The sequence below is a fragment of the Trichomycterus rosablanca genome, chromosome 2, assembly GCF_030014385.1.
Source record: "Trichomycterus rosablanca isolate fTriRos1 chromosome 2, fTriRos1.hap1, whole genome shotgun sequence".
Lineage (NCBI taxonomy): Eukaryota > Metazoa > Chordata > Actinopteri > Siluriformes > Trichomycteridae > Trichomycterus > Trichomycterus rosablanca.
Window position 1 is genome coordinate 56,002,111 of NC_085989.1, and position 62,211 is coordinate 56,064,321.

Here is a 62,211-nt window from a genome sequence, read left to right on the forward strand (position 1 = left end):
TATATATTTGTTATATGTTATTGATATATACTGTATACTGTTAGATACTTAAACACATAAACACTATTTGATATTATCTGTTACATTTACTGTCATTTACACTGTTGTGTCCTGTACTTGCTGTTAAACGTGCACTGTAGTATACACACCCTGTACTGTATATATACTGTATATCGTTTAATATATTTTATAAATAACAGATACTGTAAATGTAAAAACGTCACCATGTTATTCATTATTAGGTAGCTGTGACAGTGATTCACGATGCCACGTTTACTCGCTCTGTGTGTGACACTACTGCTCATCATGAACAGTGAGCTCTAAAATAAATACATATCAATACTTTACATGTAGATTTAACTATACACTTTTGAATCTTTCCTCATCATTAAAGTGAAATTTTATTTCTTTTATAGGTGGACGGGTGGAAGCACAAGTCACAGGTAATCTGAGGAGTCGAGTTTTTTTGTCGTGCTTCTGGAAACTTGAGATCAGTTTTTTGAAAAACGTACACAGTTCATTATTCCTATATTAACACTAATCTTTACTGATCAAAGACATTAAACACCCCAACCTCTTTCTGCAGGTCTATATTAGAGGTGTTGTCTATTATGCCAAAAATATTTGATGTAATTTTTTGCTATGCTCCAGTTTTACTGGCAATAAAACAGCCTCGGTATATAATGACAGTAGCTACAGCATTGTTGGGTTTGAATGTGTTACCTTTAATTCTAGTTGTCGTGACCAAACAAATGTATTTATTTACAGAATTTTAGTTTAGTTTGTTTGTCATCATAATATTTGCAGGACTCGTAATTTTGTCTAATCACCGACTTGCACACCACACTGAACATGAAAGTCAACCAGAAGTGCATTAGAATCATAATGCTGCTTGTCCAGATCTACTCCAGGGCTCCTTAAACCTTTAAAGGTTTTAATTGGAGTCAAGTGGCAGCTCAGCCTTGGTAGGAAGCAGTTTAATGTGATATGCTGACAACCTTGATAACTGAAGAACATGTAAATCGTGAACAAATTTGAGTTATAAAACTGAGGTTTTACTCACCAAGTTATATAGTGATGCTGCCTAAACCTGACAGACTACAAATCCTTTGAGAAAAAATTTAAAATAGTGAAGTAATGCTAAATGTAATAAATAATCTCTAAAAGGGAAAATAAATTCATCATTATTTCAAGGATTATTATTACTAGTAGTTATAACATTGTGTTTCATGTGATTGAATAATTAAAACACAGATTCCTTAGTTTAAAAGAAAGTTTAATAATTTAACATCTTTCCTGAAGTTTATTATAGATTTTAAATAGAACTTTTATATGTTTTTACCTCAATCAGCCACTTCTGGTTCAATTGTGGCTGGATCTTCGACCAGTCCACCTGACAGAACTGGTAAGTTTAACCACTTTTGTTAGTCCACATATTTTTGATATAGTTGATGTTAGGACCAAGTGAAGTCCATTTTAAATTCTCAAGTTTAGCCTAGTTTAGCCCGTCCTAAACCAGTTTGATTTTGGGTTTTGGGTCAGTGTCCTGCTTTAACACACTGTGTTTGTCCAAATGTTTGGGGTAATATATAAAACCATCAGGCTCATATATGCTTTACCAAAAACATGCTTTGGTCCAGTTTTACCAGCCACAAACAGCGGGTGCAGGGTTGTACCAGGTTGGACACCTATCATGATAATATTTGCAGGACTCACCGACTTACACACCACACTAAACATGCAAGTCCGCCAGATGTGCATTTACAATAATAATGCCAGCTGGTTATCCGGGGTTTCTTGCACCATTTGAGGGTATAGATCAAGAGTTCTCATACTTATCATAACTGGTATGTTTGGAAGCTCATTATTGGTGCGGGATTAATGTAGTTTAAGGTGCTGAGATGTTAACCATAAAAATAATCTGGACACACAGTCAGGATTTTCTTTGAGACGTTTTTTTTTTTTTTAAACTTGGCCACATTTAGTCGATCTCTAAATGATGATCTTGTCTCTTAAAATGTATTTTAAAAAACAGAGATGGCAGAGTGTCTTAAAATCAAACAAAAACATCAAATAAAAGCATATGCTTAGCAGTTACTTCTAGCCTGCTCATGTTATCCGGTTCCTTTTAGGGCACTTTTATCCATTTGGAGCTGGAAACACAGTCAATCCACGAATGGATGATGGAAGTTCACTTGCTATTGCTCTTCAACGACCGTTTACATACTTTGGAAAATCCCACAACATAATGTTTGTAAGTACATTTTACCTTTTATCCAGGTAGATATTTAAATCAGGTAGGCCAAGATGCGAAGACTTATCTAATGCTTCTAGAACCTCATGAACTATTCTTGACGGTGAGCTACTCTGATTAGAAGAAAGCTTCCAAAACATATAAACTGAAATTTGGCTTTAATCTGTAGGTAAACAACAATGGACACCTGACCTTTATTCAGCCGTGGTCCAGCTACAGTCCGTACCAGTTTCCTGGATATGGTGGAATCGACCTCATTGCTCCATTTTGGACAGACCTTGACAATCGTGAAAATGGCGTCGTCTCATATCAGCAGTACACTTCAGGCGACGTTCTCACTCGAGCTACCCAAGACATCAATCAGTACTTTCCAGAGCTGAACTTCAGCGCTACTTGGGTCTTTGTTGCAACATGGAGTAAAGTAGCTTACTACCCAACCAGTCGAACTGTAAGACTTTTTTTCTAACCTATAATGTGATTTTTAAACTGTTTATTAAAAATGTGGAAAAACAGGTCTTTAATTAGTGTCTGACACTTTGTCCCTTGATATATTTAGGAAACGTCTTTCCAAGCAGTTTTGATTTCTAACGGAGCTCGATCATTCATATTGATGAACTATGGTGAGATTGCTCCAACAAACCGATCTGTACAGGTAAACATAATGCTGTGATATTATTGTAATTTAATCTGGAGGGAGGAAAAAATCTACAATGTTAATTTGTTTTATTTTATTTTTGGTCATTTCTAGGCTGGTTATGACACAGAAGACTCCAGCTTCTACTTCTTAATCCCTGGGTCACTTCAATATAACTACACAGTTTTTACATACAGCAGCAATGTAAATGTCTCGGGCAGATGGGCCTTCCATGTGGATCAAGGATCAAGAGGATGCCAATTTAACAGTAATGTCACTTCAGAAGCCATCAAACATCAGCATGTATCACACTGAGATCTAACTGAACTACTTTATCTTATCAGACGACACTGTGCCTCGGAACGTCTCATTCTGGACTGATGCCACCTGCCAGGAAAGATGCACCTGCACCCGGTCGGGTCTCCAGTGCAGCTCAGCGCCGTGCAGCTTCTCTCAAGCCTGCCGTCCTGATGCTCTTCAGTATAGCTGCAAAAATATCCCACGCCAAACCTGCACCATAGCTGGTGACCCTCACTACTACACCTTCGATGGTCAAGTCTTTCACTTTCAAGGAACCTGCACCTACGTCCTCTCTGAGGTTCCCAAAGTGTTTTCATCATAAATACATTAATGATTGTTTAAAATTTTCCACTTATGAAAAAATATGATTTAAAATATCCGTCTGTTCAGGCTTGTGGTGTTGGACTGCCGTACTATCGCATTGAAGGAAAGAACGAACATCGGGGTAGCACACATGTGTCATGGACACGCCTGGTCAGGGTATTTGTGTACAACGAAGTACTGGAACTGGTACGAGACCATCGATATGAGGCCATGGTTAGTATCCCTTAACCTCCTTAGTCAGTTTTATCTGCTTTTGTATTCATTTGATTTATAAATCTCACTGTATCTCTTCAGGTGAACGGAACCTTCACAACAACACCATTCAGCCTCCACAGCGGCGCCATTCAAGTCTACCAGTCTGGTTTCTCTGTAGTTATCAGTACAGCTTTCGGCCTGGTTGTTACATATGATGCCTATTCCTATGTGACCATCAGTGTGCCTTATGAATACCAAAATGGCACATGTGGCCTGTGTGGCAACTTCAACTACCGCTCAGAAGATGACTTCCGCACACCTTCAGGAGAGATCTTGAGCTCAGATGTGGAGTTTGCAAACTCCTGGAAGGTAAATGGGGACACAGATGAAACCTGTCAGTCTCCACAGTGCTCGGGTCTGGATTGTGTCTGTACCGTAGATCAGAGAAACCTTTATAGTAACGCAGACAATTGTGGCATCCTGATGGATGCTAGTGGTCCATTTGCCAACTGCCACTCAGTGGTGTCACCCGGGATCTTCATGGAGAACTGTGTCTATGATCTGTGTGTGACTGGTGGATACCAGCCAACCTTGTGCCAGGCACTCAATGTGTATGCAGCCCAATGTCAGCAGCATGGCGTACAACTTGGATACTGGAGGAGAGAAGGATTCTGTGGTAAGCAGTATTTCACTTTTTTGTTACAACCATGCATTCGTTCTTCCAGCAATAAGGCTTTTAACTTTTTACCTACCATTACCCTCCAGAAATCCCATGCCCTGCAAACAGTCACTTTGAGTCCCAGGGAACAAGCTGCCCAGCAACCTGCAGTGACCCTTCTGCACCTGCCAACTGCCCCCTGCAAAATCGGGAGAGCTGCATCTGTGATCCAGGATATGTTCTCAGTGCTGGAGAGTGTGTTCCACAAAGCAGCTGTGGCTGCACATTCGAAGGTCTCTACTATGCTGATGGTCGGTCAGTGGTTTTAGACCAGGACTGTGGCAGACAATGCACTTGCAGCAACAGGGTAATGAGCTGCCAACCCTACCAGTGTGGTCCACAGAAAATGTGTGGTCTCCATAATGGTGTAAGAGGCTGCAGACCCATCGGTTATTCCACCTGTTTGGTTGAAGGACTAGGCACATATCACACCTTTGATGGACGAATGTTCAGTTATCCAGGAGCCTGTGAACTCGTCCTTTCAAGAGTAATGGGACCAGTGTCACAACCTCATTTTGTAGTGACAGTAAAGAAGGTGCCCACAGTCTCTCAGGACTTTTCTAGGGTGCTGAGGTTTGAGGCACAGGGATCTCAGGTCTCTGTAGAGATGAAAGAAAGAGGAAAGGCACAGGTAGGCTTGTCCATGTTTAAATTATATTAAACTACAGTGGGGCCAAAAAGTATTTAGTCAGCCACTGATTGTGCAAGTTCTCCTACTTAGAAAGATGAGAGAGGTCTGTAATTTTCATCATAGGTACACTTCAACTATGAGAGACAAAATGAGAAAAAAAAATCCATGAAATCACATTGTAGGATTTTTAAAGAATTTATTTGTAAATTATGGTGGAAAATAAGTATTTGGTCAATAACAAACAAGCAAGATTTCTGGCTCTCACAGACCTGTAACTACTTATTTTATGAAGCTCTTCTGTCCTCCACTCGTTACCTTTATTAATGGCACCTGTTTGACATTGTTATCTGTATAAAAGACACCTGTCCACAGCCTCAAACAGTCAACCATGGCCAAGACCAGAGAGCTGTCGAAGGACACCAGGAAGAAAACTGTAGACCTGCACCAGGCTGGGAAGAGTGAATCTACAATAGGCAAGCAGGTTGGTGTGAATAAATCAACTGTGGGAGCAATTGTAAGAAAATGGAAGACATACAAGACCATTGATAATCTCCCTTGATCTGGGGCAAGATTTCATCCCGAGGGGTCAAAATGATCATGAGAACGGTGAGCAAAAATCCCAGAACTACACGGAGGGACCTGATGAATGACCTGCAGAGAGCTGGGACCAAAGTAACAAAGGGACCATCAGTAACACACTACGCCGAGAGGGACTCAAATCCTGCAGTGCCAGGCGTGTCCCCCTGCTTAAGCCAGTACATGTCCAGGCCCGTCTGAAGTTTGCCAGAGAGCATATGGATGATCCAGAAGAGGATTGGGAGAATATCATGTGGTCAGATGAAACCAAAATGGAACTTTTTGGGTTAAAACTCAACTCGTCGTGTTTGGAGGAAGAAGAATGCTGAGTTGCACCATACCTACTGTGAAGCATGGGGGTGGAAACATCATGCTTTGGGGCTGTTTTTCTGCAAAGGGGACAGGACGACTGATCCGTGTTAAGGGAAGAATGAACGGGGCCATGTATCGTGAGATTTTAAGCCAAAACCTCCTTCCATCAGTGCGAGCATTGAAGATGGAACGTGGCTGGGTCTTCCAGCATGACAATGATCCCAAACACATCGCTCGGGCAATGAAGGAGTGGCTCCGTAAAAATAATTTCAAGGTCCTGGAGTGGCCTAGCCAGTCTCCAGACCTCAACCCCATAGAAAATTTGTGGAGGGAGTTGAAAGTCCGTGTTGCCCAGCGACAGCCCCAAAACATCACTGCTCTAGAGGAGATCTGCATGGAGGAATGGGCCAAAATACCAGCTACAGTGTGTGCAAACCTGGTGAAGACTTACAGGAAACGTTTCACCTCTGTCATTGCCAACAAAGGTTATGTTACAAAGTATTGAGTTGAACTTTTGTTATTGACCAAATACTTATTTTCCGCCATAATTTACAAATAAATTCTTTAAAAATCCTACAATGTGATTTCCTGGATTTTTTTTCTCATAGTTGAAGTGTAGCTATGATGAAAATTACAGACCTCTCTCATCTTTCTAAGTAGGAGAACCTGCACAATCAGTGGCTGACTAAATACTTTTTGGCCCCACTGTATATGTTTATTTAGGCATACTGAGAAGTAACCCATATCTTGATAATATTCATTGTGACCTTTAGGTTGATGGTCAGGAGGTTGCACTACCATTCAGTGTTGGCTCAGGCCAAATCCTCATCTACCACAGCAGTGTGAAGGGCGTCATTATCGAAACGTCATTTGGGGTGACCGTGAGAGCTGACTGGCCACACCTAATCCGAATCACTGCACCCACCACCTATACTGGGATTCTTGGTGGTCTTTGTGGGAATCTGAATGGAAACCCTGAAGATGAGTTCTACAGCCCAGTTGGAGAATTTCTGAATGATACACAACAGTTTGGGAATAGCTGGCGAGATGGGTCACTTTCTGCCCACTGTGTGCAGTCCGATAATAACTGGGAGCAGGGGTATTATCAGAATAGCAGTCAGTTCGACCAGCACTGCAGCATCTTGGCTTCACCCGATGGACCCTTTGCTCAGTGTCACAGCAGTCTGGAGACACAGGACTGGATTGAGGAGTGCACCCATTATTTGAGACAGACAGGGGGTGCTCGAGAGGCCCTGTGTGAAGCCCTGAGGGGTTATGCTGTACTTTGCCAGCAAAGCGGTATCAGTGTAGGAGAATGGAGAAACATCACTAACTGTGGTGAGTACTACAAGATTTAGCTCAGACACATTTGTTCATGACTTTATTTTGGCTTAGATAGTTCACTAATGACCTTTTATTCCTCTATTAAAGAATTCTCCTGCCCTGCAAATAGCCACTATGAGGCGTGCGGTACATCCTGCCCTGCAGCTTGCCCCAGTCTATCTTTCCCTTTTCTGTGCACCCAACATTGCCAGGAAGGATGCCAGTGTGATGATGGTCTACTGCTTAGTGGAGACCAGTGTGTTCCTCCAGTGGGCTGTGGCTGCCTTCACGAGGGTCGCTACAGGCAGGGTGGGGAGCGCTTCTGGTCGGGAGAACAGTGCCAGTCCTTCTGTGAGTGTAGTGGTACCACAGGTTACGTCACCTGTAGCCCATCGTCTTGCAATAAGTATGAAACATGCAGCATCGTTAAAGGAGAATATGGCTGCCATCCTCGACCCTATGCCACATGCTATGCTTCAGGGGACCCCCACTACACCTCTTTTGATGGACTAAGGTTCAACTTCCAAGGCACATGCAGATACACACTGGCGAGTGTATGTAATGATACTCAGGGGTTACCGTATTTTGAAGTCATCGGACGAAATCAACCATGGTTTGGCCTCCCAGTGTCAATCACTGTTGAGGTTTCAGTCAATGTTTCAGGCCATCTGGTTCTCCTCTCACAGAACGCGTACGGGACAGCTAACGTAAGTAAAACATGATATGACCCATAACGTACAATATAACATATACAAGTCTGCTAAATTTTTTTGTCCTTCACTAGATTGACGGTGTCACCAGGAACCTCCCTGTCCTGCTAGATTTTGGCAGGGTGTCTGTTTACTCCAGTGGACCGTACACATATGTTACAACTGACTTTGGATTCACTGTGAGTTATGATGGTTCCTACATGGCGACCATCACTGTACCAGGAAATTACAGTGGAGCAACATGTGGCCTGTGTGGTAACTTCAATAATGATCGAAAAGATGATTTCCTAACTCCTTCTGGAGAGCTGGCTTCCTCAGCTACAGAGTTTGGAGCCAGTTGGAATGTTGAGAACGACACAACATGCCACCACGGAGGAGAAGATCCTACACCTTGTTCAGACCAAGCTAGGGCAGAGGCTTTGTGTGGGATCCTTAGAGACTCTGGGGGTCCATTGAGCTTCTGTCATGCCTACGTGGATCCTCAGGCCCACTTTGATAATTGTGTCTTCGATGTCTGCATCTCTGACTTCAGTAATGACGTACTGTGTCGTTCCATTGAAACCTACGTTAGTACCTGCCAATCTGCCAACGTTGTGATTTTGCCCTGGAGAGTGAACACCACCTGTCGTAAGTAACCTGGAATGAAACTGAGTACAGTTACAACCATATAAAGAAACATGTACCCCCTGTGAAGCGTACATGACAAACTAATATATTCTACCTTACTTGTGTGTTCGAATCTTAGCTTTATACTGTCCCGACAACAGCCACTACGAACTGTGTGGTACAGACTGTGGGCATACCTGTGCCAGCAGTGTAGATGCCATATGTGATAGGACCTGTACAGAGGGTTGCTTCTGTAATGAAGGCTTTGTGAGAAGTGGAGGCCTCTGTGAGCCGGTGGAGCAGTGTGGTTGCTTGTATGATGGATTCTATTTTTATGTGAGTTTTCAATGCATTTAGGACATTTTTTCAAACCAAGTCCAATGGTGTACTTTCAGTAATCCATTATGATTTGGCCTTGCAGATCGGTGAGAAGTTCTGGACTCAGGAATGCTCCCAGCATTGTGAATGCTTTGCCTCCAATGACCTGCGCTGCATCTCCACCTCTTGCAGCCCCACCCAGGAATGTGCGATCCGGAATGGCAGACTTGGTTGCTACAGCCAAATGTCCTCCTGCATGGTCACGGGTGATCCCCATTACTACACCTTTGATGGAGCTGTAGCACACTCTCAGGTAAGAAACGAAGAGTTTAATGTACAACCCCAATTCCAATGAAGTTGGGATGTTGTGTAAAACATGAATAAAAACAGAATACGATGATTTGCAAATCCTTTTCAACCCACATTCAATTGAATACACTACAAAGACAAGATATTTAATGTTCAAACAGATAAACTTTATTGTGTTTTGCAAATATTCACTCATTTTGAATTTGATGCCTGCAACACGTTCCAAAACAGTTGGGACAGGGGCATGTTTACCACTGTGTTACATCACCTTTCCTTTTAACAACACTCAATAAGCGTTTGGGAACTGAGGACACTAATTGTTGAAGCTTTGTAGATGGAATTCCGGACAGTCCTTTTCCTCTTTGGCCCGGAGGACACGACGTCCATGATTTCCAAAAACAATTTGAAATGTGGACTCGTCAGACCACAGGACACTTTTCCACTTTGCGTTAGTCCATCTCAGATGAGCTCGGGCCCAGAGAAGCCGGTGGCGTTTCTGGGTGTTGTTGTTATATGGCTTTCGCTTTGCATGGTAGAGTTTTAACTTGCACTTGTAGATGGAGCGACGAACTGTGTTCACTGACGATGGTTTTCTGAAGGGTTCCTGAGCCCATGTGGTAATATCCGTTACAGAATGATGTTGGTTTTTAATGCAGTGCCGCCTGAGGGATCGAAGGTCACGGGCAAGCAATATTGGTTTTCGGCCTTGCCGCTTACTTGCACAGAATTCTCCAGATTCTCTGAATCTTTTGATGATATTATGGACTGTAGATGATGAAATCCCCAAATTCCTTGCAACTGCACGTTGAGAAACGTTGTTCTTAAACTGTTGGACTATTTGCTCACGCAGTTGTTCACAAAGTGGTGAACCTTGCTTGTGAACGACCAAGCCTTTCGGGGACGCTTCCTTTATACCCAATCATGACATTTACCTGTTTCCAATGAACCTGTTCACCTGTGGAATGTTCCAAACAGGTGTTTTTTGAGCATTCCTCAACTTTCCCAGTCTTTTGTTGCCCCCGTCCCAACTTCTTTGGAATGTGTTGCAGGCATCAAATTCAAAATGAATGAATATTTGCAAAAAAAAAAAAAAAAAAAAGATTATCCGTTTGAACATTAAATATCTTGTCTTTGTAGTGTATTCAATTGAATATGGGTTGAAAAGGATTTGGAAATCATCGTATTCTGTTTTTATTGATGTTTTACACAACGTCCCAACTTCATTGGAATTGGGGTTGTAAATGTGGTGTACACAATGATACTTCACCAGTCCCAAAAAAGACCAGGGTTTTTAAAGAGTCCAAGATGGCCGCTGATTGGGATCTGGTGAGACACCAGCCAGCTTCTACTCAGGCTAGGGTGCCCTCTGCTGGCGAGGAGAGAAACCAGCAACCTCAGATGTGACAGATGCATACTAGCTAAATTATTTACTAATTTACCTGCCTTGAAATGTTTCAAATGTTTCAAATCTGATTCTCCAGGGCACGTGTTCATATGAGATTTCTCAGACCTGTGGGTATGTGGCTGCCAATGGCCTACAATTCCGTGTGGTGGCGACCAACATGCACCGTGGAAGCACCGTCGTGTCCTTCGTATCTGCAGTGGATGTGTGGCTGAACTATCTAGGAGAGCAGAAACACATCACCCTTGGACTAAACCACAACGTGAAGGTACTGATACTCTAATCCAGCGTTTCTCAAAGTGTGGGGCATAACAGAGGATGCGCATCTGACTGGCGGAGAAATTAAGCGAGGAACCAATGTTTTAACGTCAGAAGCTTTTTTTACGGTGGACAATAAACAAACCGTACTTTCAGGTTAGCACAGCGTTTCTCAAAGTGTGTGGCGCCACCCCCAAACACACACACACACACACACACAGATGCATGACAGGGGGGCGTGTCAGGTAAATGAAGCGCAGAACCAATGTATTAACGTCGGAATATTTTTCACGGTGGACATTCCGACCGAGAGTCAGAATTTACAGAATTAGATTTACAAAATGGAGAGGTATTTCACAGGGACGAAAAGAAAAACAGATGATGCTTCTGAGACATACAGAACTAGTGACAGAAATCAACAAAAAACTAAGTCAAGAAAATATGATGAAGCTTATATTGCTCTTGGGTTCCCAGTGAATGTAGTGGGAGAGGAGGAGAGACCAGTTTGTATTTTATGTCTAAAAACTCTGGCAGCTGATAGTATGAGACCCAGCAAATTAAGAAGACACTTAGAGACATTACACCCCGGTCACATCAATAAGCCACTTGAGTTATTTCAGAAAAAACTTAGTGAATATCGTCAGCAGGAACTTCGCTTTGTAAAAGCTGCATCAGTAAACAACAAAGCACTAATGGCTTCATACAAAGTCGCATATAGAATTGCCCAGTGCAAAAAACCACACACAATAGCAGAGGAGCTCATACTCCCCGCAGCTGTAGATATGGTGTCAACTATGCTTGATAATGCAAGCGCTGCTAAATTAAAGACTGTCCCTCTGTCCAATGACACAATTGCTAGACGTATATGCGACATTTCAAATGATCTTGAAGAACAGCTCACTGAAAAACTAAAAGACAAACGTTTCGCCTTACAAGTGGATGAGGCTACTGACAGCAATAAAGACTGCTTGTTTATTGCTTATGTTCGATTTGTCACATCAGAGACACTGTGTGAGGATTTGATGTTTTGCAAGTGCGTCCCAACTAGAGCGACAGCTGATGAGCTCTTTAAGCTTCTTGACTGTTACCTGACAGAACATGGGCTGAAATGGGAGAACTGTATGGGCATTTGCACGGATGGTGCACAGACCATGGCAGGGAACAGGAAGGGATTACAGGCATTAATCAAGCAATGGACGCACTGTGTTATCCACAGAGAAGCGTTGGCATCCAGGCACATTAGCCCCGAATTAAACAACGTTTTGACAGATGTTATTAGCGTGGTGAATTTTATCAAAACAAGGCCCCTGAAAGCACGGCTGTTCTCCGCACTTTGTGAGGAGATGGGAGCTGAACATTCAGCTGTGTTGTTTCACAGTGAGGCTAGGTGGCTCTCTCGAGGTAAATTGTTGTCACGAGTCTTTGAGCTTAGAGCAGAAATTCAGGTGTTTTTGGAAGAAGAACGTATGCACGAAGTTGCAAGCAAGTTTAGTAATGAACAATTTCTGATGAAACTGGCCTATCTCAGTGATATATTTGGAAAGCTGAATGAATTAAATCTTCAGCTTCAAGGTAGAGACAAGCACCTTCCTCATTTGGCAGACAAGATCAGCACATTCACTCGAAAGCTCGAAATGTGGGGCAGAATCTGGATGAATTTGCTGAAACTTGTGATTCTGAAGCTACCACAGTGATTCCATGTCATAAGGAGCACATCTTTTCCCTGAGAAGATTCTTTCAAAAATACTTCCCAAACAACAGTACTCAGTATGACTGGGTGAGAGATCCATTTAATGCAGCAGCTCCTGCTGATTTCAGCTCTGCTGAAGAGGAACAGTTCATCGAGATTACATCTGACTCCACCCTAAGACTGAGGTTTACAGCTCAGACACTGAGTGAATTTTGGCTTGGTGTGGAGAGGGAACATCCACTAATAGGGCTTCTGCCCTTCTAAATGGGCATTCTGCTTCCCTTTGCCACATCCTATTTCTGTGAAATTGGCTTGTCTGCTGTTGCCACACTGAAAACAAAGTACAGATCTAAGCTCAACATTGAGCATGATTTGAGAGTGGCAGTATCAAGCCTGCAACCCCGTTTTGAAAAGATGTGCCATGCAAAACAGGCTTGTAATGTCTCTAGGCAAACCTTCTAATACCGTAGCGTAGCGCTGCCACCACCTTTGTTAACCCAGGAAGGTCTGGTAAATCACAATAATAACCAGGCGAATATATGGAATTATTCAACAGCATACTGGCTTAACCCAGAGATAAAAATGGAGTAAGAGGACAACCATACGACACTAGACTCTACACGCTAACACCACAGTGAGCATACAATTCATTTCAGGACACACGTATTAAAATACACACTCTCAGATCACTCATTAGCACATAATTTAACACGGCAAAGGAAACATGTCACACACTTTAAGTGCACACAAACTTCATTGTACAGTCTAGCATTTCATGATTGATAATCTATTTCCGATAAGGTTATCTAAGGGATCTATTAGGCACAGTGAATACAATTATAAAAGCTGTGGGTATAAAAGAGATTAGTATAGATTATTTTACGTATTGCACTTGTTCGAGGATATTCACTGTTAAACTCATCTACTCAGTTCATGATCATTAAGGAAATTCATAATCATTAAACACTAAAACTACACAAACCCCCGCTAATCATCCCACTAAAAAGGAGCAGACTGACCCGATATCTGGATTCTTAAAAGTTTGGAAGCCTTGGCACCATAACCGCGACCAGCCTCAACACAGCGTCTCACGTGGTCCGGAAACCTCACCGTGCCACCAACTCGCAAGAGTTCTTCACCAGCGTCTCACAGTCTTTTCTTTTAACAGTTCTCGCTGACCCGTCATCGACTCTGCGAATCCCCCTTCATCCAGCTCCGGCACGTTAATCGGTCTTTCAGTCGGCCGACATACTGCTCCAAACAAAGTCCCTCCATCCCCAAAGAGTCCGACCTTTTATAGTGTCCGTGTTGCTCACCTTCAATCAGCACAGGTTCCGCCCCACCGTTCTACTCAGTCTCTTAATTTAATCAGTTCATTACATTATCCCCCCCTTCATCATGAGACCCGTCCCCGGGTCTACCATTACCTCATCACATAGTCCCTTTGCCACAAAGGGGCTCTTGTGGTCCGTAAAAGTCCCCGAGCACGGGATAAGGGTGGTCCTTCCAAGGCAGCCGGCTCTGTTGCAACTGGTTGGGGCCCATTTGGACCCTCGCGTCCTGGCTCGCGTCCTGGCTCGCGTCCTGGCTCGCATCCACGTAGTCCAGCCCCATCCAACTCTTGACTACTAGCTCGTCCCGCCACTGATGAGGAAGGGAAGCCTTGCCCACTTGCTGGATGATCTGAACCGGGACCCTCAGGTACCGCACTCACCGGCATCCCTCTCTGAGTTCTTTGCCTTTGCGCCACCCAACATGTAACAGGGACATCAGAACCTCTCTGGTCAGAACAGTGCCTGGAGGCCGATCCAGTTCCACCGCTTCCCAAAGATTCTGCTGCTCCTTCTCTTCCTCTCCTTGTGCCTGGAAAAGACCACTGTGTACAAGGCTTGAGGCGGTTATAATGTACAACAAACCAAGGCTTCCCCTGTCCTGATCACTTAAGAAGTTCATCTGAAATAACTTCTTTAATAACATACGGACCACTATAATGTCGCTGGAATTTGGGACACCTCCCCTTCTTCCTAGCTTTATCTCGCACCCACACTCGGTCGCCCACTTCATACTTTGGACCCCGCACCTTCAAATCATAAAACTGCTTCTGACCCCGAGACGCAGACTCTTGATGTTTCTGAATAGCAGCATGGACTGATCGCAATCTCCCCTCTAATTCATCTACATAACCACCAACTGAATTGGTTTTGTAACCTCCATGTTAAACAAGAGGTCTGATGGCATCACAATCTCCTTTCCAAAAACTGCATAATAAGGAGAAAATTTAGTACTAGTCTGAACACTGCTCCTATAGGCCATCATCATATAGGGCAAAAGCTCATCCCAGTTCCTCTGATTAGCCTCTACAAACATGGACAACATAGTTGTGATCGTCCGATTTAAACGTTCCACTAATCAGTCGGATTGGGGATGGTATGGGGTCGTCCTAGTTTTATGAATATCTAATAACTCACAAATTCCTCGAAATAACGCAGAATCAAAATTTTTCCCTTGGTCTGTATGAATACTTCGAGGGGTGCCCCACCTAAGAATGAACTGCTCTACCACCACCCTTGCCACAGTCTCAGCATCTTGTGCCTTCATAGGGAATGCTTCACACCACTTACTAAAGTAATCAGCAATAACTAAGATGTATTTATTGCCATCTACAGTGACAGGCAGAGGTCTCACTATATCTATACCCAGCTTTTCAAAAGGATAACTAGCCCTCATAGGTCGTAAAGGTGCACACGGTTCTGCTCCAGTAGTCTTATAAACCGCACACGATTGACATTTTCCACACCAATCTGCCACGTCTTTACTCCAACCTGGCCAATAAAAACGTGTTCTAACTTTATCCCTTAACTTGGCTTTTCCCAAATGACCACCTGTCTTTGAGTTATGCAAGATGTGTAGTAGCTCCGGTACCATCTCTCTAGGGACAACCACTCGCTCACAGGTATCAACAGTACCAACACCCCCCTGTTGGCTCCATAATACCCCATCTCTCACAAACAGGGAACTCCACATGTTCCAATACCCTCTTAGCTGGGGATCCTGCTTCACCTCCTCTGGAGGCCTCTGACTACCCACCTCCACCCAATCCTTGACTTTTTGAAGATGGCCATCTTTAGCTTGTTCCAACCTCCAATCCCACCCTAAATAGTCACTTTCTTGGTCTTCAAATACTTGCCCCACCACAGGTCTTGGCTCGAGAGGTGCTCTTGACAGGGCATCTGCATTCCCATGGCTCTTCCCTGGACGATGCACTATATCGTACTTAAAGGAGGCCAGCTGCTCAAGCCACCGTGCAATCTGGCCTTCAGGCTGGTCAAAACTATGAAGCCATCTCAACGAATTGTGATCTGTCCTTAATGTAAACCGCCTCCCCAAAAGGTAATGCCGGAACTGCTTCATAAATCTAACTACTGCCAATAACTCCTTCTTAGTCGTAGCGTAGTTTTTCTCAGCCTTACTCAGAGCCCTACTTGCATAAATAACCACTCGCTCCTTCCCATCCACCATTTGAGACAAAACTCCTCCGATGCCCACATCACTAGCATCCGTATCCAGCAAAAATGGTTTATCGGGATCTGGAAAAGCCAACATGGGGGCTGTAGTTAGCCGTGCTTTTAATTCATCAAAAGCATTTTGGCACTGCTCACTCCACACCATATTAGCCCCCTTCTCTGTCAGCTTATGGAGTGGTCTTGCAATAGTGGCAAAATCCTGTACAAACCTCCTATAATAAGAAGCCAATCCTAGGAAGCTACGCACCTCCGACTGATTTTGGGGGACCTTCCACTCCCTAACAGCAGAGACTTTTTCAGGATCAGTCATAACACCATTAGGGGAAATAATATGCCCCAAGTACTGCACCTCTTTTGCAAAAAGTTGGCACTTACTTGGTTTTACCTTCAGATTAGCATCCTGTAACTTCCCCAACACAACCTGTAACCGACTCAGATGTTCTTCAAAAGTCCTCCCAAAAACAATTATATCATCCAGATAAATAAGACATGTAGTCCACTGTAAGTCTGCCAGGACTAATTCCATCAATCTCTGGAAGGTACTTGGCGCATTACAAAGTCCAAAGGGGAGAACATTAAACTCAAATAGACCTGTTCTGGTGGCAAAAGCTGTTTTCTCTCTATCCTCGGCATCAATCTCCACTTGCCAGTAACCACTGGCTAAATCCAAAGTGGAAAACCACTCAGCTGCCACAAGAGAGTCCAGAGCATCATCTATCCTAGGTAAAGGGAAAGCATTTTTTACAGTGACCTCATTCAACTTCCGGTAATCAACACAAAACCGAAGGGTCCCATCTTTCTTCCTCACAAGTACCACGGGGGCCGCCCACGGACTATGCGAAGGACGAATAACCCCATGGTTCAGCATACTCGGAACTTCTTGCTGCATCTCCTTTTGCAAGTGTATGGGAACCCTCCTGGGAGCTTGCTTCACAGGAGGGGCATTGCCAGTATTTATACGATGCAAACTCAATTGGGTACGTCCCAGATCATGAGGTCCTAGACTAAAAACTGACATGTTAGCATGTACCAGTTTCCTTACCGCCTCCAGCTGGTCCCCATCCAAACCCCTATCAAAAATATGCAAACTCTCCAATAACTGCTCCAGCAGGTGGCGGGAAGCCGCCATTTGTGGATTCTCCTCAACACGCTGACAGCAAAGCTCCACCTCAGGAGAGAACGAACCAAGGGACATTTTCGCTTTCAACTCTATGGGCTCCAAAGAGACATTCATCACCCGAACAAGGACTTCTCCCTTCTCTGCCCGGCTTATGGAACGAGCCATCATCACATCCTGTCGCTCCAATAGGACTTCACTTGGTTCGATAAGACCATATGTAATATCAAACCCAAGTCCCAACACCACACCGGTCAACATCATTTCCGAACGAGGAGGTATCAGGGCATCATCTTTTACTACTAATTTTCCTACTTCCCCTCTACCCAAACTTCCAATTAACGGTAACTTCTTACCCAACAAAACACAAGTATGGGCCTGCAAATCCACTACTGCCCCAAATCTAGAAAGAAAGTCGGTGCCCAAAAGAATAGACTGGCTGAGGTCTCTACAAACTAAAAATACGTCGGCATGGTTTACATTTCCACTGCTATGCTGATGATATTCAGCTTTACATCTCCTCCAAATCCATTAATACTGAACTTCACTCCACTCTGACAAATTGCATCACTGAAATGAAATTGTGGATGAAAGCTAATTTCCTCAAATTAAACTGTGAAAAATCAGATATGATCATCGTAGGTCCTACAACCCTGGCAAAAACCACAAAAAATTTTCAAATTACCATTGATAATGACACTTTGTCTCCGTCTTCTAACATCCGAAATCTTGGTGTAATTTTTGATAGCAACCTCTCTTTTGACCGCCATGTAAATCACATCACCAAAACTGCTTTCTTTCATCTAAAAAACATAGCACGTCTACGTCCATCACTCTCCTTTTCTGCCGCCGAAACCTTGATTCATGCTTTTATTACATCCAGAATTGATTATTGCAATAGCATCCTTTATGGTACATCTAACAAAATCCTAAAAAAACTTCAGTATATCCAGAATTCAGCTGCTCGCCTCCTTACTCATACTCGCTCCCGTGATCATATTACACCTGTTCTACAAAAACTTCATTGGCTTCCCGTTGCTCAACGCATTCAATTCAAAATTCTTCTATTCACTCACAAAGCTCTCCATAATCAGGCCCCATCCTACCTCACCGACCTGCTCCATCAGCACATTCCCTCCCGTAGCCTTCGCTCTTCTGAGGCTAACCTACTGTCCATACCCTCTAGGACCAAGCACCGGACCTGGGGTGACAGGGCCTTTTCCATAGCTGCTCCATCTTTATGGAATGCTCTCCCCAAACACCTACGAGATTGTCCTGACCTGTCCAAATTCAAGTCACTTCTCAAAACTCATCTATTCAGAGTGGCATTTAACTTGTAACAACACAAAATAAATGCTTTTATTTTTGCTATTCTTTTTAATAGTTTTTATACTTAGATCACGACAGAAATGTGAAGTCCTAGATCCTAAAACTTATAAAGTTTTCAGTTTCCTGATTGCATGTAAATCTGTCCTGTTTCTGTCTAATTTTAAGAAATTGTTCTATATTTGTTGTTCTCTCTCATAATTTAGCTAATTTTTAATGAACTGTCTTATGCTGCTCTCTTTGTTTTTATCTTAATTATTCTTGATGTTGATGTACTATTTTGATTTTGTACTATGATTTGTATGGTGTATGTACGTATTTGTTTTGATTATTTGTCTTATGTAAAGCGTCTTTGAGTATCTTGAAAAGCGCTATATAAATAAAATGTATTATTATTATTATTAAAAACCCATGATTCAGATGTAAATGATCAAAAGAACACGATCCCTCCCATGTCCCTAAGATATCTAACAGGGCACCATTGGCAGTACGTACTTTTCCTAAATATGGCAATAAATCCTTGCACTGGAGTCCTAATACTTCAAAAAGACAGCTGCTTATCAAGGAAACTTGTGCTCCAGTGTCAATAAGACACTTAACCTTATTGTCCCCAACATAACCATCTATATAAAATCCTAACCCAAAATCCGTATTATCACATGAAGGCTGACTAACGGGGTTCTGAAGGGTGAGTGAGCAGCCCGGTGCACCCACTCGCTCTAGTTTCCCGTCTGATGAGGGCAGTTTCTCCTTAAATGACCCGTTTCTCCACACTGCCAACACCTTCTATTCTGAAGATCCGGAGCCCTTAACCTAGAGGGCCGATTACCTGGGCCAAAATTAGATGGAGCACCCCTCTCCTCTATCAACTCTTGCACCTCTTTAGCTAACTCATCTATGGCACTTAGGACATTATTTAACACACCAGTTGGTACTTGTGATTCACCTGCCACCTGTACACCTCGTACCCTGGCTTCGGCCAACACATCCTCTTTCTCTAGACCCCTTAAAACCTCTAACTCTGTAGCCAGGGTAATAGCATCTTCAAGACTTTCAGGTTTAGCTGACCTAAGCTGTACCCGTATATCTCCCTTTCCAGCATGAGTAACAAAATGATCCTTAGCCAACATGTCAACAATTTTCCCATCAACCCCTGGAAATGCCCGCCGGGCCATCCTCCTGACTCTATTACCAAACTCACAAGCTGACTCAGTCTGAGAACGCTTACAACTATGAAAATTTAATCTATCCACTTCTGCGTTAGCAGCCGGGGTCAAGTACTTCTCTAAGCAAGTTTTTAGTTGAACATAATTCTCTTTAGCATCACTGGGCAATCCCAAAAACACTTCCCTAGCTTTCCCCTTCAGTAACAGAATCATAAACTTTAACTTTAGGTTGTCCTCCCAACCATTTAACTCTGCTGCCAGTTCAAACTGTCCAAGCCAGTCGGGCCAACTACCAGTAAGGCCATCGAAAGCTTCCGGCATAAATGCGGGGCGTGGTACAGCTTGTATAGCTGAATTTTGGGCCACAGACTCAGATCTTTCCGACTCACTCATTTTGGACCCAAAGGTTACCAAAAAAAGAATCCCACCGCTGCCACCAGTGTAATGTCTCTAGGCAAACCTTCTAATACCGTAGCGTAGCGCTGCCACCACCTTTGTTAACCCAGGAAGGTCTGGTAAATCACGATAATAACCAGGTGAATATATGGAATTATTCACACATTAGAAAACTTTATTAAGCCGATAAAAACAGCATACTGGCTTAACCCAGAGATAAAAATGGAGTAAGAGGACAACCATAGGGCCAGTGATAGCTCAGTGGTTAAGGTACTGGACTAGTAAGCAGAAAGTTGCCGGTTCAAGCCCCGCCACCACCAAGTTGCCACTGTTGGGTCCCTGAGCAAGGCCCTTAACCCTCAATTGCTCATCGTGTTCCGCTCATTGTGTAAGTCGCTTTGGATAAAAGCGTCTGCTAAATGCTGAAAATGTAAATGAAAATGTAAACCATACGACACTAGACTCTACACGCTAACACCACAGTGAGCATACAATTCATTTCAGGACACACGTATTAAAATACACACTCTCAGATCACTCATTAGCACATAATTTAACACGGCAAAAGAAACATGTCACACACTTTAAGTGCACACAAACTTCATTGTACAGTCTAGCATTTCATGATTGATAATCTATTTCCGATAAGGTTATCTAAGGGATCTATTAGGCACAGTTAATACAATTATAAAAGCTGTGGGTATAAAAGAGATTAGTATAGATTATTTTACGTATTGCACTTGTTCGAGGATATTCACTGTTAAACTCATCTACTCAGTTCATGATCATTAAGGAAATTCATAATCATTAAACACTAAAACTACACAAACCCCCGCTAATCATCCCACTAAGAAGGAGCAGACTGAAAAAGTTTGAGATCCACTGCTCTAATCTAAGATTCAGGAAGTTTATATTTGATTCCTATTCTTTTACTACAGTTTTTTGGCGGGGTTCTTTTGCAGGTTGATGGGAATCACACGGACTCACTTCCTGTTCAGCTTGGCCAAATTGCAGAGATCTACCAAGAGCAGAACTTTGTGGTCGTGAATGCATCAAGTGAGCTCATGGTCTACTTCGATGGCAGTATGACACTTGTGGTAAAACTGGGCCCCAGCTACCGTGGATCAGTCTGTGGAATGTGTGGCAACAATAATCGGGATCCTGCAGATGACAAGACCATGCCCAATGGAACATTTGCACCCAACGATAACGACTTTGGCAACAGCTGGAGATCAGACACCAGCAGCCCAGGGTGATTGTAATAAAGAAATCACAAATATCTGGGATATCTGTCTGTCTGTCTGTGTATCTATATATTTATGCTGTGTTCTGTCTAGATGTGGTGCCAATGACCAGACCAGGGATTCTGAAGACTGCCCCTTCAGACAAGAGTATTCTGATCTCTGTAGCATCATCACCAACACCAGTGGACCCTTCCAGCAGTGCCATCAGTACATCAACCCTAAAACCTACTACACTTCATGTGTGTATGACCTGTGTGCTTACTCAGGCAGAGACATGCTCTGTCCATCAGTGGAGGCTTATGAGATCGCTTGCACCATGATGGAACTCCAGATACCAGACTGGCGCACTGAGCTATCATGCCGTGAGTACTCTCTATTTATTCTTATGGCTCCAAATTATGTCTAACAGTATATTTGTATATTTTAACATTTGGCTACTCAATTTAGCGACGGTGGACCCCTGTGAGGAGCTGCACTGCACTGAGAATGAATGGTGTGGGGAGAGAAATGGCGCCTTTGGCTGCTTCTGTAATGAGAACAGTCCTAAAACAAACCCAGAGACCTATGGTACATTTTGGGACACGTTGATCGATTAAGACAAAACATACTCCAATTATTTGCCATTTCCCCCCCTTAACCATTTACTCTTTTTTTTCTCTCCAGACTCTTCAGAGATTTGTGAGAGCAGTACCGGCACCGTGTCTCTGTCCCGCTGTCAGCTATTCGAAGCTGGTTTTATGGCAAACAGCCTTCACATGAGTGACCCCAGCTGCATGGGAACGATCCAAGATGGCAGACTGGTGTTCCATTTTGATAATGACGACCACATCTGTGGCACGAATCTCACGGTATGATTTTAACCTACACAAGTCATGGATTTAAAGAACCTGAATATGTTTTTACTCTATATGTGGGGTCAACCTTTTCACTGATCAATATCTCCAGGCCAATGGCACCCACTTCATCTATGAGAACGTTATCCAGGGGGAAATGAACTCAACAACAACCACCGTTATCAGAAACAAAGTACTGGAGCTGCGCTTCGCCTGCATCTACCAGCTCAGTCAGACAATCACCATGGACACAGAGTTAAATCCCATCCTGAGGTACAGATAAACTACAGTTCCATTTATTTAGAAATCTAATGAAAATCAACCAAACACCCTTTCTAATCATGGGTCTCAGGGGGTTCGGCCACACCCTTGCTTACAGGTGCTTTTATTATTGATGATCTGCCAGTATATAAATGTACATTTATAACACAAGTCCTATATGTAGAACCAGCCCTGGTGAACTGGTGCTCCAGTCAAGCAATGTTCTTGCCTTTTTTCTAGCTTAATAGTTTCCAGTGAGTAGCATCATACAGTATTTTTCAACATTATGGGGTCACATTTGAAGTATGAAACCACTGAAGGTCCAGAGATCTGGGGTAGAAGAAAGTCAAGTCAGTGATTGAAATAAATTAGAACAGAAGGACCACCAACACCACCTAGCACCTACATCACTACATTTTCCACACTGCACTTCATAAACATCCCTCAGTTGAAAACAAATTGCTAATAAAAAGTTAAAATATTGCTAATGGTACAACTATTACAGCATATTGACTAATCATTGACTAATGAGTATGTGGTTTACCATTTACAAAGCATTGTGCGGAAGACTCTTCCAGCCGGAGAGGGCATGTACCAGGTCAGGATGATACCTTACCAGGACGCCGCTTTCTCCCACCCCTACAACGGTAGTGTGGACATAGAGGTGGACCAGCGGATCTACATTGAGGTCTATGTTCAGGGGGTGGACAGCAGGCAGATAGCCACAGTGATGGATTCATGCTGGGCCACTCCTACGAATGATGTGAATGATACCGTCCGCTGGGATCTCATCACTAACAAGTAAATAACTGTTCCTAAACCATGTACATACAAACACACATTTAAAAATGTTGGGACAGTAGTTCTAAATGTTAATCACAACAGACTGGGATTATTTGTATATGAATATAATATATATATATATACAGTATACAGTATATATATATATATATATAAAGGATACAAAAACAACCAGAACAATGTTTAATAATGGTCAAGAATGGACACCAAGCGCTCATATTCTTGCTTGTTATCACACTTCACTATTTTTATTTGTATTTAAGCTACTGTCCAAACATTTTTTCTTTTAATTTGTACAAATCATTGAGAGCAAAAAATGATATTGCCCACCAGAAATGAGTAAACGATGGAGAAATATCAGAGCTGGACAGAGATGTTTACTAATAATCTTTGATTTTCCACTTTAACAAGTTTAGTTTACTCTGATACCTGCTCTTTATGTCCAGAGGAACCTTGCACATACAACCTAAATGTTACTGTAAACCTTAAATGTCTAACTTATTTTCAGGTGTCCCAATCCAGAGGATAACACAGTAGAAATGATTGAGAACGGCGTCTCCAAAACTGGACGTTTCTCCTTCAGGATGTTCGCCTTCTACAGCAACTACGCCAAGGTTTTCCTCCACTGCCGTGTTCATCTTTGTCTTAGGCGGGACAACTGTAAAGTGGTAGGTTCACACAACTTCACACAACATCTAATCAAACAGTTTTGTGTAGGGGTAACGGTAGGAGATTACCTTCTGATCCAAAGCTAATCTTCAAGTGTTTCCAACATAAGGCTTAGTAATATGCAAGAGTGTTCATAATTTTATGCTAAGTTTCGGGACTCACATAGGGATTCTACCAACTGCCCTAGTTGTGGTAGTCGGAGTGATAATGCTATTCCCCAACTCTGAGCTAGGCAGTGCTATTAGATTTAAGCCTTTTTGCTGGACGGTCATCACATTAGTACTAAGACAAGTCACAGTCCCCGTTTTGGATCCCAGCCAGCACAAGCAGCAATCCTGATTTAGTCTGGTTTAAAAAGAATTGTGATGACACAGTTTATATATTGTATATGATCACAGCAAGATTCTTCATCTGTTCATGGTGATTTAGAGATCCAGTATAGAGGGTTTCTGCTTAGTTTTAGGTATTGTGTCGATGTGTCAAATGAGGTCCTGGAACTAACAAATCTAATATCTGCAGCAATGCAACTCCAGACATCATCTCCCTCACCACAGAGCTGGTAGATCAGTGGACGCCCATGACATCGCCTCCATCTCCATGGGGCCTTTTATCCGTGCTGTCTGAAGTACAGGTTAGTACACGTTTTACATTTTATGCTTGTCTTCCTTTAGTTATAAAGGGTGGTTGAAAACAAACCAGGCTTATGCCACAAAAGTGAACAAAACAGGGTTTGACAAGAGCTCAGGTGGGCGCTGGTCTATACACCACTTTGGAAAGATATATCCTCTGCTGATGCAGGGTTAGGACAGTTGGATATTATGTACCCATCATACCTTTAGAGGGTTTTCCTCTCGTAAAGCTCAGCAGGGGGCTGAGAATAACAGTGCCATGTCCACCTGCAAGGAGTCCCTCTAAATCCATTTTTTTTTTTTACCAGTGAGTATACACCCTTACAGGGGAACGCCAAAGAGAACCCAGGTGAAGCCCTGGTCTGCAAGTTTTTAGAAAATCACATTAAACATATGCAGCCCAATAAGGAGAGAGGATAGGATATGGATAGGGCCAAAATAAGATCCAGGTTTCCATCTATATACCAGCTGCTTGACCCTCCAGCAAGTGACAAACCAAGTTCTCTAATAAGGGAGAAAGAAAGAAAACTCTGCATTGACAATACAAAGGAAAGAGAAAGGAACAGCCACTTCACCTAGTGATGGTTCTTGCATCCAAGATGGATTCCTGTGTCTGATCTGCCAGTAAGGGTGTTGGTTTGTAGGCCAGAGCCATTAAAATACAGCAAAACCTTCTGAGCTCTCCAGAAAGAAGATGAAGATTTCCGACTTAATTGCCCAAAGAAGAAACCACACCAGACAGAGCCAATCATCACAGTCTCAAAGAGAAGAGAGAGGCAGATGGACATGATGTGACACCTGAGTGATTTCCTGCTGTGTTCCAAACTGCACACATTGGCACTGCAGGGCACATCCACTTTGAAACACGGCCTGTTTATTACAGCTGCTTTAAGATAAGCCTTCATGAGGCAGAGATGGGATACTAACATTCATAACATTCATGCCATATTAAGAATGTTTCACTTACTTTTAAACCATAATCCTTATAATCTTATAATCATTTAGAAATAACACTGGACACCTCAAGACTAGTGTACTTTTACTCTGTAGATTATTGTTGCTGATATAAAGGACCACTAACGTTCCTGTTCTGTGTTACAGGTGAACAGGTTCTAAAGGTAATAAAGGAGAATTTGATCATCTAGATGCTCCTCTGAAGATTTGACACAAATCTCATCTCTTTTTCATTTCTATTATAGACTTAATCAATTAGTATAAACTATACAATGAAAAAACATTCATTTTAAATATTAAAAAACAATAATTTAAGCAATAATTTGTTTATTCATGAAAATGAATGAAATCTGCATTAAATTTTATGAACATTTAATAAACGTCTCTCTTTCCCAAGCTAAATAACGTTGCTTTTTTTTTTCTTGGTGTTATTTTTAAGATTAGTTTGGATGGTAGTTGGATGGTACGTGACCGCTGGTGTACATTATGAAATATTTAGTTTATAACAGTGGTTTGAATTCAATCTAGTGTTTGGAGTAGGAACAGCCAGGGTTCTGGACTGCTTTGCTTGGGGGGGCAGTAAAACCTAATGAGGGGGCATGTTGATAGTCATGTTTTTGAAGCCAGAAATATATTCAAGGCTTGATTTGTGCATTAATGATGACACCCAAGCTATTGATACTGGCTTAAAGTGATGTATGAGGTAAAGAAATAAAAATGCATGTTTTCGAACTTAAACTTAAAACCCAATGATTAAAAAATACATGTTGATTATGTAAATGGAGAAAAAAGATTATCTAATTGTATTTCATTTTAATACGCCCCCTTAATTAAATTGCCATTACTAATAGAACAACTCTATTTCTTGAAAGGCTTTAATACAAATTTAAGTCAAAGCTGACAAATGTACCTACACACAGACTGAGAATATTCAAACGTGGAAATAGGAATGAGTGAGAATATTTATATTATTGGGAAATTAAAATATAAAGAAAACAAAAGAATACTAATTCTGTAAAAAAAAAGTGTTTACCAGTATACCTGCCTCTCGCTCACACTAACAGAACATATACTGCCGAACTGAACTGTCTGCCGATTTTTATATGACTCAAAGAGCCAATCAGGAATAAGCAAGGAAATATCTTCACACTGTAAAACAAAATGCATTTTTGTGATTGGTTCAGAGATAATTTTAAAAATAGCCGTTGCTTGCATTGTGCTTGGGGGGGCAAAGACACAATTTGGGGGGGCAATGCCCCCCTCAGCCCCCCCCCCCCCCCCCCCCAATATATGATATTTCTCCTTTGTGGACACCATACCTAACTATTGAGTACATGCGTAAGCTTATTGATTACAAACAAATTAAGTGCTTTTAACTTTGTGCCAACAATTTAGGTAAGGAACTTTCTTCTTTCGGCATGACTGTTTCCACAGACACACTCCGAAATCTCATAAAAGGCTCTCCAACGGGGATGCCGGGTGTTGTAGTCATAAATGAGAATGTCTACATACTTTTGGCTAAATAGTGAGCGAATCATTCATTTATCAATCATTTAATCACTCATAATAGACCAATTGACCTTAGAGCAGACAATCTACCTTCTGCATGATGTTCAGATATGGGGAAAGCATAGCAAAGCTCTTTACAAACGGTCCTACAGATCTCAAGCCGCTGTTCTGAACCCTATGTAAACCGAAGATGAATACAAACCTGCAATTTAGATCAACTTGAAGTTGATTACAACAAATTTAGGCATTACACCCTTGATGTAATGATGTGCATGATGCATGATATCTTTAAAAATGTAGGCAGTCTATCTGCATAACAATAAACGTTGTTGGTTGCTGCCTATAGAAATACATGTTAAAATGATACTATACAACACAGAAGCCATACGTCAACAACATCAACAAAAATTGGTGGACAATTCTAGGCCCAAGCTCACTTGAAACCGATGCAATAATTGCAGAATTAAATGTGTATTGTCTACATTTACGGCATTCAGCGCATGCCTTTATCCTTACATTATAGTGACAGTATAGAGTTTGAGCAATTGAAGGTTAAGGGCCTTGCTCAAGGGCCCAACAGCAGCAACCTGGCAGTGAAGGGGCGAGAACCAGTGACCTTCTGATTGCTAGTCCAGTACCTAGTACCTAGTACTTAATGTAACGCACCGCTTATTATTAAACACTAAGATGGAATTAGGCAAGAATTTTGAAAATGTTCTAGTCAGTAGCTACTTTCATTTCATTCACTGTTCAACCTGTTGGTTCAGTGGCGGCCAGGACAATAGCGTGTTCACTTCACACTTCTGTTGGCACAATATCACTGTTGTTAAGGTATTTTACTGTGAGGATTTTGGTAATGCTTTCTGTGTTGTCAGTTCTGATATTTCCCAACACCTCTGCATTCTTTGCATTTTATAGCTGTTGCAGTGTTAGGATTGGTAAAGTGTGTGTGGTTTGATTGTAAAACCATTTTGCCACATGTACATACATAATTGTATAGCCTTGCTTAAGAGCCTAAAAAGGACTGCTTGATGGGGCCAGGATTCAAACCCCTTAATCTCTAAATTAACAGCCTAGAGCACTTAACACTGAGCTGTCAGTACCTTTGACAACCTGAGTGAGACTTTCATATTGTATATAGAAAATGTAAAAAACGTCATGTTCTCTCGGACAAAGAAGAGGAAGGACTATCCATATCACCAGATTGTTACCATTGTAGAGTTCTGTCAAGGGTCTGTCATGTTTTGAGGATGTATTAGTGCTCATGGCAATTGTGAAGGCATCATTAATGCTAAAAAATACACTGTATGTAAGCCGCTCAGGTGGCGCAGCGGTAAAGTAAGCTAGCGCACCAGAGTTGGGGTTTCGAATACATTGATGCACCACAAAACAGTTAAAAATCGATTCAAATCGGTTTACTTGTGTAATTAATCGATATTCACTTTAAACAGGAGAGGGCGCTGGCTCTATTCTCCTCGCCTGGTTGACATCACTACAGGGTTGCCAGGTTTGGAATGTTCCAGCTGTTTGTTATTCATTTATTTATTTAATGTGGAATTGTTTTAAAATTTAATTTCAGTTTTCTTTACACAAAAAGGGAAATGTGCAGCATTGTTTTGCATAGTTTGTACCTACCTCAGAAATAAAAGGGCATTCATTATTTAGATAAATAAAAGATTTTATTTTATTAAAGAGAAATAATAAAAGGAAACTTTGTCATAATTTGTTTAAAAAATCGGGGAAAAAAATCATATCGTGAACCCAGTGTCGTGAATTGCATCGCGTTGTGGGTAGAGTGTATCGTTACATCCCTAATTGTGTGTGTCTAAGGGGGCAGGGGTGGCCAAGGCCCTGTGATGGATTGGTGAAAAGAGTAGAATTAGTTAGTAGCTGGGAAGGATCTAAACATCTCTGATTGCTGTTTACAAATATATTTACACATAATAACACAACTTGGCCAAGAGTTTTACTCTACATTTTCGGATTATGCCGCAACAATTAACATTTAAATTAAAATAAATTAAACATTTGGTGCTATGAATGAATTTGCTGCTTAAAGGTACCATGATTAAGGTGTGTGACACTGAGAAAATAACTATTCTGTCACAGTATTCAACAACACAAGCTTTTTAAACTTAAAGTGACTGAATTACAGCGTCATTGAGCTTTACACGAAGTTGGTGCTGTCAAAATTAAAAACTGGATTAGTGCTTCCCTCTTGTGGAGAACACGATGACTGCTAAATAAATAAGGTAGTCAATAGGTTCTACAGAAGTCAGTGTGTTACATCTAAAAATGGAAATACCACATCTAATAAACATATAATGAGAGAATCAAGACCGAAGAAAGATAATCAAGGTTTCAGCATTGGTGGAAGAAACATCAATAATTTTCAATATGCACATTTCACAGATGTGCTTATCCAGAGTGGCTGCTTCAACAGTAAACATTTCCCTACTTCATTCCTTCTACAGTATCAGAACTCTCCACATGCTACCACAAAGGAGATGCCTGCCATGTTGTTTTTGCATCGCAGATTGCGTACACGATTGGATCTCCTTAAACCAAGCTTAGCAGCTACAGTTGGCGAAGCACAAAAGACTCAGTGTAGCTACAGAGAGAAAAAGTCCAAAGCTCGTGAGTTTGAGGTGGGTGATCCAGTGCTACAACCCCAATTCCAATGAAGTTGGGACGTTGTGTAAAACGTAAATAAAAACAGAATACGATGATTTGCAAAACATTTTCAACCCATATTCCATTGAATACACTACAAAGACAAGCTATTTAATGTTCAAACGGATAAACTTTTTAGTTTTTTTGCAAATATTCACTCATTTTGAATTTGATGCCTGCAACACGATCCAAAGAAGTTGGGACGGGGGCAACAAAAGACTGGGAAAGTTGAGGAATGCTCAAAAAACACCTGTTAGGAACATTCCACAGGTGAACAGGTTAATTGGAAACATGATTGGGTATAAAGGGAGCATGCCTGAAAGGCTCAGTCGTTCACAAGCAAGGTTCACCACTTTGTGAACAACTGCATGAGCAAATAGTCCAACAGTTTAAGAACAACGTTTTTCAAAGTGTAATTGCAAAGAATTTAGGGATTTCATCATCTACGGTCCATAATATCATCAAAATATTCCCGAAAACCAACACTGAATGCCCATGACTTTCGATCCCCAAATGTTGTAGTTCGTGATTATCGGTGTGGGGAGGAAAAGTGGACAACAGGGATTGTTTCTGGGAAAACTGGACTATTATCTTATGAAGTGGATGTAGGATGTGCTCAACATTGGAAAAGTCACACAGAACCATCAGGCAGTCTAGTCAGTGCAAAATCTCAACTCAGTGAAAATTCACCAGCAATTCCAGATGCTACTGAGAATTTGGATTTACCAACCTAGGGTCCAGTTTATAAACAAACAATTAATGAATAGTCAATTAATAAGGAGGGGGTAGTTGTAATGTTTTGGGTAATTGGAAGTACCACTGAGGGCATTAATTCCCATAAGAATGTGTACAGAGTTTGTTATGACATTCCAACAAATAAAGTATGACTGTTGAACAGGCATGGTGTACCTCTCTGAAAAGAACTTATACTGATAAGTTAACGTTTAGTTATTTGCTAAAACCTGTGTGCCATTAATCGGCATATGTAACACTTATTCCACTTAAATCCACTTCTAAACCAATAACATAAAATATAAATAAATAAATAAAAAGAAAGGAAGAACTTGATGGATAATGGGGTGTAATTCTATAAGGTGAAAGTAGATGGAGGTGTTATAGAGGAAGTGATGCAGGTTCAAACTTTTGTTCAGGTAAATTTACTTTCGATTTCTGGCACGAAAATGGCGTGGAGTCAAGGTAAGAACAAAATTACCTTCAGATTCATTCAATCAATTCATCCGAGTTTAATCTGATTTAAATCTTATAGAACTGAACTGTGTGGAAACGTGTTACATGATTCTACAACTCAGGAAAAAGAAAGAAAACAAACAAAATCTCATATCTGCACTGTGAGAACTCTAACTGCACACACATGCGCCATATCAACATAAAGAGTAAACAATCATCATATTTACTGTATGTTATAAAAAGATGCTTTATCACTGCTTTATCCTGGTCGGGGTTGTGGTGGGTCCAGCTCCACCTGGAAACACTATGCCAGTAGATCTCCTGGCTCTTTCCCCTTTCCCATTCTCACATAGCCAATCACATCAGTGTCTCATTGAATTCATTCAACAGTTTATTGTATAACAATAAAAACTTTTAATCGAATTATGTTTTAAATGTTTTCATTTAAACACACATACATTGTATTTCAAAATGTATGTGGACGCCCCTCTTGACCAATTTACGTACATTTGTACTTTCATTGCATTCACAATGTATGATTTGAGGAACAGTGGATTTTCAGTGGTCAGTGTGGAACAGTGGTCGCTCCACAGATTTTGGACAGGGTTTAAGTCTGGGCTATGGCTGGGCCTAAGGGATTCAATACAGATGATTAAGTTTGGATTGATGTTTAAAATTACAAAAAGTCAAGGGATTGGAATGCATTCTGAAACAAGGATAAATGAATTCATTAACATGATTAAACTATTACTGATATAAACTGATTAAGCTAAAACATTGGACTGTATGGCCAAAACTATGTTGGATATCTCAATCCAAAACTATCAATATGGACTTGTTCCCCTTTTTACAAGATGAAATCCTAATAGTTTGGACCCCACTTGAACAAAATGTGATGTAATGGTGTCCATTAAAAATGATTATTTTTTTCAATGAGCAATTAACCAGCATGTTAATAAGCTAAAACATTATTTTAAAGTTTTTTAAAATGTTACTGTTATCAGTGAAAGATAAGAAAGCCAACATCTGTCGTTGTATGGAGGTGCATAGGTTTGTGTATCGTTGATTGAAAGTGCTTGACTGGCCTGCCTGCAGACCAGATCGGTCTCCTATTAAGAATGTCCTCATGGAAAGGAGAAACGGACATGGCAACCACAGACTGTTAAGCAGCTGAAGTCAAGCAAGAATGGAGAACATGCAGTCAGGTTAACTGGAGCTGCTAAAACATAAACAGTGATTAAAAAGCACTATTTTAATTACTCATTTATTTTGTTATATATTTTGTTTAATGTACTTAAATAACATAACCATAAGCTGAGGAGCTGACTGGATGAATCCTTTCTAATCACTGTAGTTGTTGGGATTGGATTTATTGTTTCACAACTGTATTGTCTTAATAATAGCCAATGTGGCTAATGTTAGTATTTTCTAAAATGCAATCTTAGTAATTAAACAAAGAGGTGTGTGTTCATTTGACTGCAACTTTATAACATTTTAATACCAGTATCTAAATATTTTTTATTTCTGTAATACATTTAAAGGTATTGCATCAGTGATACCAAAATGGCCAAGAAGAAACAAAGAGGAAGGTATAAAAAGTAAGTATTCAGCATGTTAGGTTAATAAAACCGCTAAATATAAAATATTTGTATCTTTTATATTCCTGTTATATAACTGTTATTCTTACAATTTGTCTCTGTTTGCTTTGTAAAAGTTTATTTAGATTGTGTAAATGACTACTTGAGCACTATTATTCTGGATGAAAATGTAGCATGACTATATTGTCTGTAGAATGAACAAAATATCAGTTAATATGCCAATTATTGCCAATTTACCCATAGAAACCTGTTAACGAAAATGCCTGTTCTGTAGTTTATTGAGCAATTGTAACCTTTTACCACTTTTATTCTGTCACTTCAGCACCACAAGGAGTCTCTACATTACCAGTGTTGAACTTGGTGCTGTGTGGAAGTGATGAACTCAAATCAATATCAGAGCTCATTCTGAACTGATATCAGATCCCAGATCAGAGTGTTTTATGAGGAAGGGTGTGGTGAGTGGAAACCAGGTCACACTGGTGGAGACTCTGACTCTCTACAACACTCAGCTCTCAGAAGAGGAAGTGATGCGAGAGACTCTTCAGTGTGTATCTCTTTGTAATCCTGGAGTTCATGCTTTCATCATCATCATACCTGTTGGTCCACTTCAGGATGAAGATAAAGCAGAAATCAAAATGATCCAGAGGATCTTCAGCTCCAGAATGAATGACCACACCATCGTCCTCTTTAGCAACAGTAACACTGATGAAACTGCAGAAACAATTACTTTACAAATGAGATGTTTGAGGCGTCAAAAAATTCTATCCAGCAGAAACAACAAGAAATACTGCAAGAGAAGGAGGAACAGATGCAGGCTGAAAAAGAAGCTCTGAGAATCAAATATGAAGAAAAACTGAAGAAGATAAGGAAGAGTATGGAGAAAGAGAAAGAAAAGCTGGAACAGGAGAGACGTGAAAGAGAAAAAGTGTTCAAGGAAAGGGAGGAAACTCTGAGACAAGAGTTTATGAAAAAAGAAGAAGAAGAAAATGAGAAATGGAGGAACTTCTCACTGAGTGGCACCGCGGTACACAGAAGAATTATGATGAGCTCAAAAAGAGCAAGGAGGAGACCGAATTACGTGAGGAGATAGATGAGCTTAAAAAAAAGCACATGTAATATCCTCTAAAAACAACTTTTTCTGTTTAATATTTTTTTTGATATCCAGTAGACTATCAGGAGAGATAGTCTATAAATATTTACAGGGGGGACACACTTATTGATCGGTATGGGTCAGCAGCAATGGCCTATGAATACATAAGGAGCCCCTTACAGTTGCCGAAAACAACTAATGATTGTTCAAAAGGCCCTGCTTGAAAAAAACAGCATGTTTTTGTAATTAAATCCTATGGAAACCCACATGTTGGCCCAACCCTGTCCCCGCAGTGTAAGAGAACTTAACCCAATGACAGGAGGCTTAACCAATGCAAAACAGTAATGTGGCTGAAACGCAAAAAGAAAATAAACATAATAATAAAAAAAGAAATATACATTGATAAAACCAGACCACAGCTGCAGCACAAATCAGGAGAAAAGACAGACCACGTAACGGGATGTGCAAAATCACTGCACCCCATGTGTTTGCCACAAAACATGGTGGAAAGATGGTACAGACTGGAGAAGAAACAAAAAGTTGCCAAGCAGTTGTTCCAACCACCCAGATGATCCACCCCAGTATGATCCAACAGGGGAATCCAGCAAACCAGCAGCAGGAAAAACAGAAAAAAGCTGCAACACCACCAGTGGAAAAAAGACTTAAGCACAAGATAGGTTCACGTGACAGCTACATGCAGAAATGCCAGCACAACACAGAAAGGCCTCCATCACACACTGATATACCGAAAACCCAAACAAAAGAATGCCAGCCACAGGCTAATGAAAGACGGCAGGCAGTTCATCAAGTTTATTCTTCAGCCCATCATATCAGCCAAATGAACAAACAAAACTAACTGACAGAGTCAAGGGAAGTTGAAAATCAAATAAATGTAAAGAGCTCCTAGGTAAAGCAAGTAACTCTTGGGGACAGAGAATGCCTATGAGGTGCAGTTTAAAATGAACTGCACTTTCTGTCAATCTGTGACTCCACCCCCTGCCAGCAAGCATGGGGATGGCAAATGGGCATGGCACACTTACTAAACCTAATCATTATGAAAGGGTATTTTTTGAACTTATGGTGTGTTTCTACATGGAAACAGTATATTCTAACTAAGGCTTATCTTTGGCAGTAACTGTGTCAACGTACAATTTTGTTAAAATGGTGACAACCAGCTGGAAGTCTATATTTCTCTGAAACAGATACAGGTGCTTGAACATGTGTATGTAAACACAGGCCAGGAGGCACCTTGTTTTAGATGATTGTAGAGTGGAAACAAGAAATTACCACATGCTGAATTTTGCTTGTGTGTTGCCTTTAATTGATTCTTAAAATAGTGCTGTTACGACTGTGGTATGCAGCCTCCACCAGCCCAGAGAGGGTACAGCGCTGTGACCCAGAATATAGCAAAGTAGATCAAAAAGTACTAATGGAACAGTGGTTCTCTACATCCACATTTCGTGGTCACTTGGTTGGATAAGAACAGCCAGAGAATTAGTATTACATAGAAGTAGGCTAAAGGCTACACACACTGCGGTCAGCCATAGGATGATCTGGCAAAACAGAAAGAATTCAGTCTGAAAAGCAGTATTGGTCGTCCTCCATTGTTCTGATAGAACTAGTTATGTATTAAAATATTTTGCAGCATTGAACCAATTCAAAGATTTCAGTGTTATTCCTTCTGTATATGATGTTTATGGTGATAGTCACTGTAAATGATGATATTTTAAATATATATAAACATGAGTAAGTGTATTTTGTAAGATGTTTTATAAAGAATTGTCTATGCATTTATGTCTACTTTTACTTCAACATGAAAAATAAATGTATTCTATACATCACAGTGTTCAAGCAAAGTGAATTTATTTGTATAGTGCTTTTTACATTAGACCCCGTCTCATAACAACTTTATAGATTCCAGGACCTAAACTCATGATAAGCAAAGCCAAGGGCGACAGTGACAGATTCTCCCCCTTTCTGGGCATTGTGCCAAGTTCATAACAATGTCTCAAGGTTTATGCTTTTCAGCTTTCCAGTTAAGCAAGGAATGCTTCTGCAAGTAAGTCAGGGCCACAACCGAGGACAAAACATATCACTAGACCATATCAAGGTTGATCCATTCCAGTTCTCGATAAGGCTGCGTTCTTTGCGTACCACCCAGCATCCAGGGCCATAAGGGCCCCATGCATTTGGAGGTTACTTAAGTCATCAAAAAACAGTGGGGTCAAAAAGTATTTAGTCAGCCACTGATTGTGCAAGTTCTCCTACTTAGAAAGATGAGAAAGGTCTGTAATTTTCATCATAGGTACACTTCAACTATGAGAGACTAAATGAGAAAAAAAAATCCAGGAAATCACATTGTAGGATTTTTAAAGAATTTGTTTGTAAATTATGGTGGAAAATAAGTATTTGGTCAATAACAAACAAGCAAGATTTCTGGCTCTCACAGACCTGTAACTTCTTCTTTAAGAAGCTCTTTTGTCCTCCACTCGTTACCTGTGTTAATGGCACCTGTTTGACCTCGTTATCTGTATAAAAGACACCTGTCCACAGCCTCAAACAGTCAGACTCCAAACTCAACCATGGCCAAGACCAAAGAGCTGTCGAAGGACACCAGGAAGAAAATTGTAGACCTGCACCAGGCTGGGAAGAGTGAATCTACAATAGGCAAGCAGGTTGGTGTGAATAAATCAACTGTGGGAGCAATTGTAAGAAAATGGAAGACATACAAGACCATTGATAATCTCCCTTGGGGTCAAGATCTCATCCCGTGGGGTCAAAATGATCATGAGAACGGTGAGCAAAAATCCCAGAACTACACGGAGGGACCTGATGAATGACCTGCAGAGAGCTGGGACCAAAGTAACAAAGGCTACCATCAGTAACACACTACGCTGAGAGGGACTCAAATCCTGCAGTGCCAGGCGTGTCCCCCTGCTTAAGCCAGTACATGTCCAGGCCCGTCTGAAGTTTGCCAGAGAGCATATGGATGATCCAGAAGAGGATTGGGAGAATATCATGTGGTCAGATGAAACCAAAATGGAACTTTTTGGTAAAAACTCAACTCGTCGTGTTTGGAGGAAGAAGAAGAACCCAAGAACACCATACCTACTGTGAAGCATGGTGGTGGAAACATCATGCTTTAGGGCTGTTTTTCTGCAAAGGGGACAGGACGACTGATCCGTGTTAAGGGAAGAATGAACGGGGCCATGTATCGTGAGATTTTAAGCCAAAACCTCCTTCCATCAGTGAGAGCATTGAAGATGGAACGTGGCTGGGTCTTCCAGCATGACAATGATCCCAAACTCTCCAGCGAGTAGTGAGGACAGCTGAAAAGATCATCGGGGTCGCTCTTCCATCTCTCACGGACATTTTTAACACCCGCTGCATCCGCAAAGCTCTCAGCATTGTGGACGATCCAACCCATCCATCACATGGACTTTTTACTCTGCTCCCGTCTGGGAGACGATACCGCAGCATCCGGACTAACACAACCAGACTGTGTAACAGTTTTATCCCTCAGGCAATCAGACTCCTCAATTCAGTACTATAACAATTTCCTCCGGAAATTTTCTGCTGCCACACACTAAACTGTATTGACTATGTTACTTGCATTTTTTGCACACCTCCTGGAACTGCACAAGTAATTTCTGCACCTTACTTGTATTTTTGCACCTTATTTACTTTTTAGGCACCTTATCGGCATTGCCAATTTTACGCTGCTAATGTACAACATGTCACTACCTCATGAACCATTGTACCATCTATTCACCATCATGTACTAACACTTGTCTTTAGTCCTGTCTTTAGTCCTGTCTTCTAATTACTTGTTTAGATTAGGGATAATTAGGAATATCTTTTGTAGTTATTTATTATAGGATTTTTTTGTATTTATTGTTGTATTTACACTGTTTTGTATTGTCTTGCACTTTTTGTACCGTGTTACACTGTGATCCTAGAGGAACGCTGTTTCGTTTCAATATGTACTTGTATGTAGCTGAAATGACAATAAAACCTCTCTGACTCTGACTGACTCTGAAACACACCGCTCGGGCAACGAAGGAGTGGCTCCGTAAAAAGCATTTCAAGGTCCTGGAGTGGCCTAGCCAGTCTCCAGACCTCAACCCCATAGAAAATTTGTGGAGGGAGTTGAAAGTCCGTGTTGCCCAGCGACAGCCCCAAAACATCAGTGCTCTAGAGGAGATCTGCATGGAGGAATGGGCCAAAATACCAGCTACAGTGTGTGCAAACCTGGTGAAGACTTACAGGAAACGTTTGACCTCTGTCATTGCCAACAAAGGTTATGTTACAAAGTATTGAGTTGAACTTTTGTTATTGACCAAATACTTATTTTCCACCATAATTTACAAATAAATTCTTTAAAAATCCTACAATGTGATTTCCTGGATTTTTTTTTCTCATTTTGTCTCTCATAGTTGAAGTGTACCTATGATGAAAATTACAGACCTCTCATCTTTCTAAGTAGGAGAACCTGCACAATCAGTGGCTGACTAAATACTTTTTGACCCCACTGTACCTACTCCAGGTTTTAAACATATCTTCACAACTCTTGATGCAGTCACTGAGCTAATTCAATAAGGGTTTTTCAGCCACAGTGTTTTGAACAAATGATCTTCCTTGATTGTTACTTTCTCAACTCGTCCATTCTCTGAGATCCAAAATACTCTGAATGGTCCAAACAGGTAAACATGAAGTTAGAAGAAGGAAAGGCTATCAAAAAGCAAGTAATTTTCAACCTAACTCTATCACAAAATATACTCCAAGCTTATTCCACTCAAATCCACTTCTAAACCAACATAAAAAAGATAAATAAATAAATGAATAAATAAATAAATAAATAAATAAATAAATAAATAAATAAATAAATAAATAAATAAAGACAAGGCAAACAGAGTGGACTGAATGGATAATGGGGAGTGTAATTCTATATAAGGGCAGTAGATGGGGATGTTGTGTAGCAAGTGATGAAGGTTTCGACTTAAAGTTTTGTTCGGCTAATGCCTAGTTCACACTACACGACTTTTTCCCTGATTTTCGCTCGGCGACTGGTCGGTGCTAGAGTTGCCAGCTCGGGAGCAACTCGGCGTTTGCTCGGCGATCGAAACTCGGCTTTCAATCACTATGTGTGAACTACCCAACAACTCGATCTGAATCAACCGAAGAGAGATTTCTAGCATGTCAGATATCTGATCTGAGTTGCCCGAATGGCAATGAGTGCTATGTCGAACAGCCAATGAGAACGCAAGATACAGTGTAAGGGGAAACGCAGGGGAGGAGCTGTAAAAAGGTGGTACAGGGGCTTAATAGTTTATATCAGAATACACCGGCACACACACACGTTTTACAGTATTTCTGAAAAAACACCAAAGTTGCTTTGCAAAAAATATGTATTAACCTCCAACTCATTACACAACAATCCAAGCAAAATCCACTAAGATTCATTTATTTTTTTTCTATGTTTTTACATACACAATCTTTACTTTACTTATTAAAGCATTGCGTTGAAATTTGTTATGTACAATTCTCTCGGAGGGTGATGAGGGACACCACCAAAGCTTTAAATCAGTCCCGCACATTTCTGGTGGTTCATTGACGTTTTCGAAGCTTCTGATGTCCTAGTCACGTGACCGTAGGGACTTCAATACAAGCTCTGATACACTGAGTCAACTCAGTGAGTGTTACAAAAGTGATGCAAGCTTCGAAGCCTTGGTATCGAATGTCGCTTCCTTACCTTTAGCCTTTGTTGTTGCCTAACTGTCTGTTGTAATGACTCTGTTCTGTTGGTTTGATTTCCTTTGATTTAACTCTGTCGGTTTGTTTTGTTAGAACTATACTTTGATGTTGATTTTGTCCGCCGTCCGTCCATTTGTTCGCCTTTGCCTTAACCTTTGTTTGTAAGCGATGTTAGCCCTGTTTAGTTCTGTTTAGTACTATTTAGTACTGTTTAGTCCTGTTGAGTCTGTTTAGCCTTTGCTCTAATTGTTCCTGTGAGCTCTGCTCTCTGTTTTGTTTGTCTTAGTCTAATTCTTGTTTAGTTTAGGATTCATGTTTACCTATGCCTAAGCTTTAATTAGGTTCGTTTTTAGTTTAGCATTTAGCTTAGTCTGTTTGTATGTGTTAGTTTAGCCTAGGGTTGTGTTAATACCTGTTTAGATTAGCTTTAGCAATGTTAGCATTAGCCTTTATCTTAGTGTTTAGCTTAGTCCATGTGTGCTTAGCAATTAGTGTAGCATTTAGATAAGCATTAGCGTTGTTCATGTTTAGTTAGCATTAGCACTTAGCTTAGCATAGGTTATGTGTCTTTTGTATCTGATCTTGTCTTGTGTTTATACCGGTCTTGTGTAATCTTGTCTTATGTCTTTGTTGTTATTAAGATCTTTTTGTTAATACATCTCTGCATGTGTACATCCCCTCTTGTCTGGTCATAGCCCATAAGTGTTAGTTTTCATGTTTCTTTTCCTCCTTGTCATTAGTCTACTTTAAATACATTTAGTTTTTTCTTTGTTCTGGGACAAAGTCTTGTTCCTGACGTTTAACTTGCCACCTTATCATAAGCTTTCTCTAAATCTACAACCACACAATACAACTCCTTCTGGCCTTCCCTATAATTCTGCATCAACATTCTCAAAGCAAACATCACATCCTGTGGTTTACTTTGCTGACATGAAACCATACTGCTGCTCATAAATCCTCACCTATTTTCTCAGCCTAGCTAAAAAAATAATGTTCCTCATAGACAGATTGGAAGAATTTAGGATATTTCACTCTCTATAGTGCATAACATCATTAAACAACTTAAAAAATCTGGAGGAATTTTACTGTGTAAAAGGCCTTAGCTGAACACCCATGAGCTCTGATCCCTCAGACGGCGCTGCATCTAGAAGTCTTATGTTAACCGTGTCCAGGAGTTCTCTGTTCTCAAGTTCTCTGGGCTTAGAGGCATCTGGGATGGACAAACACGTTATGATATGGTCAGACAAATTGGCATTCCAGGTCTATCAGTCTAAAAGCCAGTAAATGTAAGAAACAGTGTTTTTATTATTTGCATTTTCCATACTGTCCCAACTTTTTCTGATTTGGCGTTGTAAAATAAATATGTGTTGTGTGCCTTGTTATGTTTACCAACCATGTAAATGAAGTTCAGTGTGTTTAAATTGTAATCAGATAAACACTACTTACTAATGCTTACTTTATTAAATGAGGCATGTATTCTGCAACACCGGTGTCATCGTCTTCCTCCTGCTTTTGTTTGGTGGCTTGTAACTCATTACTGCAAAATATAAAAAGAAAAGTGGACCATAGAAGAGGAGAGAAACACCAAATTCTTTATTTTTTATTCTTAATAAATATACTGATATTATGATCTACCTTTTCTATTGTTCCCTGTTATGGAACCCTTCCCTGTTATGCTAATACAAACAGATGTAGCCCACACCTCCCACAAACCCATGATCCCTCACTACAAAACCCATGTGTTTCTGTCACATCTATTGCTAACAAGTACAGTGAGAAAAAAAAGTATTTGATACACTGCCGATTTAGCAAGTTTTCCCACCTACAAAGAATGGACAGACCTGTAATTTTTATCGTAGGAACACTTCAACTGTGAGAGACAGAATCTTAAAAAAAAATCCAGATAATCACATTGTATGATTTTTAAATAATTAATTTGCATTTTATTGCATGAAATAAGTATTTGATCACCTACCAACCAGCATAAATTCTGGCTCTCACAGACCTGTAAGTTTTTCTTTAAGAGGCCCTCCTATTCTGCACTCATTACCTGTATTTATTGCACCTGTTTGAACTCGTTACCTGTATAAAAGACACCTGTCCACACACTCAATCAATCACACTCCAACATTTCACCATGGCCAAGACCAAAGAGCTGTCTAAGGACACCAGGGACAAAATTGTAGACCTGCACAAGGCTGGGATGGGCTACAGGACAATAGGCAAGCAGCCTGGTGAGAAGGCAAAGCTGTTGGCGCAATTATTAGAAAATGCAAGAAACACAAGACTGACTGTCACATGACTGTCAATCTTCCTCTGTTTGCTGCTCCATGCAAGCAAACTTGCAAAATCGGCAGTGGGGTAAGGATGATCCTGAGAAAGGTCAGGAATCAGCCCAGAACCACACAGGAGGACCTGGTCAATGACCTGAAGAATGCTGGGACCACAGTCTCAAAGATTACCATTAGTAACACACTACGTCGCCATGGATTAAAATCCTGCAGGGCATGTAAGGTCCCCCTGCTCACGCCAGCACATGTCCAGGCCCGTTTAAAGTTCACCAATGACCATCTGGATGATCCAGAGGAGGCATGGGAGAAGGTCGTGTGGTCAGATGAGACCAAAATAGAGCTTTTTGGTATCAACTTCACTCGCCGTGTTTGGAGGAAGAAGAAGGATGAGTACAACTGTCCCAACCGTGAAGCATGGGGTGGAAACATTATACTTTGGGGGTGCTTTTCTGCAAAGGGGACAGGACGACTGCACCGTATTGAAGGGAGGATGGATGGGGTCATGTATTGTGAGATTTTTGCCAACAACCTCCTACCCTCAGTAAGAGCATTGAAGATGGGTCGTGGCTGGGTCTTCCAGCATGACAATGACCCAAAACACACAGCCAGGGCAACTAAGGAGTGCCTCCGTAAGAAGCATTTCAAGGTCCTGGAGTGGCCTAGCCAGTCTCCAGACCTGAACCCAATAGAAAATTTTTGGAGGAAGCTGAAACTCAATGTTGAGATGGTTTGACTAGTTGAGCTAAGAATTAATGCATTAAGGCTGCATCACAGAAACACTAATGACATTTACCAAGGACTGACACACCCTCATACCATGACAGACCCTGGTACTGACACACCCCCATACCATGACAGACCCTGGTACTGACACACCCCCATTGTGGCTGATAACAGTCTGGATGGTTCTTTTCCAAAACAGACCTGGAATGCTGATTTTTCTGACCACAAAACATGTCCACTGTGTGATGGTCCATCCTAGATGCCTCAGAGCCCAGAGAAGTCGAAGTCACTTCTGGACATGGTTAACATAAGGCTTCTTTTTTGCACAGTAAAGGTTTAAGTATCATTTGTGCAGTAACTCTGTATTGTAGTGCTTGATAAAGGTTTGATAAACTAATCCCTCACCCATGTGGTTATATCAGCTAGTGTTGAGTGGAGGTTCTTGATGCCGTCTGACGGATGGAAGATTACGAGCGTTCAGATTAAGCTTGTGTTCTTGTCCTTTACACACTGATTCCTTGAATGGTTTAATGATATTCTGCACTAATCCCTTCCAATCTTTCTTTGAGGTTCATTGTATTTAAACATGTAAAAAATTATACCCACTCATGATTCTCTCACCTGCTCATCTGCCACCTTCCATTCTCACCACGTTCTACAGAGGAACAATCGAGAGCATCCTGAGCAGCTGCATCACTGTCTGGTTCGGAAATTGTACTGCGTCGGACCGCAAAACTCTCCAGCGAGTAGTGAGGACAGCTGAAAAGATCATCGGGGTCGCTCTTCCATCTCTCACGGACATTTTTAACACCCGCTGCATCCGCAAAGCTCTCAGCATTGTGGACGATCCAACCCATCCATCACATGGACTTTTTACTCTGCTCCCGTCTGGGAGACGATACCGCAGCATCCGGACTAACACAACCAGACTGTTTTATCCCACAAGCAATCAGACTCCTTAACTCAGTACTATAACAATTTCCTCCGGAAATTTTCTGCTGCCACACACTGAACTGTATTGACTATGTTACTTGCATTTTTTGCACACCTCCTGGAACTGCACAAGTAATTTCTGCACCTTACTTGTATTTGCACCTTATTTACTTTTTAGGCACCTTATCGGCATTGCCAATTTTACGCTGCTAATGTACAACATGTCACTACCTCATGAACCATTGTACCATCTATTCACCATCATGTACTAACACTTGTCTTTAGTCCTGTCTTCTAATTACTTGTTTAGATTAGGGATAATTAGGAATTTCATTTGTAGTTATTTATTATAGGATTTTTTGTATTTATTGTTGTATTTACACTGTTTTGTATTGTCTTGCACTTTTTGTACCGTGTTACACCGTGATCCTAGAGGAACGCTGTTTCGTTTCAATATGTACTTGTATGTAGCTGAAATGACAATAAAACCTCTCTGACTCTGACTCTGCTCACTGTGGAATGTTTCATAATAGCGTAACTTGAATATACTGTACTTTACACTTCTCACTATTATTTTGCCCCAGTTACTTATTGTTTTAAATGCATTGTAGTCATTAAATTCTTCTTCATGTTTCCATAAACAAAATACAATGAAGTTGATCAGTGATTTAAGAGAATACTACAATTGACTCAGTATCCAGTAATATCTTAAAAGCTTTTTCTATTAAATCAAAAGTCGAAATCCTTTTTTCTTTCTTTCTTTAGTTGTCTGTGGTTTTTATCCTATTATATTTTATTAATCACTTTCTTTTATTAAACTACCCAGAATGCATACCACTCCCATATGTTCACCTTTGAAATTTTCTAATGCTCAAAATATGAAAAAAAAACTGTCTATAGCACCAACCTCACTTAATGCAAACAAAGGACAAAACATTTCAGATTCCTGCAAATCATGTGATCAGCTACTAAGTCAATAAAACCTGAGACGTAAAAGAGATTTCATTTCCACCTGTCACTGTGTGAGAAGTGGCTTTGATATTATCCATGCACTTTTGTTTGTCCAGGTACAAGACAACAAAACCACCATTGTTATAGTATTTAGGTCAAGAGTGACGTTGTGTTTTATATATAAAGTAATGTGAAAAGGTTAGAAAACCTTTTTTGTTTAAAACATATTTAAACACTTTTAAACATTTGAGCTTCATTTGAACAGTACTGAGAGATGCAGCTATAAATCATTAAACAAATAAAACTGATCTCAATTAGACGTTTCCTATAACTTTCTGACATCGACCAGGAGAAAGTTTTTCCCTCTGCTCCATGCAGAATTTCTTTAGCTATGTGAAGACCACACAGCATCTCAATAGGATTAAGATCTGGGCTTTGACTTGGCTATTCCAGAACTCTCCATTTTTTTTCTTTTGATTAGTTCCTTGGTGCATTGACTGGAATGTTTTGGGTCGTTGTCATGTTGCATGGTCCACCTCCGCTTCAGCTTTAGTTGTTTAACAGATGGTCTTATATTTACCTCAAGCCCCCTCTGATACAGTAACGAATTCTTCATGGGTTCTATAATAAAGAGCTTGCCAGGCCCTGCTGCTGCAAAGCAGCCCCAAACCATGACATTTCCACCTCCATGCTTCACAGTTGGTATGAGGTTCTTCTGCTTAAATGCTGTGTTTGGTTTGCACTTCTGTTGCACTTTTGTCTTCTGTTACTGTGTTCAAAAAAGTCAAATAATTTTCTCCTTGCTCACCTCCTATGAAAATCTAACTTGTGCATCTCTTTCTGATGGTAGATGCATGTACCTTGACATCAAATGTAGCAAGATCTACCTGTAGGTCCCATTATGATATTGTAGGATTATTGGAAACTTCTTTACGCATCTTGCTGTCTGCTCTTGGGCTGAACTTGCTAGGATGGCCTGACCTGACCATGTGGGCAAATTTAATTTAAATGTTCTCCACTTGTAAATTATTTTTAAATTGCTTGAAATCCCTTCCCAGACTGTGACGATGTTTGCCGAACTCCCGTTTAGGGAGACACAAATTCACCGGGTAATTTAGCTGAGTGTGTATAGGAGTGTGGATGTACCACGCTGAAGTCGCCAGGTAGAGTTCAAACGGTGAAATTTTAATACCACACAGTGAGAAAAAACATAAACAAAAGACTGTACAAAAATACAAACGAAACGCCGTTAACATGTTACCTAACTTGTATCAGTATAGGTCTCAAATAAAGTGCAGACCGCCAGGTCATAACACTTACTCCTCAAGCTCTAACTCATGGACTGTGCTCTCAACAGCCCCCAGGTGAGTTTCCCCCCCCCCCTCCTTAGTTCCTCTCTTAAGGGCCTAGCCCCACCCTCTACCTGGGCAAACCATTCCCCACCATTTCCCCGGGTGTGCTTACCCCTAGGAGAACATAAAGAGATTAAAAAAACAGCTGTTTATACACAGGCCTATAAACAAACGGATACCGGTAACTATCACTAGTGTACACAATAAAACTATAACCTTAATTTATTCCCAGGTTCAGACTACCCCTCTCCCACTGGTTAGGCTGTGGGCCCTACAGCCTCCCCTAAGGAGTGAGTCCTCCCCTCTATACTAAACTTAAGGCAAATATCCCATAAGGATCAAAAGGTATAACAGGTAAGTATTACAACATACTCTGTTGGTGATGAGGCACTAACATATAGTCATCATCACACACCCCCCCCCTTCTGGACGTCACTACTCGTTGTGACGAGACAAAAAATCTGCTGTAATATTCTGTACACCCTTTCGGTACCGAACCTGGAATCTAAATGGTTGCAATGACAAATACCACCTAGTTATTCTAGCGTTCGTGTCTCTCATTTTTGCCATCCACTGTAAGGATCTATGATCAGTCTCTAGAATAAAATCAGTGTCAATCAAATAATACTTAAGTGAGTCTAAAGCCCACTTCACTGCCAATGCTTCTTTTTCGACAGTGGAGTAGTTCAGTTCTCTCGGAAATAATTTCCGGCTGATATACAGTATGGGTTTCAAATCACCCTCAAAGTCCTGCAAAAGAACTGCCCCAAGTCCACAGCCTGAAGCGTCTGTTTGGACTACAAACTGTTTGTCAAAATCCGGGCTGTGCAACACCGGTTCGGTACACAGACAGTTCTTAAGGTCATTAAAAGCTACTTCACACTCGTCAGTCCATTTAACCTTATTTGGCATGTCCTTTTTCACCAAGTCAGTTAAAACTGCTGCTCTCTTGGAAAAGTTCGGAATAAAACGCCTGTACCATCCAACCAGTCCTAAAAAGGATCGCACCCTTCGCTTGGTGTTAGGTGCTGGGCTGTTCCGTACCGCCTCCACCTTGTCGACCTGAGGACAGATGACGCCACCACCCAGAATGTATCCCAGGTAGGACACTGATCCTCTGGCCAGGAAACACTTGGCTGGATTGACGGTAAGTCCCGCCTTGCTGATTCTTTGTAGCACCTCGCTGACATGCCGAACATGCTCGTCCCACGATGTGCTAAAAATAACCACATCGTCTATATAAGCTGCAGCAAAGTCCTCGGTACCTTTCAGCAGCCCGTCCATGAGCCTCTGGAACGTTGCCGCGGCTCCATGCAGACCAAATGGCATAAATAAAAAATGGTAGAGTCCTGAAGGTACACGGAAAGCTGTTAATTCTTTGACTTGTGGATTCAAAGGAACTTGCCAATAACCTTTACAAAGGTCAATCGTTGTGAGGTATTTTGCTTTACCAAGTCTCTCAATTAGTTCATCCGCCCTAGGCATAGGGTAAGGATCGAACGCTGACACAGCATTAAGCTTTGAAAAGTCAATACAAAATCTAAGTCCTCCATCTTTTTTAGGAACCAGGACCACAGGGCTGCACCACTCACTCGTTGATGGTTCGATGATCCCTGTCTGTAGCATCATCTCTACTTCCTGCTTGAGATGTGGGATTAGGCGCGCTGGTACTCTGCAGTTGGTCTGGCGGATCGGCTCACCTTTCAGCAGGCGGATGTTATGCTCAATCTGCTCAGTCCTACCAGGTACAGATCTGAAGAGTCCTGCTGGAATGACTCTCCTCAGCTCCTCGCGCTGTCCCTCTTGCAAATGGGTCAAATCAGGAGATGAATTAGACTCATTGTCTGTAGGCAGGTACTGTTCCGTGCCCTCTTCCTCTTCTGTAACAGCTCGCACCCACAGCTGCTCTGACTCGTGGTGGTCCGTCTCATTCCACCGTTTAAGCATGTTAATGTGGAATGTCTGTGTCTTTTTCCTCCTATCCGGAAGTGAAAGTTCATAAGTTGTTTGATCAACCCTTCGAAGAACTTCATAAGGTCCATGCCACTTGGCTAGAAGACTAGTGTCAGACGTCGGCAACAAGACAAGAGCCTTCTGTCCAGGTTTCAGCTCTCTCTTCTTTGCCTTGTGGTCATACCACGTTTTCTGCTTCAGCTGTGCCCGTTCCATGCTCTCATGAACGAGTTCTGTGATCTGAGACATTTTTTCTCTCATTTTCACGACATGAGAAAGCACGTTCAGTTTTTTACTCGAGTCTTTGTTTTCCCAGGCTTCTTTCAAGACGTCCAGAGGTCCTCGCACCTCCCGGCCATAGAGAAGTTGAAATGGGGAGAAACCTGTGGACGCCTGAGGCACTTCTCTGTATGCAAATAATACATACGGTAGCCAGGTGTCCCAGTCAGCCCCAGTCTCCGTAACAAACCGACGTAGCATGGTCTTCAACGTCTGGATGAACCGTTCCGTGAGGCCGTCTGTCTGAGGATGGAATGGTGTGGCCGTAATACCCCTAACCCCCAACAACCTAAACACATCTCTGAGTAGGTTAGACGTGAAGTTGGTGCCCTGATCAGTTAACACCTCCTTTGGAATCCCTACCCTCGAGATGAGTTGGATTAAGGCATTAACAATCTGTCTTGCTTTAATTTTCTTTAATGCGAAAGCTTCGGGGTATTTAGTAGCATAATCACACACAACAAGGATATAACGGTTACCCCCACAACTTCTTGGTAGGGGTCCTGCTATGTCCATTGCAATGCGTGAGAATGGTACATCAACTATTGACAGGTTAATTAAGGGAACCTTGCCTGCATCTCTACGTGGAGCTGTCAATTGGCATTCCGGACATGCCTTGCAAAAATCTACCACGTCCTGGTATTGGCGAGGCCAGTAAAATCTACTTGCCACCCTGCTCAAAGTTTTGGCTATACCCATATGTCCTGCCCATGGCTCTGAGTGCCCCAGTTTCAACACTTGCTGCCTCAACTGTTTAGGTACAACCAGCTGTTCATAATCCCCTTTAATTCTATACAGGATTTTATCCTTCACAAGAAACTGTCTGCCACCCCTATCCATGCCTTCCCCGCATTTTAAAAAGACAGGTTTTAATGTTAGGTCTTGTGCCTGCTGCTCGGCCACATCAGTTTTTAACTCCTCAGAGTCTAAGTCAACTGGCTTCAGCTGTTCAACCACAGGTGTACCTCTGACTTTGTCTTGCCTCCTCACTGACTTAGGTTTACGTCTCACCTGAGCAACACAAAGCGGTAGCTCTTTCATTAGCGCTACGCTCTCCTGCTGTGCAGCTTTAGATTGAGCTCTAGTTATGACCATAACTTCTGCCACATTCTGCTTATCTGTTAAGAGATCCACCAAAACCGGTACATCTCTACCAATAATCACCGAATATGGAGCCTGTTGCATTATACCCACATTAAGCAAGTAAGTTTGACCGTTAACCTCAATGTTAACCTCAGCTGTTGGGTAAACTTGCTCGTCCCCGTGAATACATTTCACCCTGAGCTCACCAGTATGTTTAATCTGTGTCTCTGGGAGACATTCGGCTAGAACTAAGGTTTGGCTAGCCCCAGTGTCTAGCAAAGCTTTACACTTTTTACCCGCTATTTTAACCATTAAAGTCACGTCTTTACTGCTGTCCTGAAGTTTAAAACTTCCTGACTCTCTGGGAATGTAACACAGCTGACTCATGCTACTACCAAGTTTTGGGCAAATGTTAGCTTTATGACCCCTCTGATTACAATTAAAACATCTGATAGAATTATCAGGGATAGGTCTACTGTTGCTACTTTTGGGTTTTGCCTCAGCTGGACTAAACCAACGATTTTGAGATGTTTTTCTAAAAACTTTAGGACCGCAACTATATCCATCCCCAGACTTACCGGGCTCAGCATGGAGTTGTTGCTTGCACTGGTTCCCGAGTCTGAAATCTCCCTCTGTCTGCCTGGCTGAGACGAACGCTTCTGCCAGGGTCACTGCTTGCTCCATTGAAGCTGGGCTGCGCTCGATGATCCAGCTGCGTAGCTCCGGATTGACCACCTTAAGGTACTGCTCCATAACAATGGTATCACCAACTTGTTCTTTGGTCTTTTCGTGTGGTGTCATCCACTTTTCATACAGCACCTTTAATCTGGTGTACAACTCTCTTGGAGTCTCGTCAGCCTGCACATTAATGTCCCTGAAGCGTTGTCTATAAGTTTCTTTGTTGATTTCGAATTTCATCAACACAGCACTCTTGATTTTGTGGTAGTCACAAGCATCAGCAGCATCCATGGCTACATAAGCTGCCCTAGCTTTACCATCAAGTAAAGGGATAAGATGGAATGCCCAGGTTTCTTCTGGCCACATAGCAGCTTGAGCTAATCGTTCAAACGTGGTTAAAAAATGTTCAATGTCATCCGTCTCTTTAAAAACCGCCATTCTAGGAGCTGGCCATACCATTTGAGCTGGAAGTCGTTCCGGTTGCCACTGCGGTTGAGTTGTAGCCGCCGACTGTGAACTCCGTAAAATCCTCGTCTGTGGCTGTTGCCCCTGCATTTCACTCAAGTCAATGGTTTCAGCTACAAGATGGCTTTTCTGAATCTCTCCTTGAAGTAGTCCAAACTGATGTTGGAGCGATCTCCATCGCTGCTCCTGCCGGGCCATTTCGCGCTGCATTGTCTCGTCTTTTTTGTTTTGGTCACTCATAAAAGTTTGGAGTAACTCACACACATATTTAATATCCATAGTAGAAGTTGCGGCACTGGAATCAGCCACCTCCGGCTCCTGCCAGCTTCCCTCACTCGCACTCTTCTTCTGCGCCATCGGAGCTTTCTTTGCGGGCATATTCCTCAGCGGTATGCCGCACTGCCCGTAATTCAATCTTTAAAACAGTCTCTGGAGAATCAGCGTTGAAACGCCGCTGTGTTTGTCATAGTCCTCACCGCTCCGCGTGCTTCCGCTTTTATCCACCGCGCATGCGTATGCTACGCCATCTTTGGAAGGTCGCCTCAACACTGGAAGTAAACCGCCGCCATTGGTGTCCTCCGGCCGCCGGTTTTGGGTTTGAATCACCGTTGTCGCCGTTGTACTGGAACCGTCGTTTCAGCGTTTGATCTGGGCTTCCGCTGCCACCATTTTGTGACGATGTTTGCCGAACTCCCGTTTAGGGAGACACAAATTCACCGGGTAATTTAGCTGAGTGTGTATAGGAGTGTGGATGTACCACGCTGAAGTCGCCAGGTAGAGTTCAAACGGTGAAATTTTAATACCACACAGTGAGAAAAAACATAAACAAAAGACTGTACAAAAATACAAACGAAACGCCGTTAACATGTTACCTAACTTGTATCAGTATAGGTCTCAAATAAAGTGCAGACCGCCAGGTCATAACACTTACTCCTCAAGCTCTAACTCATGGACTGTGCTCTCAACAGCCCCCAGGTGAGTTTCCCCCCCCCCCTCCTTAGTTCCTCTCTTAAGGGCCTAGCCCCACCCTCTACCTGGGCAAACCATTCCCCACCATTTCCCCGGGTGTGCTTACCCCTAGGAGAACATAAAGAGATTAAAAAAAACAGCTGTTTATACACAGGCCTATAAACAAACGGATACCGGTAACTATCACTAGTGTACACAATAAAACTATAACCTTAATTTATTCCCAGGTTCAGACTACCCCTCTCCCACTGGTTAGGCTGTGGGCCCTACAGCCTCCCCTAAGGAGTGAGTCCTCCCCTCTATACTAAACTTAAGGCAAATATCCCATAAGGATCAAAAGGTATAACAGGTAAGTATTACAACATACTCTGTTGGTGATGAGGCACTAACATATAGTCATCATCACACAGACTCATATGCATCTACAAGCTTCTTTCTGAAGGCATCAGAGAGCTCTTTAGATCTCACCATGGAGATGACAATCAAGAGCAAACCAAACTAATGTCTGAGGTTTAAATAAAACGCCAATGTCCTCTAACAATGGTCTGATCATTGCAGCTGATGTCGTGACCTGATTCTAATTTTATACATTTTAGATAGTAGGTGTCCTAACTTTCCTCACAATAAACTTTTATTTTTGTTCATTGCATTTTTTGTTCATTCCATTTTTTTCAGTTTTATTTGTTTAATGATATAAGCTGCATCTCTCAGTACTGTTCAAATGAAGCTCAAATGTTCATACATTTAAATATGTTTAAAAAGACAAAGGTTTTCATGGGGTGTCCTAACTTTTTTACATAGGTTCTGGTCGTCTTTTGAAGGCAGCGAGAGACAGACAAGTACAGAGAAGAGCCTTGATGCTTGTCTTCCTTGAATTCTGGGTAAAGGATCAGGTCGAGCGAGACTAGTGACTCGGAGGTTGTTTGGTACAATGTGGGACTGGTCCATTTTTGGCTTTGTAGGTGAGCATCAGTGTTTTAAACTAAATGTGTGCAGCAACAGGAAGCCAGTGAAGAGAATGCAGCAGTGGGGTGATGTGGCAGCATTTAGGTAGGTTGATGATTTGGATGAGTTGTAAAGGTTTAATAGTGGACATGGGAGCACCTGCCAGGAGGTAGTTGCAGTAGTTTAGCCAAGAGATTACAACTGAGCAGCTTCCATGGAGAGAAATGGCCGAATCTTCCTGATGTTGTAGAAGAGGAACCGGCACGATCACCAGATGAGAGGTGAATGCTCTCCTTCAGGACTTTTTGATCAAGAGAAGAATTCCTGGTTCCATCAGTTAAGTCATTCAGGTCCTGTGGAATTGAAGCAGACCAAGACCGTCACACTACCACCATCACGTTTCACATAGTAGTTGATCACATGATTTGCAGGATTTTGAAATGTTTTGTCTTTTGTTTGCATTACGTGATATTGGTATGATGAAATGTTGTGTTAGCTTTGCATCAGATGTATTGGCACCTTGTTCTGCACCTGTATTTGAATCTCATTAGAACGTGGCATCATGTTCTGCTTATTCTAGCCTGATTTACATTGGCAGACGGGTTCTAGTTAAGTGATGTCTACACTACGGGTTCTAGTTAAGTGATGTCTACATTCAACAGACATTTATAATTGGAGACAGATCTGTACTGCAGGCAGGTCAGTCAAACACATGCACTCTCCATAAAGCCACGCTGTTGTAGTATGTGCAGACTCGCTTCAACCATGTACTTTACAGCATGTGTGTCTCTACAATCGCTGTTTAAGCCTTCACATGATTGGTACCTTCACAAAGTTTTGAACCCTAACACATACTGTATTTGATTGAAGGCTCAAGAGAATAATACCATTTACTCAGTGTCCAATCATTTCTGGGAATTGGGTTTGTATAAATACTTAACAGCTTTTCCTGTTGGCTTAAAGGTTAAAATCAGTATCGTCATTATGCAAGGCAAAAAATGAGGTAGTGCTAATCCCATCAGTGGCACATCACATACACATGTTAAAAAAAACTATTTAAAAGAGTGCATCTAAAGGTTCCACAGTTTGCAATGATTAAGCAGATCTATCATTAATAGTATTTACTATAATAGTATAAACTGAATTGTAAAGTGTGACCTTACAGTCACTCTTTCATCTTGTTGGGCACAAATCCCCACAGACACAAAAGCTTATGGAAAGCATTTTCAGAAGTGTAGAGATTTTCTATATTATATTTAGTATAAAGCGATGCATTCCTGTCCAGCGTCTCTATAAATCAGACTGATGGGAGAAACTTAAGATGGTTTAGCTAAGTAGTAGCATCAGGACAAACTGCTGAGTTTATTAATCAGAAGAAGTTTTACTGCAGGGTTTTTGATTTAAGAGAATTTGTTAAGCTCAGTGTTTTCTAAAGAGCTACAGAACTGGTCTCAGCTATTGTTTGAACATTCCTTGCGTGTTTGGTTAGGTAGACTCATGATCCGCCCACATTTTACCATACAATTACACATATATAAATATATATTTATAAATAACGGTGAGAGCTGGGAGCCTGTATCAGAATGTACAGGTGAGAGATCATCAGCAGCAGGACCTACAGGAAGCACTAAAATACAGAAGCAGACCAAGAACTGTGAGGCGTCGCAGGTAAAAATACAGGTTTGATATTCATCTTTATAAACTTAATTATGTATAGAAACTGCTTACACGTGTATATATAAAACATAAAAATGTACATTTAAATGATTTAGCTTATTTTATTTTATATAAAATTATTTGCATTTAGCAAATCTTTTGTAAATTTACTGCTGCACTATTTGAGCACTAATTATTGATTTATTGAATTTCTGATATTGATAATTACAAATATGTACATTTTATAATAATATACATTGCTATACAATGTAATGTGTGATTGATGTTATATACAGACTGTTATTAACACTAAAATAAATTATTGTTATATGCAGTTATATATTTATTGTAACATACACTATAATATATACAATGAGCTGTACTTACGGATATAGATGCACTCTAATATACACACTGCTATAAAATCGGTTATATACTCTAACATATACACTAATGAAAACACACTGGTCTTACTATACTACATATATACAGTATAAACAGTGCAATATACACTGAAATTATACACTTATTTTTAGGTAGCTGTGACGTGGACACTGATTCACGATGCCACGTTTACGCGCTCTGTGTGTGACACTACTGCTCATCATTAACAGTGAGCTCTATAATAAATAAACATCAATAATGTACATGTAGATTTAACTATACGCTTTAGGATCTTTCCTCTTTATTAAAGTGAAATTTTATTTATTTTATAGGCGGGCGGGTGGAAGGACAAGTCACAGGTAATCTGAGCAGTCGAGTTTTCTGGAAACATTCTACATTATAGACAAAAGTATTGGGACATCTTTTCTAATTCTTGAGTCCATGTGTTTCAGCCACAAATAAAGTGTGTAAAATAAATCAACTGAACTGAAATGAACTGGAACATCAGTTGAGGCTTTCTTGACCAAGATCAGTGGCCATGTATATTTGCTTCTCTCTGTCTTCTTGTATTTCTGCAATGCACCAGTTTTGCTTGCATTAAAACAATGCAGAATAGTTGTAACACTGTGTTGTATTTACTCCTGATTGAATAATAAAATACACCTACTTATTTATTTAAAAGTCATTTAGTTTATTATAGATTTTATTATTTTATTATAGTCCCTCATCCAGTGTAAATGCTCCCTGGCCCATGCAAGACGATGACGCCTGTGCCTGGTGGTGTGGTCAGGTACCCTTGCAGGTCGTCTAGCACGCAGACGACGCTGATGTAAACGGTTTCGAATGGTCTGACGTGACACTTGGGTGCCTCTCACCTCCCTTAAATATGCCTGGAGTTGTGTGGCATTTATCTTTTTTCTTTTTTTTTTTTTTTACCTCATTTAGCCACTTTTGGTTTAATGCTGGCTGGATCCTCAACCAGTCCACCAGCCACAACTGGTGTTTAACCACATTTTTGTGAGCTTGTGAAGCAATTCTAAAATCTTATTTTTAGCCTAGTTTAGTTTATGCCAAAAATATTTGATATAATTTCTTTTCTATTAAATACACCTGACAGAACTGGTGAGTCACATTTGTTAGTCCACATATTTTCGATATAGCTAATATTAGCACCTTGTGAAGATCGTTTTAAATGCTTACATTTTAGCCTAGTTTAGCTGTTCTTAAACCAGTTTAGTTTTGGGTTTTGATTTGGATTTTGGGTAAATGTTCTTCTGTAACACCTTATGTTTGTCAAAGTTTTTGACATAACATGTAAAACGATTTGGCTTTAAATGTTATAAGTGCATAGTACCACCACTGCTATGAGCGACAGCCTATCATGATAATATTTGCAGGGCATGAGGATAATAATATTAGCTTACAACAAAAATGGGTATATAAGGAAAAAAAGGATCCAGAACTTTGCCTCCAGTGGAGGGTTTGTACTGAGAAGATGTGGAAGCTCTTTACAGATCAAATTACTACTACCATACTGGGACAAACACTGTAAATATAATGGATCAATAGAAAAAATAAATCTTGTCAATTCATTTTTAAATCTTGTCCAGATTCACTAGATCTCTAAACAATGATCTTGTCTTAAAAATGTGTTAAAAACACAGCAAAATGCAAAAGCAAAAACATCAAATGAAAGTGTGTGCTTAGCAGTTACTTTTTTAGCCTGCTCATGTTATCCGGTTCCTTTTAGGGCACTTCTATCCATTTGGAGCTGGAGACATAGTGAATCCACGGATAGATGATGGAAGTTCATCTGCTATCACTCTTCAACAACCATTTAAATACTTTGGAAAATCCTACAACATCATGTATGTAAGTACATTTTACTTTTTATCCAGGTAGATATTTGAATCAGGTAGACCACATGTGTCAAACTCAAGGTCCGCGGGCCAAATCCGACCCGCCACATCATTTTATGTAGCCCACGAGAGCTTCAAAGATGTATGATTGTCTTAAAATGCCCTATAAAATTGTATGTAAACTGCATCTTCCACAAGGCATGCCGATTTTGTGACCCGCAAAGTGCCTAGTGACTAGATGGCAGTGTTTCCGCATCAGCGTTTAACTGAGGTGGTTTTCCAACAAGTGATATTGCAAAATATTTACAAAAAATTCCAAAATGTACAAGAAAAGAAAATTGAAGCAAAAGGAGGAAATTTAATGAAAGATGTGAAAGTGAAAACAGTTTGTGCTTCAAAAAGAAAAACCGGTTCATCTCTTTTGTTATGAAAGAGATGAACTTTTCTCGACAGTGATCTACTTTGATTAGAACAAAGCTTCCAAAACATATGAACTGAAATGTGACTTTGATCTGTAGGTAAACAACAATGGACACCTGACCTTTATAGAGCCGTGGTCCAGCTTCAGTTCATACCAATTCCCTACATATGGTGGAATCGACCTTATTGCTCCATTTTGGACAGACCTTGATAATCGTGGAAATGGTGTCGTCTCATATCAGCAGTACATTTCAGGTGATGTTCTCGATCGAGCTACCCGAGACATCAATCAGTACTCCCCAGAGCTGAGCTTCAGAGCTACTTGGGTCTTTGTTGCAACATGGAGTAAAGTAGCTTACTACCGTTTCTCTGGAACTGTAAGATTTTCTTCTTAAGATTTATGTAAGATCTTTCTGATCTTTTTAACTTTGAAACTTGTGCCAAAACAGGTCTTCATTTAGTATTTGACACTTTTTTGTCACTTGATATTTTTAAGGAAACGTCTTTCCAAGCAGTGTTGATTTCTAATGGTGCTCGATCATTCATATTGATGAACTATGGTGAGATTGCTCCAACAGACCGATCTGTACAGGTAAACATAATGCTGTCATAATATTATCCTAATATAATCTGGAGGGAGGAAAACATCTCCAATATAATTTTTTTTGGTCATTTCTAGGCTGGTTACACCACAGACGACTCCAGCTACTACTTCTCAATTCCTGGCTCATTTCAATATGACTACACAGTTTTTACATACAGCAGCAATGTGAATGTCTTGGGCAGATGGGCCTTCCGTGTGGACCATGGATCAAGAGGATGCCAATTTAACAGTAATGTCACTTCAGAAGCCATCAAACATCAGCATGTAGCACACTGAGATCTAATGCCAAGTTCACACTACACGACTTTCTGATTTGTCGGGTTGCTGTACAGTTCACACTACACGACTGAATCTTTTGCACTCTAGAGTCTTTCAGTCGGTGTGTATTTCACACTACACGACAGATCGGTGATAGGGGGTTTCACACTACACCATCTATCACCAACTGTAATGCAGGCGAGCTTCTCTGATCTCCCAAACTATGTTTTTTTTTTTTTTTTTACAAAAACACACGTGAGAAGTGACGTGGGGTTTAATGATGCCACGTCCAAAAATGCACGTCAACAAGTAGCGAGCGATCAAAGTGTTTGTGCGCTGATGTGCAGCGTAAAATCAAGGAGGAAAAATAAATGAATCTGAGTGGATTTGTCAACACGACTAGCAGGGATTGTTCTATAGTGAGTTGGAGGTTAATTCATATTTTTGCAATGCCGTGTTGGTGTTATGTTTTGTAGAGGACGATCAGGTCAGAAATACTGTAAAACGTGTGTGTGTGCTGATGTATTCTGATATTAACTATATTATCCCCCTGTCCCACCTGTTTACACTCCTCTCCTGTGTTTCCCCTCACACCGTATCTTGCGTTCTCATTGGCTGTTCGACATAGCACTCACTGCCAGTCGGGCAACTGAGATCAGATATCTGACATGCTAGAAATCTCGATCTGGTCGCCGAGCGCTCGGCGAGCCGGTCGGATCGAGTTGTTGAGTAGTTCACACAGCGATTAAGAGCCAAGTTTTGATCGCCGAGCAAACGGCGAGTTGCTCCCGAGCCGGCAAATCTTGCGCCGACCAGTCGCCGAGCGAAAATCAGGGCAAAAATCGTGTAGTGTGAACTAGGTATAACTGAACTACTTTATCTTATCAGACGACACTGTGCCACTTGATGTCTCATTCTGGACTGATGCCACCTGCCAGGAAAGATGCACCTGCACCCGGTCGGGCCTCCAGTGCAGCTCAGCGCCGTGCAGCTTCTCTCAAGCCTGCCGTCCTAATGCTCTTCAGTATAGCTGCCAAAATATCCCACGCCAAGCCTGCACCGTATCTGGTGACCCTCACTACTACACCTTTGATGGTCAAATCATTCACTTTCAAGGAACCTGCACCTACGTCCTCTCTGAGGTTCACTTCCCCAAAGTGTTTTCATTACACAACCTCAAATCACAAAATGTTGGGACAGTATGGAAAATTAAAATAAAATAATAAAAACACAGAGTTTTTTACATTGACTTTTATTTGATGTCAGACAGGATGAACCTGAGATATTTCATCTTTTATCTGCTCAACTTCATTTCATTTATTAATAAACATCCATTCCTGCATTTCAGATCTGCAACACATTCCAAAAAAAGTTGGGATGGGGGCAATTTAGGGCGAGTAATGAGGTGAAAACCCTAAATAATGATGTGATGTTAAACAGGTGATGTGAACAGGTGATTGTGATCATGGTTTGGTACAAAAGCAGCATCCAGGAAAGGCTGAGAGTCTCTGATGAGTAAAGATGATCAGAGGATCCAGTTTGTCCACAAATGTGTGAGAAAATGATTGAAATGTTCAAAAACAATTAACCTCAAAGAAAGATTGGAAGGGATTTGCATGTTCTCCCTCTACAGTGCAGAATATCATTAAACCATTTAAAGAATCAGGAGGAATTTTAGTGTATAAAGGCCAAAAGTACAAGCTTAATCTGAACGCTCGTGATCTTCCATCCCTCAGACGGCATCAGGAACCTCCACTCAGCACTAGCTGATATAACCACATGGGTGAGGGATTAGTTCATCAAACCTTTATCAAGCTCTACAATACAGAGTTACTGCACAAATCATACTTAACACTTTACTGTGTAAAAAAGAAGCCTTATGTTAACCATGTCCAGAAGCGGCGTCGACTTCTCTGGGCTCGGAGGCATCTAGGATGGACCATCACACAGTGGAAACGTGTATTGTGGTCAGATGAATCATTCCAGCTCTTTCTAGGTCAGTGTCCTTGCTAAAAGTCATTTACACTCTGTGATGCGGCATTAATGCAGAAAAGTACATTGAGATCTTAGAGCAACATGTGCTGCCTTCAAGACGTCATCTTTTCCAGGGATGTCCAGCATTTTCCACCTGCTGCACACATTACAAAGACGTGGCTGCAGAAGAAGATGGTACTGGTTCTGGACTGGCCTTCTGCACGTCTTAAGATGTGTTTGCAGGAAGAACAAGACAAAAAAGCTGAAACACTAAATCACTTGCTCTCCTCGGTGCCAAAATGTCTTTTAAGTGGAACATTACAAAGTGGTAAATGCTTTACTGTCCTAACTTTTTTTGGAATGTGTTGCAGGCCTCAAATTGAGAAATGGATGTTTATTAATAAATGAAAGGAAGTTGAGCAGATAAAAGATGAAATATCTCAGGTTCATCCTGTCTGACATCAAATAAAAGTCAAAGTTGTTAGAAACGTTTTTTTTTTATTCTTTGCATTTTTCATACTGTCCTAACTTTATCTAATTTGGGGTTATGGACTTATTATGGTTTTACATTTTCCAGTTATGAAAAAAGATGATTTGAAATACCTGTCTCTTCAGGCTTGTGGTGTTGGACTGCCGTACTATCGCATTGAAGGAAAGAACGAACTTTGGGGTAGCACAGATGTGTCATGGACACGCCTGGTCAGAGTATTTGTCTACAATGAAGTACTGGAACTGGTACGAGAACATTCCCATGAGGCCATGGTTAGTATCCCTTCACTTCTTTAGTGAATATGATCTGTTTTGTATCCTTCTGATTCATGAATCTGTAATATGTCATATCTCTTCTCAGGTGAACGGGACCTTCACAGCAACACCATTCAGCCTCCACGGCGGCGCCATTCAAGTCTATCAGTCGGGTTTCTCTGTGGTCATCAGTACAGATTTCGGCCTGGTTGTTAAATATGATGCCAATTACTATGTGACCATCGGTGTGCCTTATGAATACCAAAATGGCACATGTGGCCTGTGTGGCAACTTCAACTACCGCTCAGAAGATGACTTCCGCACACCTTCAGGAGAGATCTTGAACTCAGATGTGGAGTTTGCAAACTCCTGGAAGGTAGATGGGGACACAGACGAAACCTGTCAGACTCCACAGTGCTCGGGTCTGGATTGTGTCTGTACCATAGATCAGAGAAACCTTTATAGTAATGCAGGCAGTTGTGGCATCCTAGGGGATGCTAGTGGTCCATTTGCCAACTGCCACTCAGTGGTGTCACCCTGGATCTTCATGGAGAACTGTGTCTATGATCTGTGTGTGACTGGCAGACACCAGCAAACCTTGTGCCAGGCACTCAATGTGTATGCAGCCCAATGTCAGCAGCATGGCATACAGCTTGGTCACTGGAGGAGAGAAGGTTTCTGTGGTAAGCATCATACCTGCTTCTCTTTTCTGTTATAACCATACATTCTTGTAGCAAAAACCCTTACTATACTTTTTACCTACCATTACACCTCCAGAAATCCCATGCCCTGCAAACAGTCACTTTCAGTCCCAGGGAACGAGCTGCCCAGCAACCTGCAGTGACCCTTCTGCACCTGTCAACTGCCCCCTGCAAAATCAGGAGAGCTGCATCTGTGATCCAGGATATGTTCTCAGTGCTGGAGAGTGTGTTCCACAAAGCAGCTGTGGCTGCACATTTGAAGGTCTCTACTATGCTGATGGTCAGTCAGTGGTTTTAGACGAGGACTGTGGCAGACAATGCACTTGCAGCAACATGGTAATGAGCTGCCAACCCTACCAGTGTGGTCCACAGGAAATGTGTGGTCTCCATAATGGTGTAAGAGGCTGCAGACCCATCGGTTATTCCACCTGTTTGGTTGAAGGACTAGGCACATATCACACCTTTGATGAACGAATGTTCAGTTATCCAGGAGCCTGTGAACTTATCCTGGCAAGGGTAATGGGACCAGCGTCACAACCTCATTTTGTAGTGACAGTGCAGAAGGTGGCCACGGTCTCTCAGGACTTTTCTAGGGTGCTGAGGTTCGAGGCACAGGGATCTCAGGTCTCTGTAGAGATGAAAGAAGGAGGAAAGGCACAGGTAGGCTTGTCCATGTTTAAATTATATTAAAACTATATGTTTATTTAGGCATACTGAAAAAAAACCCATATCTTGATAAAATTCTTTGTGACCTTTAGGTTGATGGTCAGGAGGTTGCACTTCCATTCAGTGTTGGCTCAGGCCAAATCCTCATCTACCACAGCAGTGTGAAGGGCGTCATTATCGAAACATCATTTGGGGTGACCGTGAGAGCTGACTGGCCACATCTAATCCGAATCACTGCACCCACCACCTACACTGGGATTCTTGGTGGTCTTTGTGGCAATCTGAATGGAAACCCTGAAGACGAGTTCTACAGCCCAGTTGGAGAATTTCAGAATGATACACAACAGTTTGGGGACAGCTGGCGAGATGGGTCACTTTCAGCCCACTGTGTGGAGTCAGAAAATAACTGGGAGCAGGGATATTATCAGAATAGCAGCCAGTTCGACCAGCACTGCAGCATCTTGGCTTCACCCGATGGACCCTTTGCTCAGTGTCACAGCAGTCTGGAGACACAGGACTGGATTGAGGAGTGCACCCATTATTTGGAACAGACAGGGGGTGCTCGAGAGGCCCTGTGTGAAGCCTTGAGGGGTTATGCTGTACTTTGCCAGCAAAGTGGTATCAGTGTAGGAGAATGGAGAAACATCACTAACTGTGGTGAGTACTACAAGATTTAGCTCAGACACATTTATTCATGACTTTATTTTGGCTTAGATAGTTCACTAATGATCTTTTATTCCTCTATTAAAGAATTCCCCTGCCCTGCAAATAGCCACTATGAGGTGTGTGGTACATCCTGCCCTGCAACTTGCCCCAGTCTATCTTTCCCTTTTCTGTGCACCCAACATTGCCAGGAAGGATGCCAGTGTGATAATGGTCTGCTGCTTAGTGAAGACCAGTGTGTTCCTCCAGTGGGCTGTGGATGCCTTTACGAAGGTCGCTACAGGCAAGGTGGGGAGCGCTTCTGGTCGGGAGAACAGTGCCAGTCCTTCTGCGAGTGTAGTGGTACCACAGGTTACGTCAGCTGTAGC

At 41.4% G+C, this 62,211-nt stretch overlaps 1 protein-coding gene across 1 annotated transcript; it reads left to right on the forward strand.

Annotated features, from left to right (window-relative positions):
- Window positions 1–306: 306 nt before the first annotated feature.
- LOC134302519 (alpha-tectorin-like) lies at window positions 307–25,785 on the forward strand. The gene is made up of 25 exons (XM_062987643.1): window positions 307–313; window positions 417–443; window positions 2,133–2,254; window positions 2,424–2,702; window positions 2,811–2,906; window positions 3,003–3,156; window positions 3,233–3,486; window positions 3,579–3,725; window positions 3,807–4,383; window positions 4,473–5,056; window positions 6,718–7,282; window positions 7,376–7,974; window positions 8,052–8,604; window positions 8,723–8,919; window positions 9,005–9,214; window positions 10,692–10,880; window positions 21,052–21,341; window positions 21,427–21,695; window positions 21,781–21,900; window positions 21,997–22,181; window positions 22,279–22,439; window positions 22,983–23,228; window positions 23,737–23,896; window positions 24,417–24,528; window positions 25,628–25,785. The coding sequence occupies exons 1-24, from the start codon at window positions 307–309 to the stop codon at window positions 24,519–24,521; spliced, it is 6,096 nt and encodes a 2,031-aa protein (XP_062843713.1). The 3' UTR covers window positions 24,522–24,528; window positions 25,628–25,785.
- The last annotated feature ends 36,426 nt before the right edge of the window (window positions 25,786–62,211 follow it).

Bases quoted from the DNA above. Each gene is read 5' to 3' on its own strand.
- LOC134302519 (XM_062987643.1), top strand. The intron at 444-2,132 runs GTAATCTGAGGA...GGTTCCTTTTAG, and splicing joins GGTGGAAGCACAAGTCACAG to GGCACTTTTATCCATTTGGA. The intron at 23,229-23,736 runs GTAAATAACTGT...ACTTATTTTCAG, and splicing joins TGGGATCTCATCACTAACAA to GTGTCCCAATCCAGAGGATA.